General features: G+C 36.4%; 4 protein-coding genes across 9 annotated transcripts; 2 read left to right on the top strand and 2 right to left on the bottom strand.

The window, feature by feature from the left end:
- The first annotated feature begins 7,074 nt into the window (after positions 1-7,074).
- Positions 7,075-11,615, top strand: LOC116249935 (transcription factor FAMA). 2 transcript variants are annotated; one of them, XM_031623249.2, is made up of 5 exons: positions 7,075-7,270; positions 7,709-7,812; positions 7,925-8,578; positions 9,883-10,356; positions 11,344-11,615. In XM_031623249.2, the coding sequence occupies exons 2-5, from the start codon at positions 7,786-7,788 to the stop codon at positions 11,431-11,433; spliced, it is 1,245 nt and encodes a 414-aa protein (XP_031479109.1). In that variant the 5' UTR covers positions 7,075-7,270; positions 7,709-7,785; the 3' UTR covers positions 11,434-11,615. The 2 variants fall into 2 exon arrangements, with proteins under 2 accessions (XP_031479109.1, XP_031479108.1); XM_031623248.2 differs by lacking the exons at positions 7,075-7,270; positions 7,709-7,812 and having other exon boundaries at positions 7,821-8,578.
- A 2,659-nt stretch (positions 11,616-14,274) lies between these two features.
- Positions 14,275-17,897, bottom strand: LOC116249617 (uncharacterized). Of its 3 annotated transcripts, none has more exons than XM_031622778.2 (4): positions 17,772-17,897; positions 15,620-16,128; positions 15,312-15,537; positions 14,275-15,238 (listed from the first exon to the last, which is right to left on the bottom strand). In XM_031622778.2, the coding sequence occupies exons 2-4, from the start codon at positions 16,112-16,114 to the stop codon at positions 14,775-14,777; spliced, it is 1,185 nt and encodes a 394-aa protein (XP_031478638.1). In that variant the 5' UTR covers positions 16,115-16,128; positions 17,772-17,897; the 3' UTR covers positions 14,275-14,774. The 3 variants fall into 3 exon arrangements, with proteins under 3 accessions (XP_031478638.1, XP_031478640.1, XP_031478639.1); XM_031622780.2 differs by lacking the exon at positions 17,772-17,897 and adding an exon at positions 17,647-17,748; XM_031622779.2 differs by lacking the exon at positions 17,772-17,897 and adding an exon at positions 16,907-17,640.
- Positions 17,898-20,382: 2,485 nt separating this feature from the next.
- On the bottom strand, positions 20,383-42,961 carry LOC116250809 (uncharacterized). 3 transcript variants are annotated; one of them, XM_031624747.2, is made up of 14 exons: positions 42,792-42,961; positions 42,615-42,694; positions 42,406-42,517; positions 42,236-42,318; positions 40,486-40,551; positions 37,129-37,229; positions 33,655-33,773; positions 32,027-32,067; positions 29,464-29,552; positions 28,998-29,178; positions 28,776-28,892; positions 27,276-27,320; positions 21,585-21,716; positions 20,383-20,984 (listed from the first exon to the last, which is right to left on the bottom strand). In XM_031624747.2, exons 1-14 carry the CDS (start codon positions 42,850-42,852, stop codon positions 20,841-20,843), a joined length of 1,371 nt encoding a protein of 456 aa, XP_031480607.1. In that variant the 5' UTR covers positions 42,853-42,961; the 3' UTR covers positions 20,383-20,840. The 3 variants fall into 3 exon arrangements, with proteins under 3 accessions (XP_031480607.1, XP_049932905.1, XP_031480608.1); XM_050076948.1 differs by having other exon boundaries at positions 28,776-28,856; XM_031624748.2 differs by having other exon boundaries at positions 20,844-20,984; positions 21,585-21,706.
- A 14,396-nt stretch (positions 42,962-57,357) lies between these two features.
- On the top strand, positions 57,358-64,266 carry LOC116249908 (probable LRR receptor-like serine/threonine-protein kinase At5g48740). Its single transcript, XM_031623219.2, has 16 exons — positions 57,358-57,694; positions 57,784-58,336; positions 58,501-58,952; positions 59,181-59,298; positions 59,384-59,452; positions 59,556-59,624; positions 59,702-59,770; positions 60,133-60,204; positions 60,300-60,368; positions 60,447-60,673; positions 61,210-61,415; positions 61,892-62,018; positions 62,150-62,218; positions 63,047-63,236; positions 63,309-63,441; positions 63,875-64,266. Exons 1-16 carry the CDS (start codon positions 57,619-57,621, stop codon positions 64,091-64,093), a joined length of 2,718 nt encoding a protein of 905 aa, XP_031479079.1. The 5' UTR covers positions 57,358-57,618; the 3' UTR covers positions 64,094-64,266.
- Positions 64,267-65,096: the final 830 nt, after the last annotated feature.

The following is a 65,096-nucleotide window of genomic DNA, read 5'->3' as shown; positions in this document are numbered from 1 at the left end:
TTTTAAACTTATATTGGACGTATCCACATGCAGGACGATAGAGAACAAGTTCAAGAAAAAAAGAAGTCCACATTATAATTGTAAAATCATGAGTGTTGATGTATATAATAGCAGGCGTCTCCATAGAAGAGAATATCACACTTTGATGAAGAAACAAAGCATAAACAAAGAACTCTCAAAAACAGAATAGGAGCATTGCATAGTGCTCAAGAAAGTAGAGTGAACTGAAAAATATTCTACATCTTTATTTCATAGCAAAAATGAATATATAGATGAGGCTAAATACAAAAAATCAATAATTTTAATGATTACAATTTTAATGAATTTTTGTATGACTTGATTCTATTATGATTTGAATCGAAACAAATCAACCAATATGATGCATAGATTCAGATAAAATAATTCGAGCCTCTTGAACAAATATTGGACCCATTGAAAGTCCCCTCAAACTGTAGTATGATACTCGGTTTGCCTTTGCTAAGAGCTTTTGTGAATATATTTGCAACTTGATTTTTTGAAGCTATACGTTGTTCGAATTTGACCTGTAACCCACAAAAGATGATAGTATAAAGCTATGTGTTTTATGCGTTCGTGGAAAACGAGATTTGCTACAATATAAAGAGTTGGTTTTTGGCACAATAAGCTACAACAATGAGTTGGATAAAATACCTTTAGATTTCACATGCTACTTTTGCTAAGGCTGTATACTCAACTTCAATTGAAGATCTAAAAATGAGACCTCTTTATGTTTTCCACGACACCAAGTAGTGTCCCAAGAGTACACAATAGTCAGTTATTTCTCTACAAGCCCCCCAATCGCAGAAGACTTTGATTTGCAATTGATTTTGTGCTGCAATCCATATTTCTTGCCATAGATTGGCTTTAAGACAACGTACTACTCTTGAGGTTGTTGCATAATGGTTTTTTTTTTTTAGTTTCTACATAAATTTTTTGAGGACATGGACATCACATAAAATGTCCAGCCTTGAATAGCTAAATATATTAATCTGCCGACAAGATGACAGTACTTGGTTGCATCCTTAAGATCATCCCTTGATGACAAATCATTTTGATGCTCTATGGGTGCCTCACATGGCTTAGCATTTGGACAACCACATTCATCTATTATCTCCAACAATGTTTTCTTTGAAAGAGATAAATCATTCATCCATCTTGCAAGCTCAATCCATAGGAAGTACCTCAATGTTCTAAGGTCCTTTATATGCAGCATACTACTCAAATATTGCTTTATATTAGAAAGCAACTCTTGATTATTCTGTGCTAATATCAAGTCATCCACATAAATAACAATAGCACAAAACATCTTACCTTCAAAGCAAATAGACAACAAATAATCTGATTTAGATTACTTGAATTTATAGTTTTCAAGTGCAATCGAGAGCTTATGAAACCAAATTCTTGAGGCCTATTTCTATAAATGGATTTGATTAATTTGCATATGCATCTCTTCTCCTCTCTTCCATATCCAGGAGGCAAGTCCATGTAAACATATTCTTCTAACTCCCATTAAAGAATGCATTATGGATGTCAATTTGTTGCAGTATCTTCCATATTTGACCACAACCAATAACAAGCACACTAACCATCTTCACAATGGTGCGGAGGTTTCATGATAATCTGAACATTCAATCTATGGTTTTATGTCTTTCAATTTGTCCATCAACCTTTAACTTCTTTCAGAACACCCATTTACACCAAATTGAGGCAACTCTACATGGAATTTTCAGTAAATTGGGGTAACTTTGGATGGACATAGAGTCAAAATTCAGTTCTTATTTTCCTTTAATGCTTTGATTCCTGTCGTGACATTCCTCCAGCAAAAATGATTATTGCTTCACTATAGATAACCAGATCAAGGACATGAGAAGTATTGAGCAGAAAAGATTTTTAATTAGGAAAGAATTTCTTGAAAGAAACTCCACTACATGAAGGTGACAACCAGAATACGTCCTTGACAATGACTAAGCTTGTGAGCTTCAATTGAACATATTCCAATAGAAGTCTTGCAATAAAACAAAAGGCTTACAGTTTCTTGATGAATGATGAAGCTATGGGATAACTTCAATAAGATTGTCATATTGAAGATTAGTTGATGAGTTTTTAAATTTTGGTGACAGGGTTGTTATGGGTTTTGAATTAATGTTAGAGATTCTTTCTTGGTGTGGTTCGATACTAGAGATATCTATAGATCCTATAAGTTGAGGCCCTCCTTCATGAAGTATATTTTTAAAATCATTGGATGAATGTTCAATCAAAGTTAAAGGTATCACACTTGATGCAGACTAGTTTTGAATCCCTTGGAAAAGAAATACACACTAGTGAAATATTAAATTCCTACTACAAATCATTTTTTTTGTTTTCAAATCATATAGCATTTAAGCTTTTTCTTCCAAATGGATAAACCAAAAATATGCACTTATGTGACCTTTCATCAAATTTATCTTTTGTTTCAAATTTGTTGCATAATATAAACACCCAAAAATTTTTAGATGATTATATGAAGTTTTTTTATCGAAAATTTTCTCTAGGGTGTTTTGCCCTTTATAATTCAGAACATGTTATGTTAATAAGATATACAACAGTTAAAACACATTCTCCTCAAAATTTTATGGATAAGTTTAGTGCTCTAACCACTAATAACAAATGACTATGTTTCATTTCTGTTACACCATCTTGTTGTGGTGTATGTATGAAACTCCATTCATGAATGATTCAATTATCTTTAGAAAATCCTTAAACTTCTTGAAATACAAATTCCAAACCATGATCAAATCTAAACTTAAATATGGTAGTATTGAACTGATTTTCAACCTTATTGAAATTTTAATAAGCACTCAGACTCATGTTTGTATGACATAGATAAATTGAAGTTGTTCTTGTAAAACCATGCAAAACTAAAAAGAAATGAGCTTCGTTAAGGATTGATGTGAATAAGGTCCCCAGGCATCTGCATGGATCAATTCACAAGATCTATTGGATGATACTTTACTTAAGTCAAAGCAAAGTCAGGTTTGTCCAAAAATGGCACATATTTCACACAAGCAGTTTGAACAAAAACAATATCAGGATTTTAAGCAGAAAATAATTTATTCTAGTCGAGAAAGGATGTCCCAACCTCCAATGCCATAGATCAAAGCTAATACTAGAAGTAACAAAAACTAGTATTTTCAATAGAAACAAAAACATAACTTTTTTTGGTTTATGATAAAAAAAAAGTTGGCGAAACCATGGCATTTGATTTGAGATGCCAACAAGGTCGCATGAACATGCAATATAGGCCATTCTTTAGTTTAGTAACTCCAATCTTCATCTTGGAGTTTAGGACTTGGATGACACAAGCCAAGAGAACAAAAAATTAGTTTTGTTAATTGGTTTATAGACAGCAGGTTGAACTTAAAGTGAGAACATACAAGACATTATTCAAACTCAAGGTCAGTGAAATGATGATTGAGCCCACATGTGAAGCACAAACAAGCTGGTTTTTTCGCAATCAGACAAGAAAATGAATATTAAGTTTAACCATTTTTGACATATGGGATAGAGAAGATGACAAGTGGTCGTTGGGTCCACAATTCACTTATTCTTTAAAACAATGGTATTACCTACAAAGTTCATTTGAAACAAGAATCTAGTCTTAAGGATCTAAATCACTTGTTTTTATTCACCCATGGTTAATGTAGGAATATAGTCTTTGCTAGGGTCATTCACTATAGTAGTTGAGACTTGATTCACATTAGAGGATTTTCATACACCTGTAGTAGGAGATTTAGCAGCATTAAAATGGGCAGAATATTTAGTAGCTTTGTCAATATCAGATGTCATGAGTTCTCTTGTTTTAACGATATAGCACTTATCCCTTATATGTCATGTTCCTTGACAATAAGAACATGTGAGTTGCTGATTGTGATTCTTCAATTTTCCCTTAATTTGACGATGTCCAAACTTTATAACAGCAAAATTGATATGTTTAGTGGATGGAAGCATGTTTGCCTCCCTCTATTTTTCTTCCTGTTATATAAGTAGATAAATATTTTCAATATTTAGAAGGAGATCCATCAAGAGAATTTGACCTCTAATAGTGTTTCGACTCATTCAATCCCATTTAAAACTATACAACTTTTTCTTCTTGCGGATTTTCGAATATATTTTTTTGTGGCTCCACCAAAGGCTCATAAGACCCAAACTCATCCTAGTCTGATTTAAATTTTGTATAATAAGTAGCAACAAATTGCATCTCTTGAACATGTCTATTGATAGCAAACTTAATCTGACACTTTCTAGGTGTCCTACTTTGCGTAAATTGACCACACAGAACAACCCATGACTTCAAGAGCTAATGTAGCATGAATTACACTATTATCAATATCATGCACCAAAGAGTGAATAATTTAGGAAAGTACCATTGCGTTGCAGTGTTTCCAAACTATATAATAAGAGGATCTTGGATTAGGTTCAATGATGGAGCCATCAACGAAACCATATTTGTTCTTGGCTGTAAGGGCCATAGTCATGGACCTACTCCAAGTGATAAAGTTATTTCTTGTAAGAGGTTGAGAGACAAGGATTGCACCCGAGTTACCTAAATGATGAAGGTCAAAGAGAATCACATCATCAGATATCATTTCTAAGCCATTAGTTGGTGATTTTTCAGAAGCAACCATCTGATATAGGAACCCATAATGCTTTGATACCATCTAAAATCAAATTTGATGTAGATGATAGCAAACATATGTATAGAAGAGAATCACTCTGGTGAAGAAACATAACATAAACAAAGAACTCTTAGAAACAAAACAAGAGCATTGCGTAGCACTCAAAAGTCAGAGTGAATTAAAACAATGCTCTACATCACTTCAGAGTAGAAGTGAATATATACATGAGGCTGCTGCTAGAGAATTCTTGCTACAGCAAATACACAAAACAATCAACCAGTATGATGCACAGATTTAAACCTTTTGAACAAATATTAGACCTGCTAACATTGGCTTCGTTCAAGAATCTAAATCTTGGGTTTCATGCAAACTCAAAAGAGGATGGCCAAGTCGGTGTTGGTGTATTACCTTTCACTTGATCATCATCTGGTGTTTATGGTCGGTCCACAACAAATGTATGTTTGACAAAGATCTAAATTTAAATAGGAAGTTCAACTAATATGGGAAAATGCATGGAACACTATAGATGCTCCTTGAAAAAGAATTAGTGGGAGCACCTTGAAAGGAGGCTTTGGATGGAATTGAGCTGCTTGCTAGAGGTTAGAGATCTACATGTGAGTTTACAGTTTTTGAGCTAGCTACTTAATTGGCTAGACATAAACTGGTTTTAAATGTTCATTCCTTTAACCATTTGATATGTTTCCCTAAGAACTATCTGATAATAGACATATTGAAGCTTTTTAGTCCTACAAGTCTTGTTGGAAAATGGCCTTCTAGTTGCATCCTCTTGATTTCTAATAGGCTAGGATGGCAGAAGTGGTTTCATTCAAGGCTGGAGGGAAGGGGCACTAGGCTTTGAAGCTCTTTGCACGATCATCAAGAGTGATGCCCACCTTACTTCAATCTCTTCATGTCACCCATTGGCAGAAGTTGCTGAAATCCTTATGCTTAAATAGTTCTTTGTTTTCTTTGATTGTTTTGTTAAGATGTTTGTGTTCCATTCATTGATAATGTTCTGGTTTAATAAAAGTAGGAACCATAACCTCCAGCAGACTCGTTTCCAGAGTAAAAACATATTTATGGTACTTGAATAGGTCTTGAACCCAAAGTACAATACTTGTTTTACAAATCCATTAGAACCCCAACTGCATACGGACTTACCTCCTTGAATTGAAAGTCTTACATTCCACATCTTCATCTGGGTTTGGATAGAGAAATTCTTCAGCCTCTCACAGCATACTGTCAATCCATTTCATCAGATAACCGTGATTGGATGGAAGATGGCCGGATGATTTCAGCTCCTCCCTCTCTTTCTCTCTCTCTTTCCCCTCTCTTATATATATATATTTTGCACTAAAATCATGCAACAGAAATCATTTTTTAACTCTATATAAACTTGATTTGAAACATGTTATGAGCAAGCAATTAATAACAAACACAACCAAGGTTACAAGTTAACAAAAGAGAAATCATCAAAGTAAAGTTAAGAGGTTGGCGATTGGAAACTTGCGCGTGTACTTGCATGTGAGTGGACGCGCGTCTGCCATTTTAGTAAAGTTTCTTTAAAGAAAATCAATCCCTTTCAAGACAGCTACTAAAAGCTATCTAGAAGCAAAACACAAACAAACGATCTTACATGGATCTTGTCTTGCATCAAAAGAAATGCCAACCAGAACCAGTCTCTAATTTTCCGTCCTTTTCATTTTTTAACACAAAGAAGAAAACAACCACTGTAAACTTTTGTCTACGCTTCTCAAATTGAATATGTATGAGAGAAAGAGAGAGAGCTGACGGGTCAAACACCTAGCCGGACTCAGGACCCATCACAGATCCGAACAAATTTATTTAAGATCTGATCATGACTGTCTCAAACAGGTGGTACAATTTGCGGACTTGGCTTCTTCTGCATTTCTCCACAGTACATTTCGATTGTTCCCTTTCAAAACCAACATGTGGCGCAGAAAGATTGAAACTTCTGGATTACCTTCTCCTTGTTTCTTTTCAATAGTCAAAGGGAAGATTCAGTACTCCTAATGTCTCGTGAAAGAAGTGATAAAACCCCCAACTTTTCCCTTATTCCAGAGGGGACACTCGGCTTCAGCAAGCTTGCGTAACGAGAAATGCAGAAAAATGCAACTTGGCGCTAACTTTTCCCACTTGAAAAGGTGATGAAATTGATGACAAAGAAGGGAGAGATCTATAGAGAGCGACAGAGTTGTGATTTAATTTAAAGAGATGTCGTGAGGAATGTGAGGTGAAAAGAAAGAGAGCGGCCAATGGGAGACGTAGAAAAAGAAAACTCCCTTGTGAAAGGATTAAATAATGGAGGTGCATGGCTTCAAATTAAACCTTCTTCAATTAATGCACCAGAAGCTCCTCCAAACCCTTTTGATATCAATCTTGCACCGGCAAGGCAATTCTTCTATCTAACACCACCACGGGAAGGAAAAATCGATGCCAGTAAAACCCCGCTCTTTTCTTTTCAGAAAGAAAAGAGAGAAAGCAACCTTACCATCTCATTCTCATGATCTCTGGTTCTGGTGCATGTTGGATTTCTTCTTCAAACCAAAAGTTTGCTTTTAATTTTCTTTCTACTGGTATTTTCTTGTTCTTCGCATCTTGTCCTTGCTGTTTACACTTCGCTTAAACATTGGTCGTTTAGTTCTATATATGATCAATTTAGTTGTATATCTATTGATCTCTTTGAAACCTTTTTCCCTTGAATTTTAATTCTTCATGTCTGACAACAAACTTTATGTTGGTCATGGTGGGTTATTCGCATGTCCGAATATGTACAGTTTCTCTTTAAATGGTTTTTCTTTTTTTTTTTAATTGTCATCATTTCTAGCACAAAACTCATGTTGGTGGCGGATTCGTCTATACCAACAATATAGACTATAGACCCATATTATTTTCTGATCATCACGTTATAGGTCAACTTAATTCTTCGTTGTTATATGCAGTGCATATCTTCTCTTTTAACCGCAGTAAAAATCCGTGATAAAAAATTTGTGTGTTTTTGTCTTGTCTTTCAGAAAAGGGCAGCCAGTCTCTGGTTTTTTGCCGTAAGAAGTTGGACGGTACATGAAAGTGACATTCAGCCTGTAACTATATGGACAAGGAGGAAGAGAGTTACTCGGTATCGTAGCGGCGAAACTCTTCTTGAAAACCTTCTCTTGTCTGCTCACACTTTCACTAATCTTTTCTCAATTGTGTTGAAAATGTTGTCTTGCTGGCCTGAATCCTTTCAGGGATCCTTCCCGGCGGCTCTCTCCGGCGGCCTTGATTATCAGTTCGATCATCACCAGTTTCTGAGAACGCGAGAGAGCTCGGAAGGAGGTGCAATGGTGGATTATATGCTCGCCAATCCTCAGTTGACATCTTCCTCAACTGGACTTGGCACGGCGAATTCGCCGGACAGATTGAGCTTCGCCGACGTGATGCAGTTTGCCGAGTATGGGACGAAGAACGTGACGATCCAGAACGGTGAGAATGAGGGCAGGTGCCCGGAAAATGGACTGGACCCAGTCTACTTCCTCAAATTCCCAGTTCTAAATGAGAAGATTCAAGACCCGCAGATGGTCTCTCCATCTGCGACTGAAGCAATCGCAAGCTGCGACCGGATACCGGCCGCGACCGAGGATGAAACCGAGGGTGGTTGCTCGGAAAATGCATCGGTGCAGTTCAGCCATCGTTTTGATGGCAGCAGTGATGCACAGAAGCTTACCGGCGGCACTGGGGACATGAAGAACAACCGCCGGAAGAGGCCGAGGTCCTTGAAAACTACTGAAGAAGTGGAGAGCCAAAGAATGACACATATTGCAGTTGAAAGAAACAGAAGAAGACAGATGAATGAGCACCTCAGAGTGTTGCGATCGTTAATGCCAGGATCCTACGTCCAAAGGGTAAAAACTGCAGCTTATATGGAACTGCAACTGCGCATACTTCTGCACATACGCACATTCGTTAAACTTACTATATCATTAGACAATATACGTGAACATAATTGCTATTCTTGTGGCTTTTAAAAAAATTTATTGAACCTTAAACAGTAAATTGTTCGTGAACCGTAAAATTAGGCACATGAATGTGGTCTTTGTAGCTAAAATTTCAGCAGAAATATGTTTGAAATCAAGTTCTGCCAATGCGTAGATAAAAACTTCGATCAGCTCAATTGTTCTTTTCAAGTGGCTATTTAGATATCCTTGTCAAAATTTGATCTGTTCATCAAGGAAACGCATGGCTTGTTGAAGCAATGTAATTAGAATTTTCTTAGCACGTGGAGACATTCGTGAGTAGTTTTACAATGCCATGCAAATCCTGGGTTCAGTTATATTTCTTAATCCTGGATTTATTTTCTTCTTTGATCTTATTTATGTGGCGGTTCTGGAAATATGAAATATAATTTGCTTTAGATAGAAAGAGAGAGAGACAGAGTATGTTGATTTTTGAAAGATGATACTTCCAGTACATAGTTTGTCAGTTTGTTGCGTGTACTTTCCACCATAACTTACACTGCTCCCTCTTCATCTGTAAAGATCTTACCTCCGAAATAAAAATGTGACATTTTGGTTCATGCTTGATAAGTTAATTGAGAACACTGAATCAAAAGATCAGAAGTTTTAAATTGTTGACCTTTCAATAGCTCAAAGTTGAATGTGTGATCATTCTTCATGATCTGCAAACACAATAGAAAACAACATATGCATGGTTTTTAATACACATGAGTACTTGAGTAAGGCCCACACCTATACCTATACCGGTACTCAAAATAGGTTGTTGGATACACTTGGGTACTTTTTAGATCAAGACTGATCCAAACAACTTAATTTACTTGATTTAATTTTTTTCAACTTAGTTTTCATTTTGTTTTTAGAAGAGTTGTTCACTAATGTGTAATGTTTTCATTTATATTACTTGTTTATTTACATATTGGTTTGTTTTTATTTTTTGGTGTTATTTTGCATATATACATATAGATGTATATTTTGCATGTATACTTTATGTATGTCCAACCTGCATTTCCGTAGTTATACCCAAGCCATACTCATACCGATGTGACTTAGCGTGGTTATATAAAATGTGATGGGTATATGAAGATCACTATATATATATATATATATATATATATATATATATATAAACACACCCCAAGAGAGGCATCTATGGATCGTTTGACATGAAGCGTGCTCCTCTGTTTTTCAATCAGGGTGATCAAGCTTCAATCATCGGTGGTGCTATTGAGTTCGTTCGAGAACTAGAGCAGCTGCTCCAGTGTCTGGAGTCCCAGAAGCGGCGCCGAATGTTGGGTGGTGAGATTTTGACAAGGCCTCCACTGGAGTCCTCCCCACCAATAGGAATGCCACTGCCACCGCCGCTGCCACCACCACCGCCACCACCACTACCACCACCCTTTTATCCAGGATTGCCGCTACCTGGGGACCAACTGAAGATGGCAGATTATGAGACAGGGCTCAGGGAGGAGATGGCTGAGAACAAGTCATGCTTGGCCGACATCGAGGTGAAACTCCTGGGATTCGACGCCATGATCAAGATCTTGTCGAGGAGGAGGCCTGGCCAGCTGCTGAAAACCATAGCTGCACTGGAAGACCTGCAGCTCAATATTCTTCATACCAACATCACCACAATTGAGCAGACGGTTCTCTACTCTTTTAATGTCAAGGTAATTAATTGGTATATTTAGCTGCTATTACTGCATAGTACTGTGGCTGCTAGCTCTAGTAAAAGCATATAGCTGACAAACTTACGAGTGGACTCATGAAGAAGAATGCCTAACGAAAAGTTCGTTTTGATGTTAAAATTCTTTAGAATTAGTAACATATTAATCCGAGCTATAGGTTTTTGTCTTGCTTAGTTTCATTCATCCAAACTTATGTCTTGTTTCAACAGCATATAATTATTCATGAGGGGGAACCAACAAGAGATGTAAGTACCTTTAGTAGGATCCAAGTACCCTAAGGGGTGTAAAGTAGCTGGACGAATTAGCGTGAAAGTCTGATCGCCAGTTCAGTCTTTAAAGACAGTGCTTCTATGGATTGTAAATGATGGATGCACAACACCCTAATTGACGGCCTACTCCTCACTTAGGTCCTGAAGTTATCCTATACCTCTGGGGCAGGGGGATGAGCTTTGGCCTCTTAAGGGTATCTCCTCCCATGTAGGATCCAAGTGATCATTGGATTGGCTCATGATCATATCGTTGTTTAATAGCCTTTAGAATGCATGCTTAAAGTTGCAAAAAGAAGGGGAATTCTAGCGATAGTTTTTAGTCAATACTGACATTTCAGCACGGTCTTTGGGTGGCCTGGCTGGTTCACTGAGCTGGCTCATCATTGATTTGCGTTGGCAATTCAGCAACTAAGCTTGGTTGACTTGGCAGAATCGATGCTCTTTCACTCACATGTTTGTGCGTGTTAGACTGTGTCAGACGGATGAGGCGATTCAGATGGAAACTTATACGCGTCACTATATTAGGGGGCAATACTCGGAAGTCAAATTGAAGAACCCATGTGATATAAGTGGCAAATAAAAGAGAAACCCAATTTAACCAAGTGAACCTTGTTTGCTTTCGAGTTACAAGTTCGTTGCTGTTGCTATTGGTATAGAAGCTCATGCTTTTGGCCTTTTCTTTTGTCTTTTTCTTAACTAGATTGTTGGGGAGTCAAGGCTTACAGCAGAAGATATAGCCAATTCGGTGCAGCAGATTTTCAGCTTCATTCATGCCAGTGCCACCATGTGAATGCAGCCCCAAGAAGCTCGGATCATTCTAGAAAACAAATAATAAAGTGGAAGTAAAAAGGCCACAAGTTAAAATTACTAAAAACCTGTAGTAAATTTATGGTTTCTATATTTGCATGTCTTTTTACATCATCTCTGTAATGCTTTGAGCTTATGTAAGCAGTGCCATTGTGTTGATTGTGAGAGCTTTGTTTGCTTGTGAAGAAGCGGGGTCGATTGTACACTGACGACTGGCTATGGCTTGATGAACATCTCCAGAGTCAACGTGGTGAGGTTCTTCCATGCATGCCTTGGAATTACATGTCAGGGGATGTTTTTGGTTGTATTATGCAGGGCTATCATTTCATCATGGAAGAGAACTCTGCTGTTTTCATGCCTAGGGCTTTGCCCTATTGTAACCTTCATGTGTAGCACATGAAGCCAAAGCCCTAAGGGGAATAAGTAGCCCTAAAGCCAGAGTAGCACCCTATACGTTACCTTGATATAAGGAGCAGAGTTGATTCTATCATCTGTGACCGCATTTAGTTTTAAATATAAGGGATCTTACATCCCCAGCTTCAGTTGGTCTCATCCAATAATTCTCTATACAAATGGCAGGCCCAAAGTGAACATAAGGTGACCATTCATCATCATAATGGACGGTGGACATTTTAGATCCCTTCCACAGTGGGATCAGGTTTTATTTGTTATACCCTATATGTGAAATGAAAACTTAGGATAGATGAAGACATTCTTATTGTTGAGATTGATGCCATATGGAGCAAGCTTTTAGGGGGTGTTTGATAGTCTCATATTTGAGATCCTTATATTTAAGACCCAAGGTCCTTAGTTTGATGAACCATGAATTCTATCATTGGTCATTTGTTACAACAGGAAAACCATGTCACTTCAAATCCACATTAGATCCATTGATTTCAAATATGGAGTAATCAAACACCCTTTAAGGTGAGACATGCCCAGATGGTTTCAGCATTATTGACTTCATTGAAGTGAATTTGCTTTTAATAATAACAAAAAAATAAACCATAATCTGTTTTGCTTCCAAAAGAGCGTTGGTGTCACCGATTTCTCAAATATCCAGAGACATCATCTGCCGGCGTCATACTGAAAGTTGGCTAAATGGTGATCATATTTGCCTGTCATACTTAATTGATAAAAAAACTACCAATGGCAATGGGATAAAGGCAAAAACCTAAAGAAGACAAAATCAATCATGGGAATGATGAAATTCTGCTTCCGCAAATTAGCTTGCTTATATATTAAACATCCTTCCGAACATATACCTTGAATAACAATTTGAGAAAACACGCATATAGATAGAATGTCAGGTATTCGGAAAGCTTAGGTCACGGGCAGAACCAGAAATTTAAGTTATGGGGTGCCAGTACATAACCAAATGGGAAAAAAATACTTATAAATCAAACAGATATATTGCTAAAAAATATACAAGTAGAGTAATGTACATAATTGTTTCCTGTGACAGAATATCATTAACAAACTACTTATTGCAATTAGGATGCAAATAGACTTCAAAAGCCAAAGGAGAAAAAGAACACTATAAATTAAGAAATAAGAACGAAAAGAAGACATGCATGTGAAAGTCCTTGTTATAAATAATCAAATCTTTTGTTCAATAGGTGAAAAAGGACTCTACAAGTGGATAGAAAAATGAAGAAGGTCAGAAAAAATTCTATACGAGAGAGAGAGAGAGAGAGAGAGAGAGAGAGAAAGAGAGGCGCTCAGGTTGAAGGTCTCCTATTGCTCCTTAAAATTAAGGTTAGAGTCTTGGAGAGGACCTTTCCAAAGATGGGTTGGGTTTAGGGGGGCACCAGCCCCATGTAAAAAGCTAGCTAATGTGATGAACCTCAACCTCTCCGCTGACTTAAACGTGGCTTGGCAATTCCAACAAGCCATATTTTTAATGAACCATGAGCGGCTTCCGCTCGAGAAACGGATTCACACTGACAAGAGTGGATGGAATCCAAAGCTGCAAAGCCACCATCCCCAGCTCAGGCACAGATTCCAATTAATCAGCTCTGCAACTCCTTCTGGAGGTTACCAAAATTTTCTTTCCTGAGCGAGCAATCGATCCAAATTCCAATTATCAATTCTTCACTCTCAGATAGGGAGGCAACAGAACTTTTTTATTGGAAGGGAAGGACACTGCTCTTCCTGTCCTACGGCTGCTAAGCCCTGTCTCTGTATACGTTGCAAGGGCATGTGGAGTTTGGTGTTTGTGTTCCATCAGCATTCAATGCGTTATCTAGGACAGGATTACAAGGGAACCCATATATCAGTTAACTTTTGTGGAGAGTATGAGGGAGCAGATTAGGGGCTTGTTGGGCATCAAATTAAAACATGTAAAATGAGGTGCCTGTATCTATTTGAGAGTGACTTTTTGAATTATTGGAGAATCTGCCACTGTTTTTTTATTAATAACTTGTTTCCGCACCAAACAGTTGAAATGCGCACATTGAAAATTTGTATTATGCTAGTGTTTATGTTTTTTTAGAGGCATCGTAATTTTAGCTTACCATTCCATTAGATATAACTAAATGAAGGCAACAACATATTATATTTTAGAAAAAGATGTGTATTGTGGCGTATTGTATTCTGTACCATGTGCCTTGTGGTGACAGACTTCTGTGCAGAGAATGCCTCCATTTGACTTCAACTAGATCACTTCAGTGCTACCCAACACACACATTTAGATGCTCTGAGCATCTGCTCTAACTCCGCAAACCCACTAGAATAACCCAACAGCAACCTCCTTTGGAGGTCAGAAGCGATAGAATGCCTGTTGTAGGGAACCAGCAACCGCAGTTAATTAGAGGAAGCACCGTTAAGCAACAAAGAGTCAGAGTTTACCGATAGATTTCATAAAAAAAAAGTTCAGTAAGTTGCATTTCAATTTTTTTTTTTTTCTGTCACAAGATTGAAGCCAAACCTACACTAAGCAATGTTATGGATCAAAGTCTCAAAGAGATCAGATTATGATTATACAACAATTGTCAGAGACAACCACATATATTTTCCAAGAAGGGCAAAGGACCAAGCAAAACGTCCAATCTGGTTGAGCTCTTCCATGTCTGCCATGAACAAACCACCTCAAAAAAGTGACAAAGAATGGTATTAGGAATACTGCACTGAGAAGGAATTAGCTGAACGACCTTCCATCTACCTATCGGAACGACCTGACACAAGGCATGTGAACCTATAATTAACTAGTCTAGGTACGGGATATAGCTCCCTATAAACTGTCTATAACATAACAATAGAGAAGCATCTGCTACACTGATAGTGTTCGGTGGAATTTGGTGGCAAGAGATGGAAAAAAATAGGTTAATCACCCAAATAATCATTCCACATTGCGTTTGCAATTGAGTCTCGCAGTTGAGAGGCAATTTCTTCCTCTATCCCTTGACCAGTATCTTTTGGTTCTTGGTTCTCAGGCATCAACCGAATTTCCCCTACATGCTCTTCCTTCTCTTCCTTCATAAATATCCAGTCATCTTTCCTCTCCCTCCGGATGTGGTTATGTATGACGCAGGCAGCTATGACCACCTTCACCTGTGTTTTGATATGGTAAAGAGGCTCTGTCTTCAAAATGGGAAAACGTGCTTTCAAGACCCCAAAAGCTCGATCAATAGTACTTCGCAACAAGGAATGGCGGTAGTTAAATAACTCTTTAGCATTCTCTGGAGGACAACCATCAGTAAATTCACTTAGGCAATAGCGAACACCATCATACGGAGCAAGAAGGCCCTGCATGTTTGGGTACTCGCCGTCAACAAGATAGAATTTCCCTGCAAATAAAAAAGTGTCAAACATCATGATAAGCTACCACCTATGAGTTCCATGTGAGCAATTATCTGATACCTTCGGGGATTATAAGTTTATCAGACCTTGTAAGTGCAGAATGTAGTACATGCGAATCTGGTACAGACCCTTCCCACCCAGCCAAAACATACTGAAAACATAAATCAAATGAACAAGCAGCCATAACATTTTGGGAAATGAAGCCACTTTTATTACGAAATGGATCACGTTCATCAACACCAACTGCAGCAGGTATATGTATCCCGTCTATTACTCCAACACAATCCTAATAAGCAATTGAAATGTAAGATTAGACAAAGCAAAAATATAAGAAGAAACATAACTATAAATTTAAAAACCTTCATTACCTTAAAATATGGATAGAATCTAGGATCATTTAAGATTTCAGAAGGAGTGTCAGAATTTGGCATCTGGAAGAAAAGTGGAGCAAGTGCAACAACAGCGTCCAAGACCATATGAAAATAGCGACTAATGGTTTCACCAGAGCGATTGAAGCGCTTTTGAAGAACACGGTTGCGCTCATTGTGTCCTATTATATATAGGAAAGTTGATACTTGCTCTTTAATTGGTATTGATCTTGTGTTACGCAATAACCCTTTCGTTGCTAATATTCTGCATAGTTTTTTGAAAACTCGTTTGTCCATACGTAGATCTTCATGAAATTGCGCATCATGAACATCAAGAATTTCATCCTTAAAATCTGAATCTTTAAATACTGGAACTTCACATGGTTCTTCTAATGGAACCGGTTCATGATACCAAGCACCAATATTAGCAACAGCAGCTGCTGCAATGGTCGCAGCAGCTACCATCAGGTCCTCCGAGTCATCATCAGAACTCATTGTAATTGTGTCATCTGTCGATACAGAAACAGATTTTCAGAAATAAGACACTATTCTAATAATAGTAAATTGCTAAACAAGCACAAAGAAGCATTACCCTAAAAAACAAAAGAGATTACCCTAATCAGGAATTCAATTGGTTCAAAACTTCAAATTACCATTTTGACTCCCATCAGATAAAACAGAAAGTTTCAAATTGAAGCAAAAGAATAAGCCAAACGTATCTACATCACATGAGAAATTGATCAAAGATGCACCCTTCAGGCTTCAACTCAAAATGGGAAAACGGAGAAGAAGAATTACCGTAGTATCATAGATTTGCACGCATAACAAAAATAACTTTAGCTACACAAGGTAAATGATGATTAATGAATCCTTCACGAAGATGAAGGGCCACGAAATGTCTAGCCTGTTTGGAACACATAGCCAGCATCTGAATCCTATCTGGTAGCTTGCCAAAATATGGCCAGCTTAATTAACATCCGTAAGTATGGCCATGGTAAAAGATAATTCGTCTATATAAATCCTAGAAATTTACACAACCATGAGCCATCTGGTACCCTCTAGCTAGCCCCCCGTTCATATTTTTTATCCTATTAAACACTATTCATCGCTCGTCAGTATTGAAACCATTGACCATGGCACCCACTCACAGTCCACAGACTCCTATTCGCATCAGATACATCAATGCCCATGCCAAAATTTGACAAGCCTGACTTATAGTTACAGAGATCTAATGCACACAGAGCCACTAGAGCTTCTAGCTGGGATTACATTGCCAAAATTACTCACTTCACTGGGTATAGTCACCAACATAATATGTTATGCCCTCCAAATCTTTCATCATCGAGGACGAAGCATAATCAATAGTGACGAATTTGCCACTTTCTTCCAGGAAATTCTGCTTGCCTATCTCAGTCTGCACTTGGTGATACATGCTCTCTTATCTCTTTGATCGAAGAAAACCTAAAGATCATTGCGACGTCGAATTTCTCTAACGTTCTTCTCTCGCTGTTTGTATGATTCGAGTAGACGCTTCCTCAATCTCATTGTTCCAAAAGAGGCACGAAACTGACACCAATAGATCCAAGAACATTCCCAGGAAAAGCAATAAACATGACCCTATCAACCCTCACTTCCAACGACACGCAGCCTTTTGTTCGGCAAAATGTGCACATCGGAATTCGTCGGCAACCATTTTCAGAGGCACGTTTTCCTTCACATTCCGAGGCTCTCCCGGCCTGCCGGGAAGTTTCTCCTCCCTCAGAAACCCTCGACCACTCGATGCCACACCGGGCAACGCCAATATCAGAAGCCAAAGAGAGCAAATTCCACAATGTTGAGCAACCAAAGGCCACAACTCAAAACGCGTAAATCACCTAATGTATACGCTCTGCTCGCAGTAAACTACAGAAGATTCAGATTCTGCAATTCTAACCAAAGAAGGAAAACCGCTCATGCTAATCCACATCAGCATTGTGTTAACAGAAAAAGGAAAAACCCTCATGCAGAATTAAAAGACCAAAATCTACCAGGAAAAGAGAAGGCCCAAATTTTCCCTTCAGGACAAAATGAATGAACAGTTATGCATCAAAAACAACTAAAAATTGAAAAGGTTAAAAGGAATGAAGCAAACGAAGAAGGAATAGAAACCTACCCAGGGTTCCAAGTAAAACAGAGAGAGAGAGAGAGAGAGAGAGAGAGGGTTCGCGTTTGATAAATTCTCAGGGATTCTCAGGTCCGGGAAACTGTTTCTTAAGGAAAATCGAAAAAACTTTTATTCATAGGACGCTTTGCAGAAAAGGCCTCAAGTTTTAGGGATAAATGACTGACGCCACCTTAAGGCAGGGAGCTCGGATAAAGAACAAGAAAATTACCTGATAGGAAACTGGAAACCAGAAAATTTCTTGTCCCGCTTGAGTACTCCTGAAAACAGGTTGTTTATTATGTCATTTTACTTGCAATGGTAGTGTGATAATCAATAGGTGCCACACTTATCATATTGCCAGTGGAATGCTAGAGGTTTTGCTCAACAGATTTGAGTCGATGAATAAACAAATCCGGCTTGCATTTCCAGTAGTTTTGATCCGCATAGGTCCAAAATGAGAATGATTTCCATGTTATGCTGTTAACCTCAAAATTGTGTTGTCAAGGATTACTTGAAGGGACAGCGGGGCATTTTTTTTATTCATAACTTGTTCGCCAATATAAGGGTTTTCCATTTTTTTGGTCTTTATTATAAGCCACAACATATAACTTGCTCCAGATCCAATTGCTCCAGATCCAAGGCTGAAGGGATATACAGTTCTTTGAAAGTAGGGTACTTTCTTTTTTTGATTTTGTTAATTAGTTTAAGTTACCTATTAGTCAATTTTTTAACAAAGAAAAAGAGACAAAATTGTAGAGGCAAATTTGACGATAGCTTTTTTCTTTATATATATATATATATATATATATATATATATATATATATATATATATATATATATATATAAGAAAAGACACACTTGGTGAAAGATGTAAAGCTAGGTGTTATGGGCCTTCACGGAAGAACATGAAATGATCAGCCCCCCTTTCTGCAACGCATCGCAGATTGGCAATGGGAATGGATGTCATAGGATGAACATACATTTTATGCCCTCTCATGCAAGCTTATAATAAATAAGCTCTTCTTGACTAATAAACTTTTATTTATAAGTTCGGGTGAACGGAAGGAATAGTTCACACTACCATCCAATCGAAAGCCAAAGTTTTCACACTTTTCCTATCCCCCCAAAGGACTGGACATGCTTTAGCGACTTGAGATGATGTCCTTGCTATGCTTCAACTTGCATATCAGTATTTCTCCTTTTACAATATAAAGAGTTGATATCATGAGAATTCGAAACAAAGACGTCGTTGCACCAGACTTCCTTAAGGGATAACCTTTGTTTGCACAGGTCAAGTTCTTTCTATACTTGTAATAAGAAGTTACAAGAACTTCCAAGGGGTATTTTCGACATTTGGCTTTCCCAGACAGAATTAGGCGTTTTGATATTTTTCAAAAACGAAATATTTTCTCTGTTTTTGTTTTGATGAGTTCTCTTTTTAAGCATAAGGGCCTTTCATATTGATGGTTTTGAGTCCCGAACATGCAGCCCGAAGGCCGAACATATGACTTTCTTGAGAGAGCAACCATGGCATAGAAAAAGTTTGGAATTTTGATTCATTACGTTATTCCTTTTGGGGCTCAACTTTCTTTTGTGAAATGTGATATTCTTTGACGGCATTGCCCAATCTCTGATCAAAGTTAAAGACGGCACAGTATTATGCACTTCCACTTCAGAAGATAATTTCCAAGCTGCTACCAAAACTTTGAGAGTACACATTTCATGCTCTTAAGTTAGTTTATTTAAACGTGCAGATAAAATTTTAATCACGAATTTCATAAATTTTAGAACATACCATTTTCAGTTTTTACAAAATGTCATCGGTAAATCCAGATATCATCCGTAAAGTCATTTTAATGTCTTAGGCCTAGAGTGGATTTTCAGGCTCTATAAGGTACAGAATTCAAATCGACAGCACTAAAATTGTCCAACAAGAAAAAGAATAGTAATCAAACATAATTGGACTCCTTATAAGGTTGTTAGGGATGTCAATAAATCTGATTTTAGTTGATACTTATAATCAACTTGGAAAAAATCTTCTGTGATGTGATTATTGAAATTTCATGACCTAAAAAACAGCTAAACAAAGCAGCAATTTCTATCTCTCTCTCTCTCTCTCTCTCTAGGCTCAGAATATGGTGTCTCCACACACACACGTTGATGTTTCAAAGGTCAAAAGCCAGTGTTGCTTCAATCATTCGGGTTCAGAGGACTTTTATTTTGGACAGGTACTGAACCTAATCTTTTGAAACTGAATCCAAACCCAAGCTAGCACAAATCAAAATTGGATTTAGCTTCACTTGCGAAGCACATGCTAAATCCGATCGCTAACCAAATCCAAGTGGCAAAAAAATGTACATGTCTCAAGTAAGCTCTTCCAAGTAAGCACGTGAGTGGGTTAGAGTACACCCTTCAACTAAAGTGTCACGATCCCACCATTTTGCAGTTCAAGATAATAGCACCAACAGCAACAAACAATACACCTTCTATGCACTCCCTACCCAAGCATCCCACCAAAGGTTTTGAAAGGGAAGAATGTTTGAAAATCGATTAAGTACAGCGTGCAGCTCCAACAGTCAGAAATTCTTTACTCCGAATATGCACACACAAAGGGCCACTAGTTCAAAATCGCCATCCAATATGAGCTCAATAAAACAACTAGAAAATACAAATCTGTTATGCACGAAAAAGCTTCATGATTCCGATTCCAATATGCAATCAACAGCAGAAATGGAGCAAGAATCTTTCTGTTAGATATGGCTTTACATGTGAAACGACAGACTGCAGAATTCACCCAAAGTGCAGAGAAAAATGAATTAAAAATATTAAAACTACTACCACGTAAGTTGATGCAACAGAATGCAAAGCTCCATCAGTTGACATCTAACACCAACAAGCTCTTTATGTCCTGTTCACAAGTTAGTTGCTCGGATAAAATTTATTATGTCAAGATCATCAGTGTTATACCCAATTTTATCATCGTTATGTGAACCATGATCCAAGAATACTCATCGGCAAGGACTAGATGGCCGTTTTTCCTCGCAATGTTTGGGCCGCCAGCAAATATACACCACAAACTACAGCATCCTTTTAGCATTATGCGTAGGCACACTCAAATAAAATTTAGTGTTCTGGAAATCGTCCAGAAGTGGATTGTACCCATCCTTAGTCCTTGTTTTCGACGGAAGCCCAAACTCTTCCATAAAAGCAGCAGAATCAAGCTACACAATGCAATGGTAAACCTGAGCTAAAATCCACATAATTCACAAGCATAGGAAGTTTGATTATTCAAATGTCTGATCAACGGTCGAGAGAGAATCGGGTTGGTCATTAAACTAAAAAAAGATGACAAAATGGACAAAATGTATTACAAGGTAAAATAAGAAACTAAAAAACAAATTCAACATCAAATTAAGAAAGAAATTGAAAAGAATATAAATCTTAAGAAGGATAATATATATATATATATATATATATATATATATATATATATAATTAACACACAAAAAAAGGAAAGGAAAAAATAAAAAACAAGTAATATTCCGTTCATATATAATGTTCCTAGGGAAAAGGGAAAAGCCTATGAGAAAGATCACAAAGGAAGTAAAAAGTCAGGATCCTAGACAAATGACAAATGAAAACAAAACAAAAAAAAGTCATTTCTTTTAAAAATGGTTTAATCAAATTGGCCAAAAAATGGAAACATTGTAAAGAAAAGTAAATAGTTAAGATTCATCTGTATCGTGGCTTGGTTTTGCACAGACCAACACAGAATTTGAAGAACATTGATGAGAAATCAATTAGACAAGTAATGCACTTACTATAACTGTCCGCCTTTGTTTTATTTTTCGTGCTGGACCATCCCCAGTTCGCAGACTCTGTCCTTGAGCACAATGGTGATCAATGAGTTCCAATAGCCAAAAATCTGTGGGAAAGAAAATATCTGCATGCCCCTGGAAGTGGTACAAAAATCACTATTTTGCATGCAAAATATCCTGAAAAGATAAAATTGTGCTTAACATGATGTCACTGGAAGATAAACAAAAATGCAATGGTAAATGCTTTCCTAGACAATAGAGAAAAAGGAGGAAGACAAAAACTGAAAAGTACAATTGTCATGATATATATCCCTCTTAAAAAGGAAGAAAAACATACTTATATTTCATTCTGTAATGAAGCAGTTTTCATGCAGAGCTAACTATTAACTGATAACTGATAGATATTTTAACTGTCACACATGTGTAGGGTGCGGGTGTGAATACGACAGTTTTCAAAAGAAAACTTGGGAGCACTGGAGCAGGTATGGCAGTTTCCAAAAAAAGTTTGGATGCAGGTGCAGCAATATATATATATATATTCTGTTATATAATTAATTAACTGATTAATAGCTATACATGTCCTCATTTATAAACAAATTTTGTGTTAAATAATCTTATATTAATATAAAAGTTTTTCTAACACACATACTAAAAGGTCAAAACCATGGTCATTCTTTTTGAAGGACAACCCTGGTCATTCTTTTCAAAGGACAACCTTGGTCGTCTTATTAAAGAATGACATGGAAGCAACCCAAACCAAGAGAGAGAGAGAGAGAAGACAAGAGGGTTGTTTGTTAGGCTATATGTAAATACTTGTGTGTGTGTGTGTGTACTGTACCGTATATCTCAATTCCTATGCATATGTGGATATGCTTAGTAATTGGTATAATAAGATTTGTACACACACACACACACACACAGAAATCATATATATACCAATTACTGTGGCTTGTACATATGTTCCTTGTATGTATTTTTCTGTTTTTTAATTTTCTATTTTTAAAATTTTTCTATATTTTCTTATTGTTTGGTAGTTGGTACTAGCTGCCAGTCGACAACCCATAGCTTTCTAGCCCTTGGGAGTAGCCCAAATAGCTAGTTCCATTTCCTCTCCTACTCTTGGGTCTCTATATATATGGGACAAGGGTCACACGGTTGGAGGTGTGTTCAGGTTCTTCAAGATAAGCTCTATGAGAACTCTCTTGGTGTTCAGTATTTTTCCTTACTCACCAACTGTTTGGTGAAAGTACAGTGTGAACTGCTGGGCGAGATTGATTCCAGCTGTTTCAAAATCTGTGATTGCTGATAGCTGGACAAGCTTTTCATCAACTGCAGCAAACCATCCAGCTTCCTTTTCATCAATTTCTTCAAGGGCATGTTCCTTTTCAATATACTTTATTCATGGTGGTGCTTGCATGTTGTTGTTCCATTGACTTAAAGAAAGACCCTTTTGGCAATAAAAATAAGGTACACTTCATAGATAATAGACTTACTTCTATGTCTCTTCTTAAACTCTCTAAAACCAACTATGTTCAATGGGCTAAAATTATGGAACATTTCATAAGAATTGTGAAGACTTATTAATGGTTTCAAAAAGGAACCTCAACTAGTCTTAACCAAGATCATAGATGGAAAAAGCTATGAACTAAAAGGAGTTGAAAAACACAAGGTCGTAGTTGAATATGAGAAAAAATGGAATGAATAAAAAGTGATTCATCATAAAGTCATAGCTTTAATTCTTGTTTGTGTTGATGTCTCAACTATGGGTCAAATAGCTAAACACAATTATGCAAATAAGGCTTGGGAGTTCCAAGGAAAACTCACTATGAAAGATGTAGTACACGTGCAATCTCCAAGTCAAAATAGCTAATTTCCAGCAGGGAAACATAACTATTAAGGGTTATGTAGGAAAAGCTGACCATTTGTGGGATGAATTTGCTATGTTTAACCTGAACGAACAGATGATAGAGACATAGCTCTAAGACTAAAGCAAATCTGAAGAGAGAAATGTTGCAAGTTCATTATAGGACGAAGGCTCGAATTCAACGAACTCAAACGTCATTGATCCATACAAACAAAACACCTTCAATGACTGAAGCCATACCGGAGCTGCAAGCAGAAGAAAATAAATTGAACTTCTATAGAGAAAAGAAAGAAAGTATGCTTGCTACTTCAAGAGCGGGTGTTCATGTGAAACCCTATAGACCTTCTCATTTCAGTCGCTCTATGAAGAAGGAAACAAAAGGTTTAGTTCTTTCAGCGTAGAGGAGGGACATATAAAACCAAAGTGTCCTAAATTAAAGAAAGTTGACAAGAGAAAAATTATGGCTGGTGTTATGTGAAGAAAGTAATTCTTTTGATCTTGACAAGCTTGATAGTGATGCACTTCAACCATTACTGAAGGATGGAGCTACTCCAATTTCGGGAACAACCGCTGCCTCAACTTCCTTCAGTACTCTCGGATACTTGATTCGGAGCTTCATTTCATATGACTCCTATGGTTCTATACTAACAAAATGCACTAACGAAAAGTCATGCCGTTTGGTCAAAACAAGCAACGGAACTCCCCTCAAAATTGAGTTTGTACTAAATCTTGACCAAAACTATAATTCAAAAAATTCAAAGTACCAAAAGTTAGATTTATTCTCCAACTTAATTTGAATACCTTATTTGTTTCTTAAAAAACTGACCATGGATGTGATGTTGTTTCCTCACAAGATTAATTTTTTATACAGGATCAACTTTTCAAGAAGACCATTGAGGAAGGTTCTAAAAGAAATTATCTTTATTACGTTCATTTCTTGGTTCTTTCACAACCTACTTGTAGTGCCCTTAAGAAAAATTATATTTGAATTTGCCATAAAAAACAGACATTCAAGTTTATGAAAAATGACTTGTATCCCCTTTTTGGAAGACAAATATACATAAACAGTTTCTTGTGATGATTGTGAAAGGTTAAATAAAAATGCTTTACCTTTTAATAATAGAACTTCAATCACAAAAGCCCCTTTGAACTAGTGCATTGGGATGTAAGAAGACATGCCCTCATTATGTCTAAAAGTGGTTTGTCATATTATGTTATTTTTGTTGACAATGTTCTAGATATGTTCCGATTTATTTTCTCATATTATGTTCTTTTTTACTGATGACTACTCTAAATACGTTTCGATTTATTTTCTCAAATATAAGTCAGAAGTCTTCTTGCACTTAGAACAATCTACAATCTGGTTAAAACTCGATTTAAAACTAGCATTAAGATTGTTAGAAGTGATTCAAGAGGAGAATTCCTATGTAATGAAAAAAACTTTGTAAAATAAAAAAGGAATTGTACATCAAAAGTCTTGTTGCAAAGCTCCTTAACAAAATAAGATCTCCGAAAGAAAACATAGACATACATTAGAAACAACAAAAGCTCTTCTCATATCTAAAAATGTTCCTGACAATTTTTGGGTAGAAACTGCTCTTACATCTATTTACTTAACAAATAAAATGTCTTCTAAGGTTTTGGAAAAATTTCTTCACCTCAAAGACTTTTTAATTTAGAACTGAACTACAATTGCCTTAAAAGTTTTTTGTTGCAGATGTTACATTTTGAATGACAATAATGATAACTTTTAATTGAAGCAATAAAATGTGTTTTCAATGGTTCTTCCGTAATACAAAAGCACAATGTTATGATATTCTAAAAGATAAGGTATATGTTCCAAGAAATATGGTACTTTTTTAAGAAGGGAACGGGTTTAATGAAAATAAATCTAAACATAGGAACGATTATGCTTTCTATAGACTAAGGACGATGATGATGATGATAATGATAATTTGCATTCATTATATGATGATGAATACGAATTTTTGAATGGACATGGTACAAATCTACTTGATGATGGGCCATCAAGAGATATAATAGTTTATAGAAAAGTACATGTTCATCCCAAGAAGTTACTAACCTCAGTCAATTATTTGGAGATCTCAAAGAGCTAATAAACCACCACAAAAATTTATCTCCTATGAATCATTGTCTCCTAGGCCAAAGGTGTGTTTGTTGGGCATTTGTTCTTATGATGCAACAGATCTTATCATGAAGCTCAAAATCAAAAACACTGATTAGATATCATGGGTAATGAACTTGAAGCCCTTGAAATAAAATTCTTTTTCTTCCTATATGGAAAAAGGCTATGGATTGTTGATGGGTGCATAAGGTAAAAACTAAGGGTGATGGCTCACTTGAGATGTACAAGGCTAGATTGATGTCTAAGGGTATGTTCAACAATATGACAACACCAGGACCAGCACTCGTGTTGTGTTGACAACTTGATACAGGTGTCTAGGAGCTGTTTAGACGCACCCGTACGACATGGTCAAAATCACAATTTCTAAAGGACTATTTCTATTCCCATCTTCTAGTTTGAATATGATTGTCAAAACTGATGTTGATTGGGGTGATGATTCTAGTAATGGCACTCCACGATTGTGAGTTTTTAGGTGATTCGCTTGATTCTAGTAATAGGCACTCCACGATTGTGAGTTTTTAGGTGATTCGCTAACATCTTGGAGTTGCAAGAAGCAAAGCAAATTTCTTTATCCTTAACATGAGATGAATTTTGTGCTATAACGACTATGTACGAAGATTGTTTGGTCGAACAATTTTCTAAAAGACATGGGAATTCTTATTGAAGATCTATGTTACATAGGTGTGTGCCAGTGCCGGCGCAGCTGTCAATGTGGGTGCCGATGTAGCACATCTCAGAAAATTTGAGTGTGGAGATGTGGCTATATATATATATATATAACAATGCTATATGTTTATTTTTCTATTGAAAATTAAGTTTTTCAAAGGTCTTTTGCTTGCTTGATGCATTTTAAATTGAATGTGAGTGTTGGGTGCATTTTAAGGGCACATAGAAATAGAATGTAGCTTATTTTTAAAATTTTAAATTGAATAAAATAAAGCCCCTTTAAAATATAAACAATCTGGTCATCCTTTTTAAAGGACAGTGCATTTTAAGGGCACATGAAAATAGAGTGTAGTTAATTTTTAAATTTCTAAATAGAATAAAATAAAGATTGTTTTTAAATATAGGCAGTTGGAACCAGCTCTTGGCTGATAACTAGCCACTGGGAGCAGCCCCAATAGCTAGCTCCTTCTCCTCTTTTACTTTTGGGTCTATATATATATATATATATATATATATATATATATATATATATATATGTACATATGGGATAAGGGCCCCTCTTTTATGTATGACACTTGTGCCTTCTTTGTAAGGTGTTTACCTTCAGTAACAGATTCAGTTTCCGATCAGATTCGAGAGGTTCCTGTGTGTGGAATCTTGGTGGACGGTGTAAGCACTTTCAAGTGACTTTTTTCTTGATTATTCTATGCTGTTTTAGCTCTGATTATAGTGTTGCATGGGACTGGAGAGGGGAGGTGACATTCATGACTGGAGTGGAGAAAATGAGGGAAAAAGGGAAAAAATGGAGAGGGAGGTGGGAACAAGAGAGAGAGTCAGAGACAAAGAGAGGAAAAAGACAATCACATTGACCAAAGTGTTGTTCAACATTCAGAATTTATGTCACATCACTCGCATGTTATTTTCACCTGTTATTGCCTTCAAAGAAGATCAAACATACACTTGAGAAACAAGCATCACTATGATAAGGGATGAGTAGTAACTAGAGGAAAACACAAACCATTGCATCTAAATAGCTGCTACAATCTGTCGTGTGACCATCTCTCTGCAAGAATGACAAACGCAATATAAATATAAATGGCAAGCATAAACCAGCCAGCATCAAAATGTATCTTGATCCGATGTATCTGCATTCAAATTTTCTGCTAGGCTATCTGCAATGTAACCTAGATAATACTATCACACTGTAGCGACTTATCCTCACATGATCCAAAAGCATGGACATGTTACATTTATACAGATCATGCATAGTATACAAGAATGCAGACATATAAGGTGAATGTACACTTGAATATAAAACATGCAAAGGAATAACTCAAGAAAAACTCCTGAAAATCCTGAATAAGTGGATTGGTGAAATAATGAAAACCAAAAAGGATCAAAGGTATTGCTGAATTTTCAAAGGCAGGAAAGTCCCATCATACAAAAAATAAAGAAGAAAATATGTGCTTCCTACTGCAGATAATCACGCACTATCATAAGTATAACAACTATGCCAAAATTTGAACTCATTTCAGATACTAAAGAATAGTAGCTATACTAAATTGTTTCTAAATACATCACCTTAATATGCAATGCTACTGCATTTGTTCATTATATAAATATACATAATGAAACATTGAAAATAAAATGCCTTTTGTTTATGTCATGTACCTTTTGCATTGGCAGCATAAGTTGGCATATTTGTCCAACATATACATACATATATGCATGCAAGGCATACATATATTATACATACATACAGACACACACACAAACACACATATATATATAGACTCATAGAGAGAGAGAGAAGGTGGATCCCTCTGGCCAGGAGGGATCCCCTCCCATCAAGCCTGCCCAATGTTTTTCATTTGGCAGCCTCCTTTCAGGCATGCACGCATAAGGGGTGCATGCTGTGAGAGGCCAGACAAATCCAATAATCCCATATATATATATATATATATATATATATATATATATATATATATATATATATATATATATCGGGTCTACATCATTCACAATGATATCTGATGTCTTTTTCAAATCATAATTCATTCATTTCTGGCTTTAAAGCCAAATTCATCTTTTTTCCTTTATGTGGTGCATATTTCCTTCTCATTGTACATACTAAGTAGCTTGCAGGGATTCAATCTCTCTTCTAAACACAAGTCTCTTTCTTCCTATTACCTTGTCCTTGACTTTGAACTACTTCTATGTGATTACTCATATGCAGGCATGCATGCATGTTAAGCCGAGAGATAGGGGAAGTAGCAAATTCACATGCATGTCAATAAAAATATTTGAGCTAAATATGTTCACTCAGGTTCAGATGAGACCAGCAACAAGAACACAAAATGCAAAAAATTGCAGCTGAAAAGTCAACCAAAGAGCTCCAATTTCCAGATGGTGGCTCAAATTACTAGATGACAATTAAAAATGATGCAAGATGAAGGAATCAAAAACAAATTCCATAGGACTCGAACCATTTGCTTTCAAGGAAAATTCAGTTTACTACCTTCACTGACACCAAAGGAGCCCTCTCACCAGATATTTTCACATCTGGAAGGTAGCTGAAGTCAGAAGCAATCAGCGACATCTTTGGCAATGCCCAATGTAAGGAATCAAAGAGTTTCTGAATTGACAATTTAAAATTCATGTACATTAATTATTGACAAAAGATCAAGAAGAAAACAAGAAAACACAAAATACAAGATTTTACAAGCTCATTTCAGAATACCAAACAGCCAGTTGGCATCCAAGCTTTTTGAGGCTTCGGGAACATCTTTGAGAAAATGCTTGCAGCTGCCGAGTTGAATCTAGCTCCTAAATAACTTGGTTTTTTGTTCATGTTCACAATGTCAATGCAACGCATGATCAATGGATCTTGCAATGGCTTAAATTGCTCCAAGAGAGATAATCTAGCATTTGATGGTCAAAAAAGGAAAAAAAAAAAACTTGTAATGAGCAAAATTGAGTTAACAAAGAATCTTTATAAACAAGTAACTACTAAAAGACATTCACACACCTCAAAATTTGTCAAAGTTTCATTTAAATAGTTAAGACTTTGAAACAAGATCAACAGGAGTGTAACAAACATCCAAGAAAAAGCAAGCATCGCCAGGTACTTGGATTAGGTTTAAGGGCTGCAATTTTGTGGAAATATAGCACAGACAAGGGATTTGGTGCATTTTGGAGAAAAAAACCTGTCTGCCTGCTTTTCAAGCCAGACTTCCAACCATGAAGAAGCTTGGTCCTTAGAATATATAAGATCATGTGGAAGATTGTCAAGCACCTGAAAAAAATGTTCCAACAATATTGGTTTAATCCAAAAATGTCTCTAAATGTCAGCTAATAGCCTCTGTAGACAGCTTAAGAACAAGCAAAGAAAAAACACTGCATTTCATAAATTTGCTTAGAGATGTACAGACTTAAAAATCTGAAACCCTAGTCTGTATTTCATTCTACAAAATCTGATCAAACGAAAGGTGAACAGTCTACAGACTTCACAATAAGATTATAACATTCATATGATAAAACAACAAAAAAGGGAAAAATAATAAATAAACAAGAATAAATATGGCACAGACAAGTAACAACAAGGGCAGAATCGTACAAATGGTCATTTCCAAAAAAAGAAAGTAAAACAACAGAGGCACATATGCACACATAGGCGCAAGGCAAAGAGAGAGGTAGAGAGAGAGAGAGAAAAAAAAAAGAAAAATGTGGATAAAATAGAAGGCAAAGAGAGGAGTAGAAAGAGAGGGAAAAGAAAAAACTTGGATAAAACGAGAGAAAAAGCAAGACTAACAATGAAAAATAAGACTGACCGTGTTGCCGGAAGACTCTTGCCAGAAAACTCTCGTTGGCAACTGGATTCCATGGTTGCTTTCTAATGTCACTGGGATGAGTCTAAGGAAGGGCTTGGGAAGGAGAAGGGTCGATATAGTTGACCCTTTCCCAGTTCCCACCTTGCTGCCCTTATACAACATTAACAAAAAAAAGTCCCATATTTGGGACAGATTTGGGCTAGATCATTTTTTGGCCGAGTGCAAAAATGGACGAACATCACCCTGGGTGCATTGACTGCACCTAACATGGTTAGAGCTGTTTTCAGGTCATTTTCATAGCCACACCCGTGTCTGGGTATGTTGACATGGGTGCAGCACCCCTGTAGACAAGTTTGCGTATCATAGCTCCAAAATCTACAAGGACCCTATGTTTCTTTGTCTTTAATTTATAGAAACTCCAAGAACTTCAGAAACCTACACACACACACACACACATATATATATATGAGAAATTCTATGTTGTCGGGTGTCAAATGTTGTCGAATGGTTAAAAATTAAAAATTCATCACTAAAAAACGGTTGTCACATGAGCATTAGTGATGGTTTAGGGTCATAGGAATGGCTATATATTTATAGGAGCTGAAATCGTCCGGCCATCTTGAGCTTCATCCAATCAAGGCCACGTGATGGATTGCATTGTGCAGATGTGATTAAACACACTGCCCGATGCAATGCGTCGGGCTATGTGGTGTGAGAGGCAAGAGCATTGCAGCATTGAGGATGTGTTATCCCAGGCGTGTCATTGTCACTTGTCAGCATCCAAAAATGTTTAACACGGATATTTCATAGTTTTGAGAGTTTCCAAGCAACATAGGCCTCCAGCAAATGAAATTAACATAACCCAACATACAGGAGATGATATACTAGATAAGGCACACATTTAATGGCTCTTATAATCAAAAGTATGCTGTATGTTCTGTGCATAAATAACTAAGCAGACAAAACAAATGTGAAGGAAACAAATGTAAGAAAGACATCAAATAAGGAATAACTGATAAAGAGGGCAAGGAAAATGGAATTTAAGAAAGCAAATAAAGGAAAACTGATAAAGGAAGGTAAGAAAAAGAAAAAATCAGGGGAACGCAACAAATGAGTGGATCTGTAACTATCAGAAACCTTTTGTCCACTGCCAAATTTTCCAGACACAAAAATAATATGACAACCAAAGGATCAAAAGAGAAGGAATGACAAGAACAGGATGAGCCAAGAGGAAGAAGAAAATGAAATAAGAGGAAGAGAGACGGAAAAAAAGAAAGGAAATGAAAAAAAAAAAGACTATCTACATGATCTGATTCAGTTTGAGCCTCGGGAGAATTCTCACTATGATGTATATAATTTACATGTCAATAGATGAGGAAGAAACAAGGAAGAATAGAGATGTTTCAGGAGAAGAGTCACCATCATCTCTATCTTCATTCATGTCTTGCTGTTGTACAAGCCCCATTAATCAGGGATTCCATATTAAAACTACAAAAGACACAGCAAGAATTCATAAAAAAGATGGCAAGAATTCATAACACTAGAACAATTTCTTTACTGCAAAAAGAAACAGAAAAGGCCAAAAGAACAGTTATCACTGATAAGAACAACAAAATAAATGATACTTCCTTTAGACCACAGCTTGCACATAATGAGAAACAGAAAGAGAATAGCATTGCAAATGAATCGTACATCAACTCACCAATTATTTATATACAAAATACATAGCAGGCAGGGCAACATAGACTACAAGTTAGATCCTATTCATTATTGTGTATGAATGAGAAACATCGGTTTCGTACAGCATAGTTAAATTAATGCAGCTAGATGATTTTGTTAAATGTTTCCTCACAGAAGACCATAAAGAAGCCAACTAACTGAACTAAGTATTGATACAAATCCAGGTCAAATCAGTTGCAGGGACAATCATTAGAGATACCTCAAGCATTATAACCCAACAAGGTTGAGGGTCCCCTACTCCTGCAGTGGATAAACAAGTTTAAATTCAGCACATAGGTGATACTGTACATGTGGACTACATCTGGTGAGAGATGAAAAGACATCATGAGAAAATAAATTAAAAAAAAGTTGCAAGGAACTATGCATTAAACTTTGTATATGCATTTGATGTTTGAAATCTTAAAGATATCATAACTGTTCAAGCCTCGAACAAGCAAGTAAAAAACATAAAATTGGTATTAGAAGATGTAATGACAGGGAAAGAAGATGATTGACGGCCAAACATTCATGCTTTCCCAGACTTGGAACTACCATCAGTGGGAACTGAGACAAGTGAAACTTTTAAGTTGAGGTAATCATGTTTCATTTATAAACAAGTTTGAACTCAGCACACAGGCAATACTGTAAAGGTGAACTATATCTGGTTCAGAAGAGAAAAATACATCATCAAAAAAATCAATAAAGAAAAAGGTAAATAAGAATTATGCATCAAACCAGGATTAGACCTTGTTTCTGTAGACCTTTAAAAAAAAAATCGCTGTTCAAACAAGCAAGTAGACAACATAACTTTGGCACTAGAAGATGCAATGATGGAAAGAATAGGACTTACAATCAAAGAAACATGCTGATAGCTTCCACGGGTAAAAGCTGTAAATAAGCCCATACATTAGGGCAAGAGAATAAAATAATTAGTAGACACTGGATATGGTCCACAGAAGTTCTAACTGTATTGAACCCGACTGATTTTACTCACACCTATGTAGCAGGCTGGGTGACCCGAGAGAAAATCATGAATGAAATCAGGAATGTTTGAGGTTAACCCTAATTTTGTTAGTGGTTAAAGGGTGCATGAGTGTGATTAAGGAATCACAGGTACCTTGTAGCCCGGCAGCTATCACATGTTTTCCCAAAGTTTGAACTGCCAACAAGGGCAACTGAGACTGTTGAAACTCTTAAAATCATGCTTCATTCAATAAACAAGTTTACATCACCACAAAGGCAATATTGTAAACATGGACTACGTCTGATGAGAAACACAAAAAGACATCATCTGAAAATCAATAAAGGAAAAAGGGTTGCTAAGAATATGCATCAAGACAGGATTAAACCTTCTATCTCCATCTGACGTTTCATAACAAAATTATAACTCTTCAAACGACTAGGTAGAAAACATAACTTTGACATTGGAAGATAGAACTACAGAGAAAGAAGATGACTCACGGTCAAAAGCACATGCATTCCTAAACTTGGAACTACCATCAGGGGGTAATGAGACTGTTGAAACTTTTAGCCAGAAATAATCATGTTTTCATATGCCTCAGCTCAATTTATCAGCACATGTGTGTCTCCAATAAAATCTTCCTACTCTTGTCATATTCAACACCTCCCCAGGGATAGCGTCATTACCAGCATTAGTGATCTATTATAGGATCTATCAACTCCAACGATTGCCAATGCAAGAGCAATAGGAAACAAGGTTTTCTAAACAAATTTGAGGGCTGCGGAGCTGTTAGGAAAGAAGATGCACCAACCGTTTTTGCTCATACACAACACTGTTATATACATAAACGCTGCAAATAATCTGGTAAATGCCACATCAAAGCATACCCCAGCCATTTCTATCAGCAGCATCACGGCATTCAACTTGAAAATGTGACAAATGACTCCTCACTTCACCAATAGTTTCCATCTGCTTCTCTGCAAGTGCTGGACTAATTTCCACAGATCTGCAAGTTTCAGATGTTGCCGCCAATAAAAAAAAAAAATCTTATTTTAAAAAATGACTTGTGGTCCTCTGGAAGACATTTTTTGCTAAGAAAAAGAAATAAATAAATAACATACTCAGTATTTTTAAGAATCCATACATGCTACTACGTGCATTTAGGGAAAACTAAGAGCATAACTGCACAACTTTTTTCTGAAGTGGCAAACGTAACCAAGAAATAATAGGTGAAGCAAGTCAGAGCGCTTGAGATTTGGTTATCAAGTCCGATGAAGGAACCAACCAAACCATGTAAGATGCTGAATAGCAGACAACCTGCAGAATAGAATCATGATGCCTAATCAAGCAAAACTACAATTAGATGGTGATGAACTTCCCATTAATTTTTCTTAGTATGCGTATGCACATGCAATGGATAGTCCAACAGGCTGTTACATCTAATTCAGTGGGAGTGCATTATAAAATCTTTGTTAATGGCTTTGATATATTTTAAATAGTAAATCTACACACACACACTCACACACAGAGGCTATTGGACATATGCATGCTAGGTATAACTTTTGAACAACTAATCTACAGAAACATAGAAAGTGCATGATGATGCTGGCTGCTCACATTGCATAATAAAGAGACCACTGACGAAATGTTTGTGAATTTACAAACATAAACATGGAAAAACAAGTGGTATGTATGAGTCCTTATAATACTAGCGTCAAAAAACATATCGTGCTAATGCTTGACAACAGTTTTCATTATATAGCATCCTGATGGAGAAGAATCATCCTCTGACCCCAGGCTATCAAATAGAGCCATTGTTAAACATAAGTACCTAATTTCAATAGTTCAAGGTAGCCAATTTCCATCCCACATTTTTCTATTTCTTAAAGTATAACTTGTGCCCATATGCTTTACTGTGTTAAACTCTGAGAGTCTGAAGCCTAAGACTACCATATCAACAGTGCTGGTTACATGATTGGGTGAGAATTCTTACTCCACATCAATTATATTGTGACTATCTCCAACGATACAATGTCTCAAGAACTAAACCCATAAAAAAGGAAGAGCTTATCAACTATAAGTTATTCTCCATACAGAAATGTCGTATAGCATGAATTAGCTTTCAAAATCACAACTTCCTATGTAAATGCATAAAAAGTTCACTTCATTAACAAGAGAAATTTGTTCATGCAATACAAAAATTGAATAAGTTCAGGATTAAGAAGCAATGCAATTTCCAACTCGCATAGCCCTGATGCAATTAAAAGTAAGTGCTTTGATCTTATATGCAAGGTGAGTGTGATAGTGAAAAGCCAATGCATGCATGATTGACTAAAAAGCGCTAATGCTTCACTTTGCGATTGGTTTGATGGTCTTTTCATTCGTCCAAATGAACAAAAGCTTGCTGTGACACTACCTATCTTGATCTCCATATCAGAGGACTCCAATGAAGATTATTGAATTTGATTTTATCCAAATGAAAAATGATGAGAAAATAGTATCCAACTTAGAGAAGAAAACACAAAAAACAAATGGAGAACGACTACTGAAGAAATTTGATTTTTTTACTGCATGTGTTTTGAGATTTAACAAACTTCACATTTGTATACTTGACGTGAATTTACAACTTGTAATGACAGAAATTAACATTTGTAGATATAGATAATACTAGCAAAAGACAGAAGACACAACAGAACTTAAGAATCACAAAACTGGATATCCTGAAAATATCACATAACCATATGTACCATTGCAGCATTTTGGTTTTCCTTTGTAGTATATTTTTTTTAAAGACCTCATTAGTATGGTGTTCCATCCTGTGATGCAAATGCAACTTTCAGAACTCTAGTAAACTTCTGCTCCATCATCTAGATTGACTATTGATAGAAAAGAATATGGTATTTTCCACTATTTTCCTTGCCTGCTTTCATTTGTGAATCTATTTGGCATTACAAAATTAAGAGTATGAACATTGTTATGTAAGCATTTTCTACTTTTCCTTTCAGAAGGTAGTCAACATTTGAAATTCGTTCTTGACATATTGTGTAAAAAAACCTTCTGCTTGGCCTTCTGTAAAGTACGGAAAATATGTGACCTCGTTGCAATGCTTGCATAACAACATATATGGAGTGGTTACTAACAATGTTGTAACCTGTGTAACAGAATGTGTATTAGTCAGACCAATAGTCAGATATGCAACATAACATAAACAATCACGACAGTTTCCAGAAACAGGCATGTAAACTTGATAAAATCTTTGTTCTTACTAACTAAAAACTACAACAGTTAATTAGATTTTAACTCACCAACAGGTCATCCATTGATAGTTTCTTATGTACCTGATTCATTTCCTTATTAGATCAAGATAGTTGAATCCATTGTCATATATATCGTGTACGGGTATTATACAGCGAGGAATTTCTTGGGTATAATATGGCAAAGTTGTATATTTCAAGAATATCTTGAGAAAATCTTGGCAAATTTTTAAAAAATTTAAAACATTTAATAAATCCTAAAATATGTATAATATGCGTTTTTTTACGGTTTTTATTTTCTGGCGTTTGTTTAAAAAGGACGCGTCTAATTGCCGTTTTATACAGCTGACTTATTTCTCGAGTATTATACACGTTTTTCTCAAATAATACTAGTTTTATGAGACAATGGTTGAATCGCATCAGTCTGGTACTTCTCGAATCTATTTATCAGATACTCTGATGTGACAAAAACAATCATTAACCATAAGTTGATTTCCCAAACTCATAAAAACTCCTTGCATATCCAGGCAGCATAATCTACACACATTGATTCCTCTCCTCTTTACCAAAAAATATTCACTATAAGGCATCAGTGACAAGGCCAAACGCCATTCATCAATGGTCAAAGATGATATACAGCAGGCAAGTTTGACAATTTGCTTTCATGTTCCTTTTAGTTGGAAACGAGATGAAAACACGTAACAGCTACAGTTGCAGGTTAAACATTTGACGATGGATCAAAAGAAATAGCAGAAGATATGAAAGTAGTTGCTAAACAATGTAAAAAAAAAAAAACATACAATACATGCTCCAATTATCATTTTTCCATTTAAAGTTTGAAACCACCAATTACTTTCAAATCTTATGTTTCAAATGATAATCTTATTCTATCAAACAACTGAGTAAGCAAATTGTTTGCATGCTTAGAGAAAAGATGCATTCAGTCTGTTACCACATCAACTATCTATTTGACCTTCAATCAACATAGAGCCAGGAAACTAAAATCTTCAGGTTCAGGAAAATGGTTTTTTCTCCTTCCTACTTAAAAAGAGAAAATGTCAATCATCATCATAATTGAAGTTGAGAAATTCTCAGAAACAGTCTTACATATATTTCATATTTCTGTAAACTTTTGATGGCGCATTCAACATCATGTAATCCATGATACATTTCGCACATGTTCCCGATCCACCACCAATTTCATATATCTGGTTCACAAGTTAAATATCAACCACTAACCTCCTCTGACAAGAAAAGAAAGTTCAAAACCCACAAAAGAAAAGAAAGCACGAAATAAAATAAGAATAATAATTTATCAAGCTTGTGAATAATAAAAAAAAATGAGAGAAAAAGAATCTCATAGGATATCAAAGTTTCATTCCTTTGCATCCATAGTAAATTAGTTAAAAGAGAAAAAAAAAACACCCGGTCAAGCATAAGGGACACATTCAACTTATCTCAATATTCAAATCTTGTCCTACAAATATTAGTGCAGAAAATAGCAGTTGTTAATACAAGGGCAAACAAGGCCATTTACATTTATGAAGTTCCAGTCCAGTAAATGTTAAGCTGAAAAATACTACTGATGCAAGAAGAATCAAGATTAAAGAAATCTTAACCCAACTGCAATCACTACTAAACTAAAACTATGTTTAAAGTAACTAAAAACTCAAGCAAAGATCAAACGAACAAGAAGAACATAAGAAAACTAACAAACAACTTGAATTTCTTTCAACTGATTTTCTCTCCCTCTTACAAAATGACCCATATCCCTTTATATAGAGAAAAGGGTGGATTGCAGATCAGGATCTGTTTACAAGTACAAAAAAAAACCTAACTAGATCCAATTACATGATTTGATTATGCTTCCATCTTGCATCAGACTCCCCTAGTTGGAGAAGAGTGGCCCTCGACGAGTTTAAATCTTTCATCCTGCCAAAATTGGATCCGCGGAACAAAAGGACCAACCGCTCCCCTAGTTGGTGGTCCGCTCACTTCTCCTGAAGATGATCAAGGTGGCGGCTCAGGTGGTGGCTTTGGAGAAGAAACACAAGCTTGGATATGATCTAAGGGCATTCCTGATTCAAATCCAGTCTCAAGTGATCGAAAGAACTGGTTTGGATCCAAATCTGAACTCTTATACCCGTGAATCGGGCGATAAGAACACGAACCGGGTCCAAAACCTGGTTTGGTTTGAACCGGTCCCAAAAGAAACCGGCACAAACATCTCGAGGTGCCGCTGGAATTTTCCCCCTTCCACCTCTGGGAGGGGCGCCCACCGCCTCCCACCCGTGATGATGGTGGGCGAACGACGGTGGGGGGCGACTCTTCCTTGATCCACGACCTACGGCAGAAGATAAAACGACGGGCGGAGGGCGGACGAGCAGACGCGCCACCAGACTCTGCCCCTTTGGTTGAGCGGAGCTACTTGCGAAATTCCCTGCGCCACCACCAGCCGGCGACGTCTGCCCCACCTCACCTAGTGCACCAGGAGGAGCTGAAACCGATGACACTAGCTTCCCCGGGCATGGTGCCTTCATTTGTTCTTCGGTGAGCAGACCAACACGGGCCGTGACCTCTGCCTGACGATGGGCAGGTTCTCCACCACCTCCGGACGAAAACAGGGCAGCTCTGGCAGGAAGCCCTGGAGTGGGATTTGCTACACCTGCCGGCGATGGACCTCCGGCAGGAACTCCTTCAAAAGATGCATTCAAGATTCCCCACAAAGCCCTGGTGTCTCTCGCAGGGTAACCTTGCGACAATTCTTCAGCTCCCAATGCACAGAGATTGGGAATACCATTTGTAGGAATCGCCCGATAGCTTTGTGCGTTAATTTGCAAGTTTTGAAGAGCCAGACAGAACATTTCTCTGCATTCGTCCATTAATCTATCGAAGGAAACTTCCAATTCATCCACTTTTCTCGTAAAAGCGGCAACTCCTTGTCTAATATGAGATAAATCAGATTACTGCCTTGCTAAGGCCAGCAAGGTTTGCTGAACTTGGTCTTCCATGTTCGCAAAGCCTCGCTCTGATACCAATTGATGCAAGAAGAATCAAGATTAAAGAAATCTTAATCCAACTGCATTCACTACTAAACTAAAACTATGTTTAAAGTAACTAAAAACTCAAGCAAAGATCGAATGAACAAGAAGAACAGAAGAAAACTAACAAACAACTTGCATTTCTTTCAACTGATTTTCTCTCCCTCTTACAAAATGACCCACATCCCTTTATATAGAGAAAAGGGTGGATTGCGGATCTGGATCTGTTTACAAGTACAAAAAAAACCTAACTAGATCCAATTACATGATTTGATTATGCTTCCATCTTGCATCAACTACCCAAGAAAGAAAATGAAGGATGAATAAAGCAATATAAAAGAGTAACACCAAGACCTAATTAATCAGGTAACCTTGAGAAACATCCCCAGTTGATATTAGAACTTCAAAATTGCTTTTTTCCCCATAGGTTTGTCACTTTCAAAATTGTCCAGCTATGAACCAATGCCAGTATATACCTGAATCCACAAATCCTAGCCATGCACTGCCTAAGTATTGTGCATAAGATATCATGTTTTATTAGTTTCATCCCACAGGCGTCAATGTGTGCCACAACCAAGAAAAATGGCTTAGACTCCTTAGAGAATATTTATCTTGACAAGGGAATGACACAATCACCTTTTCCTTTTTTTTTGTTTCCTTATTTTCCATTTAGGTGGACAACAGGGGTTCTAGATGACCAAGTTTATTAAAATATGTCACTAGTCAAATTTCAAGTGTGATACATAACCACCAATCAACTTAGTTCCTTCAAAAACTTAAGTGCTAGTGATTTGAAAACTTTTCAGGCATGGAAACACAGACCAGTGGCACATTTGCATGTGCAAAGTACTTATAACAGTAAACACAGGGAATTTAAAGCTTTAGAAGAAAAACTAGTAATCATAACCAAGGCACCTACAGTAAGGCTGGGCGTCGGGCCGGGCCGCAGCCGGGCCGGCCCGACACGGCCCGGTATGGGCCGGGCCCGACACGTTTAGGCCCGGTAAGTTAAAAATATATTTTTTTTTTTAATTTTTTTGTTTTAATAATATTTTTTATTCTTACTAAATACATTTTATATTAAAAAATGTTATTTTATAATTAAAAAATATTTTTTTAATTTAAATGGGCCGGGCCGGGCCCGATACCCACCCTTAACCTAAAGGATCACATAACTTCTACAATCCAGACTGATAACTATTTAACAATGTTAATGCTAACTAGTCTAAAGAGACTCAGTTTTTGAACCATCCTAGAAAATTTTCATAATTTAACCATGTGTGGTTCGATTTCTAGCACCGCCAGATACAAATATACAATATCATGATGAAGTTTCTTAACAACGTTCCGAAGAAAAATATAGGAAACCATTCATGATACTACAACAACACCTTCATGGCTGTAACAAGAAGAGATATCTTACTTTCAAAGGGACTGAAAGGTCAGCAGTCCGAAGTATCGCTTCAGCAATTCCATGAGCATACCAAGGCTGCAGAAGTGAATAATTTATTCAAAACCTGCTCAAACAAAATCTGATTACAAATTTACAACAAACACAAGCACAATGTAATCCAAAGGCAACAGAGACGCATTGATAGTAACTCAAAATACACAAAGTAAACTCTGCATCCACATGTCAATAACAATTTAATGCATCATCCTAGTTCTAATGTACTATTCTTCGACAAGTTCAAATATGCCATTCCAAGTGCTCCTTATGTCGCCCATAACTTATATCTCAATCTAGCCTTTTGTTTCTCAAAAACAGAAAGAACTAAGCTACTTATCAGTGGAACAACCAATCACTAGCAGCTGAAGAAGAGATGGGGTCTAGTTTCCATTCTGATTTTTGGAGAGGTCAAGAAAAAGGTTCAAGCTCGTCTCAGAGAGGCCTTTAGTGAATGTGAACGTTGACGCAAATCACCAGATTGGATTTCAGGAGAACATCCAAATACCAGATCCTACCCTTATGACCTATAGGATTCACTTTTTTGGTTCGGCTGACATGCAGGAAAGAGATCACCACCTAACCTGCTTTCCTGCTATATCCAATAAACTTTTTTTCCAGAGGGCTGGTTCCATCCTGTTACTCCAGATCACCACGGATAGGCCTTTCCAAGATCTCTATCATGGTCAAGGTCGGGAGTTGTTGCTATTTTCAATTTTGTCATTTGTTTTACACTCTGCCAGTGTTAACATCTTCTTCTCTTCCACTTTTGTGCTATGTTCTGCATGTCTTGTGATGCTGTTCTCTTCCAAGGATTTATCGGGCTAAGGTTGCTCCACTTTCAAGAATTTGAATCCTCCCAATTGGCTTTCATCTAATGCTTCATTTTGGCAAGTACTTTCTACCTTCATCAAAGATTATAATTTGCTGAAAATGTGTTGCTTTTTTGGGGTTAATGTTCTGTAGCAGAAAAGACAGAGGAGCTAACACTTTCAGAATAGCAAATCTGAGGCCTCGCCATTTTGTAAAACTATATCAAGGGCAACTTAAGGACTCAATTGAGTTACTAAAAACTAGAAACAATGCAACAGCAAAAAGGGCCTTAATGTGGAACCTGAGCGCTATGCAACAGCAAAAAGGGCCTTAATGTGGAACCTGAGCGCTAACAAAAAACAAAACATATCTAGTAGCAGTAATTATGTCTTTCTAACTTGAGATGCACTCCAGCTTAAATAGGAAGATCAAACTTTCTCGACATGAATGACTTTTGTCCGAGTGTCTTGAAACAGTTAGAAGACATACAAGGTTTAGTTGAAGTTTGACAGTAACATTGCCATCTATCTCCATGTTTAAGATTTTATAACTAGCCTAGGTATTGCATTTCCAGCGAACAAACAAATACTTGAAGTTGAGCTCATATCTCCGTGACACTGTCTTGCAAGCTCACTAGACCTATTAATTTATGCATTCAAACTTAAGAAATGCTCAAGGAACTTAACCAGACTTCCACTTTGATCCAAAAATGTACATATATCATTGTAATAAGCCTTCCACTTTTAGATACTACAAGCCCAAAAAAAAAAAAAAAAGAATGGCATTTTCTCATAACATGCATCAACCCAGATATTACAGCCTCACATCACAAACCGAACAATTTCAATCATTTTTTGACCCACCAAAGGGTTTCATCCGTCAAAAGTACGTGATCAGAGAAAAGGACCATAACCTTGAAAAGCTCTACGGGCGTGAACCACGCAATGTCATTCTCCTTGTAAAGTTTATCCAGAAGCTTTAGATAATCACTCCGACCTGGACCAACGAGAATACCCAAAAACATGGACATAATAAAGTATCGACATAAGTAAGATTATCTGGATTGGAACTTGAGAATGATACCTTCCAATTCGTTGAACTTGATGCTCTTGGGCATCAAGCCCACGGAGCCCGACCTTTTGGAGAAGTAACCATGATCAGGATCGTATAATGCCGATTTAATGTAATCCCTAACCTTCGCTCAAGTGCAAAAGAGCAACCCAATAAGTCAAGAAGAAAACTTCATTCAAGAAGCCACACACAGACACACACTCAGAGCGAGAGAGACCGACCAGAACAGGAGTGTCTCCGGCAATACGAGTGGAGAAGAGAGCGACTCCAGTGTGAGCCGTCGGTCGGCACGGAAAACAAACTGCGAAAAACAAACGAGAGGAGAGGCTAGAGCAATACCAAACAGAAGAAAGCATCGAGCGTGTAAGAAGGTGAGGACGAGAGAGATGAACTCTTACGCGTCTCTCCGGAGCATGCGTGGCGAAGAAGACGAGGAAGCTCCTTCCTCACAGCCGCCATCTCCAACCGTGGGAGCTTGGATCGATCGGGGGAACGTCTGGTTTTTGGCCCACTAAACTCCGGAAGCAAGGTGGCGCCCAAACCGTCTCGAGACCAATGCTCAATCTACCATTGCGAACAATAAGAACATAGGCAAGCGCTAGAGATTGACTCGTGATACATAGCTGAAAATTCGAAAACCCATAGTGACTAGTTTTCCAAATTTTAGCAACTATAATTGCATAAAAAAAGTTAGTAATCAATGGTTAGAATTTTTTTTTTGTAGTTCATAAAACACCTTCTATGCCCGCAAAATATCATTTTCATAGTTTTAAGATGAAGACAATATTTTCATAATTAGTTTAAAAATACACATGTACATATTATATTATATCTCTTTTGTCAAGTTTTTGAAATTATAGTTTGTTTCTCTTAATGAAAAATTTCTGGCTCCGCCCCATACTAGCACCAACCATTATTGTGTGTCATAAAGCGTTTTGTTGAACACTAAAACAACCTCCTTTGTTGAACACTAAAACAACCTCCTTTGAAATTTCACTTGCAAGAGAAATTCTGGAGAGTTCAACCATCTATACACAAGGGCCAAGCAGTGTGGGCACTGTGTCCCAATTGCCCACATAGATGCACAAGAATTTGTATTTTTATATTGATATTTTAGAGAAAGTTTCTTCATTTACACATTAGGGCTCTTTAAATTTAAAATTTAAAATTTTATAACTAAATACCTCTTAACTAGAATTTTCTGGGTCTGCCCTTGTACAACATATTACTAGTAATATTTACACACTTGGTTGATGTTTTTTTCAACTCAACTATGTCATGAGACAAGTTGGAGGGTGAGTTCCCAACATTTTGTTGCTAGGTAACTGAAGGTAGTGCCTTGTGCCACCATCTTACTGTTTTTCACCATATTTTATTTCAAGATTTAACTAGTTTGAGAAATTACATTGTTTTTCATGAATCACCTTACAATTTTTGAAAGCATAAAGGGCCATGCATTTTTTAATGCATTAACATCAAAGGTACTAATGAGATCATTTAAGCATGTCGCAAATGCCAAAAGCATGAACACGAACAAGCGCCAATAAGTGTCTGCTTTGGGACCTAGGTGGGAAGCAAGACACCTATCAACTGCGCATTGTGCATCCGCCCATGAAAATTGAATAGACGATTGACCGAAATCACCGTTTTGCGAGCCTAACCAGCTATGTTATACCCCTCCGAGCACCAAAGCTAGAAAGGAATAATTGGTACAAGAATAAATGAGTCAGAGATTGGTATTTTTATCCGCTATTGAAATGGCATAGGATCAAATTTTGAAAAGGAAAGCATGCTTTATCAAAGGTTACATTTATAAAAATAATAATTTGGGATGTGGACTTATTTAGACATTCATGACCTTTTATGTGTGGAAGTATATCCTAAAAATTCATGGTAGGCATACTTGAAATCAAGCATGTGGCTTCTATCTTGATGAAAGAAACAATAATAATCAAAGACCTTAAGATATCCATAATTTGTGCATGAAACCTCATAAGGAGATTCCCATTTTTCGTCAACAGTGAGAATCAGATTCATAAGATAAACTGTAGAGTTGAAGTTGAAATTCTGTCACAAACACCTGAACGAAACATTTTACATAAGTGAGAGTCGACTATGTAACTATTTGCACCCAACAAATCACCTGTTTTTTTTTTTTAATTTACATGTAAGTTTTAAAAAAATTCACTTGTCCTATATAAAAAATTTGAAAAATGATATTTCGGCACTAGGCAAAATTTAGAAACTTTAATTTGGCCCCCTCATAAAAAATTTCTGGCTCCACCCCTGACAATGGCTAATACTTCGATTCTCTAAGTATGGTTCCAAAACCCTACACTCTCCACCACCATCATGGAGATATTCACTTTTATTTCCAATAATATTTTCATCTCTGCTTTTGAAGACCAGTACAATTATAATCAGCTCTGGTGGTAATTCAGTGTACATCTCCTAATTTAGTGCCAAAAGCTGTGGATCAAACGCAGGTTTGAATAGAATAGGAAGGTAGGGATGTTAGATCATCACCTGGCTTAACCACTAAGTAACCTGCAGCATAAGGAACATGAACATCATTCAAGACTATAGTCTCTAGATCGGCTACAATGAAAGGACGACATTCTTTTTTATGACCTTTGATAGCGCTGATTTTAGAGGGAATACGAGTTTACCGGAGCAAGTAGCATCATTCATTATTGTTTTGCCACGGAAGAAGCGGCGGCGACAGTTTCACTAATGGCAGCATCACCAGTATAGATTTGTATCGGTGAATCAATTTACCGGTGTACTATCAACCTACCCTTAACCGATCGGCTGAATCCTATCTAAATCCAATTTTTACTTTCATATCCAAATTCGAATTCAAATTTTGAACTGAATTTGGCTGATTTTCAAAATATAAGAGCATTAAATGTAATTGAAAACGAATCTGATTTAAATCCATATATGAATTCGATCATATATTTATGCATATCTAAATATGAATCTGAATGGATGTTGTTTCTTAGATATTAGTTTTTTTTTTTCCGAAATATGATTTTTTTTGGAATGGTTCAATTGGCTGTCCTATAAAAAACGAATACATTAACATACCTTGGTGTAACCTTTCTTTCACCATTTTTGTTTTTGACAAAAAAGTTCGCCGACAGTGGCTACATTCGTATTGCCTATACAAGACTCAAAACTTCTACAGGTTATGGATAAACTGAACTCATGATTCATAAGACAAACATTTTTTTTTGTGTTTTTTTGCTTTTTTATTTTATCCAAAATCTTCATGTTTTTTAATTCCAAACATTTTTTTCCATTTTTTATTTTTTATTTGTTGCAAATCTACTTATATTTTGATGTTTGTATTATTAGTTTCTCATTTATTTTATTTTTTCCTATTTTTTTTTAAAAAATTTACCAAGCTTTTTCTCTTTTTTTTCTTTCAAGGTCACGGTATTATACCCAATAAAAACCTCGTTTTTTTAAAACTTGAGAAAGTTTTTTGTGATTATACTAACAAGTAAAGTATACAATTTAAACATAAAATCTAGGCTAGCATTGCGCATGAACAGAGTGTAGTGTTGGTGTAGTGTCAACAACAGGTTAATGACAATAATGACAATAAGTAACTCAAATAACTTGAATGGCTTGCATGGTCCATGTTAATCTCTAGGAAAGAAAAAATATTAAATTAAGAGAGAGAGCCTCAAGGGGCATACAATAGCTGATCATCAGGACAATCATGTTGAAAACGTGTTGTTGGTTTGATTTCTATAGATACTACTTTCCTGAATGGTAAAATGTGGGATTGCAATATTTTAATTGATGAGTGTATCATACTCCACCTAAGTCCTAACACAGCCTTGGACCCAAAGGGTATGAAAAATGGGGTGGCCCTTCAAGGTCTCTTTTGTGGGTGGTAGTTTGTTAACCTATTGTTCACCTGAAATCAAGTAGGAGGATAATAGAAAAGAAAGAACTTATTTCATAGCAAAATATAGTACTGTGTTGAAACCAAACACAATTTTTGCAGACATGTTCCAAACCATACTTTTAGGAGTGTGTTGAGACCAGCCACAAGTAAAAGAGTTTCAATAATACAAGCTTTGTTGTCATGCATAAATTGTGAATCCGTAGGTGAACAAACATAAAAAAATCAAACAAATAAAATTAAATATATAAATGATGTGGTAGGCAATTAATATAAGTATATATATATATATATATAGACTGCCTATCCAGAGTCACATAACCATAACAGTCTAACCAAAGTCATCCATTTGAAGCAAATAGATGGTTGAAAAAAAAATGTGTGTATATATATATATAATGACTGCCTATCTAGAGTCACATAACCGTCTAACCAAAGTCATCCATTTGAAGCAGATGGATGGTTGAAAAAAAAGAATGTGAACTAATGTTACATGACAAAATGTCTATCACTTTTTTGTTCATGTTTTTCTTTTAACTGTCCATCTATCACTTATATATATATATAAAAGACCAAAGCATTCAACATGAAAACTTTAAGAACATATACTCTGAGGGGACTAAATTTCTTGCGGTTTCCAAGTGAATCCCATAAAGCATTCAACATGAAAACTATAAGAATGGACTCCATATGCTCTCGCCTCAAGGGGCATAGAGTAGCTGGTAAAGTTAAGGGTCAGTATAAAGGCATGTCTCTAGTTTGATTCTTATGGGCGCTATGTTCTTATGTCTTAAGGTGGTATATCAAAGTTGAAAGGTACACCGTTGCTATAGCACCGACGTAGCTCAAGACTCCAGATAAGGAGAATGGGGGGCTTTCGAGCCTTTTTTGGGCCGTGGGATTAATACTTCTTGCTCACCCGAAAAAAATAATGCTCTTCTCCATACATGTGATTCTCTATAAGGCAAATAAAAAAACACTGATCAGATTAACCAGTAAATTTCTTCAAACTGGACATATCACCAAAATTTTTAGCTAGGACTCAATATATGACTGCATGTAATTAGCTAGTTAGCACATGCACATTAATGACGGCACAAACTTATAATTAAGAACAATAAATGAACTCTCCAAGTATTGAAAGAAATATTTTGACAGCGCAGAAATTTGCGGTGTTGTACATCATGTAGTGAGCCCTATTGACAAGTCTATAAAGCATCTCCTCATGGCATAATCTTGGGCTGATTTTATTTTCCCAATGTATCTTTTCCAGAATTCTTTTGCTGGTAATTTTTTGTTTTCAGAAAAAAATCTTGTGTGCCATCAAACGCCACCTTTTGCTCTTACTGTCAGTCATATCTTCACTGGTGCAAAAGCAAGGTCAGAGATGCTGCTGTATACACTGAATGCACATTTTAAAACTTTGATTATATCAATTTTTTTTGGCAAGACAATAAATATTCAGCAAGGTGATTATCGTGCATTTTATGCAATAAGAATTAGTATGAATGTTAATATATCCAATTTGAATCGGATCTCAGACCGAACCACTTTGAAAAATTGGATATGAAAAACAAAAAAAATAATATCTGGTTACGAAATCATATCATATTCGGATTTAAGAAATGACATCCGATTGAATCCGGATTTGGATGTACATAAATATTTGATCACATTCGGATTTGGATCGCATTTAGTTTTAAATATATCCAATGCTCCTACATTCTGAAAATCGGCTGGGGTCAGCTCAAAATTCAGATTCGGATGGGAAATTGGATTTTGGATTGGGGTATGACTTTTCTTTCCTCATATTCAAATCTAAATATGTGAGTATCTAAAAAAGCGGATACAATGAAGAGTATATCTGATTGGAATATAATTGTTGACATCCCTAACAATTAGCTTTTCCAAGTTTACAAAAAAAGGTTGAATTTTTCAAATGCATCTATCATATATCAGCTATGCAATTTTTCCTTTTTGCCTCAAGTCAATCTCTCTAGCTAACTTCATTTTACAACGGAATCATTTTTTAGAGTTTCCAAAAATATTAGTTGATATCTTAATGGAATATTTGATTTTTATTCTCAAATAAAGCATAAAACGGGGTTCAGATATAGAAATATTTTATCTTATTAGAACACATATGTGACTTTGGAAATGATACTTTATTACCTATAAACAATATGACCCTCATGGCTGGATGATAGAATTTCCAACTTGTAAAATTATGCCCAGGGGAACTTGATGAGTAGAGATGTTAATGGATTGGATTCAAATTGGATATGCTCTTAACTGGTCGTTTTTTCTCAAATATTCACATATTTGGATGACAAGAAGGAAAAGTCATATAATCCAAAATCTGTTGTCATAATTTGAATATGTTTTTTATTCATATCTGGATCTGAATCCAAACTTTGAACCGATCCAGTGGTTTTCAAAATGTAAAAGCATTGAATATAGGATATTATTTAAAACTAAATTCAATCTGAGTCCAAATCTATATCTGAATTCGAATTTGATCGGATGTCATTTCTTAAATTCTAATCCGAACTCACTCCTTAATAAAATATTATTATTTTTTTCTACATCCAATTTTATCGGAGCAGTTTGGTTAATATTGATCTGCATATTGACATCCTTAGAGATAAAGGGAGAAAGAAAAAAGTTTAGAAATATATATAAGAAGTTCCTTTGGCCCATAATCAATCAAGACAAACATTATCATTAGTCATTATTCATCGGATGTTCTTCATGATTAAGATCACCTGCCACTGCCATGTGAAGGAAATAATGAACTTGAAAAATGGCAGGCAAGCTTCACTTTAAAGCTCAGGTAAGGCAGTCCAATCGTGCATTGGCTTCCACATTTAAAGAACACGGTTTATTTCAGTCATAATCCCAAAGACTACTAGAATTGCCCCGATGGGCCTAGCATAACCGGTTAACCATAGTAAAAAAAAAAAAAAAAAAACGAGTTTTTTTTTTCAAAAAAAAAAAACACGGAAAAAACATGATCAATTAAATTTCTGTTTAAAACTTTTAAAAAACATGTTTTTTTGAAAAAAAATGAAAAAAACACGTTTTGACGTGTTTTTTCGCTTTTTTCATTTTTTTTTACTTTTTTCATTTTTTAATGTCAAACCATTTTTTTTTTCATTTTTCATTTCTTGCAAATCTACTTATGTTGTGATGTTTGTGTTATTAGTTTCTCACTTATTTTATTTTCCCTCATTTTTAGCTTTTTTAAATTTTAAAAAAATTACTATATTAAAAAATATAATAAATTTTAAAAAATTTACTATATTTTTTTTTATATTTTGAGTTTCACCGTATTGTACTTAAGAAAAACCTTGCTATTTAAAACTTCAAAATGTTATATGTGACTATGCTCTAAACTACAAACTGTTGTCCGAGGCTATTCTCGAATTGAAAGGGGTACCAACTATAATTCCACTTAAGTCTCGAAGCAGTCCTAAACCCTACGGGTTCAAAAAAAAAGGGTTTGAGACTCGTTGAAGTATCATCCTGATAATAGAATTTCACTTTTCTTAGGAGCGTAATCATATTACCTTCATGATTCTGCGTTTCTTTTCATGACCTTGTCATGTGTATGCAATTATGCCTATATTGGCCCCAGACCTTAGATGTCATGCATCAATGTCCTCAAGCATCTTGGAATGATTCTGCTGATTCATGAACCTCTTGTGCAAATGGAATCAACATCAAAGATAGTAGATGGTGCCCAAATCAAGGAGAGGCGCACATGCAACACTAAAAAGGCAAAAAATTCAGCCCCTGAAATCTTGAGGCACCATGAATGAATGGAGTTCTTGCCAAGAAGAAGGAAAAGAAATATTTTAAGTAAGAAATGGCCAATCCAGGTCCCCATACAGCCGATTCAAGCAAAATAGAACAATCCTTAGAGAACACATTATAATCTACGGTATTATTCTTCATATTCTTTAATTCTTTTGTAATAAATTGAAGGGACTTCCTCAGCCTCATTTCATCGGAAAATGAACTTCGTATAATCTATGGTATCCTTTTGGGTGAAGGATGGACATGACCCATATCGGCCGACGCGATACCAACATACTATTAATTATACGAAACCAAGTTTTTTATTATGTCTTAAAAACTTGGTTTCTAACCCAAAAACCAAGTTTTTATTATGTCTTAAAAACTTGGTTTATTTGTTTGAGTGACACTCAAAACCTAGTTTTTCATCTCTTTTACAAAACCAAGTTTTGTTAAATTGGGTTTCCTCAAACCTAGTTTTGATGGCATACAATCACTCTAAAAACCTGATTTTGAATGCAAAACCAGACTTTACCTCTGAAACCGGGTTTTGGAATGTCATCTAAACTCCCCCTTAGTCATAAGGACAGGTCCAGAATTAAGTTTGCACTAGTTAAAACAAATCTGTTGGTCAAGTCTTTCTATAAGGGAAGACTTACAGAAAGAAAGGAAGGGAAAACAAAGCCAAGTGCTTTTGATGGCTTCATGGTATATGGATCTAGGACCCCTATGTATCCAAAACATCGAATCTGTACTCGCATTTAAGGAGTTGAGTTTGCGTAACTCGAATACGACTTGTTTACGGACTCAAGTTCTAATTTAAGCTCGAGTTCTGGTCCAACTTAATTGAGTTGAGTTCAAGTGGAGATTAAGAGAGTGACGTAAAGTCAATCCCGAGTTGGTTGGACCAAGGCTTAGAAGGAATGAATGGACTTCTTGCAAATAAGAAGGAAAAGAAATATTTTAAGTAAGAAATGGCCAATGCAGGTCCCCATACAGCCGATTCAAGCAAAATAGAACAATCCTTAGAGAACACATTATAATCTACGGTATTATTCTTCATATTCTTTAATTCTTTTTTAATAAATTGAAGGGACTTCCTCAGCCTCATTTCATCGGAAAATGAACATCGTATAATCTATGGTATCCTTTTGGGTGAAGGATGGACATGACCCATATCGGCCGACGCGATACCAACGTACTATTAATTATACGAAACCAAGTTTTTTATTATGTCTTAAAAACTTGGTTTCTAACCCAAAAACTTAGTTTTATGAAAACCAAGTTTTTTTATTATGTCTTAAAAACTTGGTTTCTAACCCAAAAACATAAAGTTTTATGAAAACCAAGTTTTTTGTTATGTCTTAAAAACTTGGTTTCTAACCCAAAAACTTAGTTTTATGAAAACCAAGTTTTTTATTATGTCATAAAAACTTGGTTTCTAACCCAAAAACTTAGTTTTATGAAAACCAAGTTTTTTTATTATGTCTTAAAAACTTGGTTTCTAACCCAAAAACATAAAGTTTTATGAAAACCAAGTTTTTTGTTATGTCTTAAAAACTTGGTTTCTAACCCAAAAACTTAGTTTTATGAAAACCAAGTTTTTTATTATGTCATAAAAACTTGGTTTCTAACCCAAAAACTTAGTTTTATGAAAACCAAGTTTTTTTATTATGTCTTAAAAACTTGGTTTCTAACCCAAAAACTTAGTTTTATGAAAACCAAGTTTTTATTATGTCTTAAAAACTTGGTTTATTTGTTTGAGTGACACTCAAAACCTAGTTTTTCATCTCTTTTGCAAAACCAAGTTTTGTTAAATTGGGTTTCCTCAAACCTAGTTTTGATGGCATACAATCACTCTAAAAACCTGATTTTGAATGCAAAACCAGACTTTACCTCTGAAACCGGGTTTTGGAATGTCATCTAAACTCCCCCTTAGTCATAAGGACAGGTCCAGAATTAAGTTTGCACTAGTTAAAACAAATCTGTTGGTCAAGTCTTTCTATAAGGGAAGACTTACAGAAAGAAAGGAAGGGAAAACAAAGCCAAGTGCTTTTGATGGCTTCATGGTATATGGATCTAGGACCCCTATGTATCCAAAACATCGAATCTGTACTCGCATTTAAGGAGTTGAGTTTGCGTAACTCGAATACGACTTGTTTACGGACTCAAGTTCTAATTTAAGCTCGAGTTCTGGTCCAACTTAATTGAGTTGAGTTCAAGTGGAGATTAACAGAATCAGTTAAAGTCAATCCCGAGTTGGTTGGACCAAGGGCGGAGCCAAGGTAGGGCTTGCATGGGCCCTAGCTCCACCTCATTTAAAAAAAAAAATTACACGTAAATTTTAAAATTTTTTACTTGTTTTATATAAAAATTTTTAAACTATATTTGAGCGGCCTTAGTTAAAATTTAGAAACTTTAATTCGAGAAAAGTTTCTGGCTGCACCCCTAAGCCAGCTGGACTGATCGGACAGCCATAGCTTGAGAGATGCAAGAGCCGTGACAGTTGATAGTGCACCAATTGGTAATTGAAAAACATGAACGAGCATTCGACAGGAACAAAAAAGCGTGTCAATTCGAAGGGCCTTGAATCAAAGTCTAAATTTGTTGTTTTTTTTTTTCCGGATTTTTCCCCCTTCAAAAACCATCAAACATGGTCTGAAACAAGAAGAAGGAATTTTACCCTTCTGTCATTTTTCCAGAGTAAAATTACCCTAGAAAAAGTTCCCCCTCTAAAAAATCGGTGCCATCAAACGTGGCCTAAATCTTAAGGTTGTTGGTGAAGGCTTAGCACGAGTTTTTCATTTTGAAGGATTTTTTTTTTTTTGTACTTGAAAGGAGAAAAAGAAAGGACGTTTGAAATGTTTTTGTTACAAAAAAAAATCAAATAATTTAATTTTATAGGTCCATATAAAGATTCAAGCAACGTAGCCCAATCCTTCAATAATGAATTTTTGCCGAAATTTAACATCCGTTTCTGCCAAGACTTTCTGTGTCTCCGTTTCTTGAAAAAGTTTCCGTTTGCTTTTTTCACTTCAACTGCTGAACGGTAATCATTTCAACTTCATCTTGACTTCTAATCAAAATGTTTCCCGCAAACATATAAAATTTAAAAGCAATCGTATGACATGAATCGAATCCATCTGTTCATCTCTTCTCACAACTGCTGCTTGAAAGAAGGCTACATGCTTGGAATCTTTTCTTCTTCTTCGTCTTCTTCTTCTTCTTTACTGCAACCGAGTTTGATACCGATGATGCCTTTGATTTCGGCAGGCATTTTTAACGAAAGAGTGTTGGGAGATAGGAGAATCTCAGGCTTTCCCCGCTTTTCACGCAATGAAAATTGTACCTCAGAACTCTTTCTCTCCCCAAAACCTCTGCCCATATAAGATTGAAAGAAAACGCAGGTGTGATGAGGATTGAGGAGTGGTCCAGAACAGAACAGAGATTGCTTCAAATGTAAATCTTGAAGTGACTCCCTAGATGTATGGCCGGCGATCACGCATGGGAGTGAAGTTTGATATACAATACTATATAATATAGCTATAGCTACACCCAATGCCCGCATCATCATCATCATTGTTTTTCCCACTATTCCTGCCTATCAAACCCACAAAAAAGGTTCCTCCTCATAATAGTCCTTTCTCCATCTTTAATTTCTTCATCTGCAAGTTTCAACAAGAAGAAAACAACGCACAAACCGCCTTTACATATTCATCCCCTCGTATATGCAACAATTGTGGAGATTTACTATATATATATATATATCAAACACTTCTTATTATATGCAAGAGTTAGATATGGTTTTCGGGCAGTAATGGCATTGTCTAAGGGGCATTTGGGCAAGGGCGGAGCCAGGATTTTTTTCAAGAGTCGTTCAAACGGTCATTCAACCGGGCCAAACGGTCCAAAAAATTTATTTGGGTAGGGCCAAAGTAAATCAGAATACAAAAAATACATTACACAACTAAAGATTTTCAAATTTTTTAATGTATTTTTTTTTAATTAGCTAGGGTGGGGCCATGGCCTCCCTGCCTTTGGGTGACACGCTCGTCTAACCCGAATTTTGTTGTTTTATGAGTACCTATATTTTTATTGAATTTTGAGAATTTGGTTTCCTTGATTGGGTGAGAGAGAAAACTTTGTTTTTTTTTTATTAATAACCCTAGCAGATTTATGTTTTTCTCTTTAATTTATAATACCATGTTTTGTCAAAATTAGATTTTTGGATAGCACCCAAATAATCAAACAACCTTATATAAAACCTCATTTAAGGATATCATTCAAACGCCCTAAAGGTCAAATGAATCTTTTAAGATATTTTTTCTGATAGTGTTATAGGCACATGAATCGGTTCTTGGTTGAAGGGGTCACTTTAAGAGATCATGTTCTTTATACTGCTCTATGTATATAGAGTGCGTATGTTGGATATGGATCCTACTATCAATATTTATATTTACTTTAATGTCTACTTGTAGCATCTGTCATTATTTCATACCTATACAGTACCTATATTGTCTCACATAATGAGAATGAGTGGTATGAGATAATGACTGTGATATGGGATAAGATAATGCATAAGACATAATGAAAGAGGTATGAAAGATGTATCAGATACCATTAAACTAAAATTTAAGATAATGTCTATAAGATAACAAAAGAGGTATGAGATAATGATATATGTATGAGATAACACTAAACAAATGTATAAAATAATATGTATGAGATAATTTTATTAGCGAAACCAAAAGAAAACAAAAACGTTGTTTTTTTATGCTCAGGAGGTATAACGATATGCATATATGAACGGACAAGTTTTGCCTTTATTGAATCCCAAATTTTCTTTTTGACGTTTTTTTTTTGTTCGTATAAAAAGCTTCTTTTTATATTAATCATGGACATTTTTTACCATTATTAAAATGACATATGAAAAATACACTCACTGTGTATATAACCAGCTACGCACTTCAAAAACTTCAAGGAATACCGCTATACATATACAGTCAACATGTTCCTTATATGAAATAAAATAAACACCGTAGTTAAATGTTTGGTTTTTGTCATGTTTTCTCAAATCTCAATGGCATGATGTCAATGGCCAAGACAATTTGTTCGACATATGCAACAAAGAAAAGGACTTGTTAAAAACAGGCCTTCGAATTTTTATCATGCTGGAAAAGGTGCCATTCAAGCTTAATTTGTTTAATTTATTATCCTTTGATCTGACTCGATACCATCCACATTTGTTGGAACGAGTCCTCCCTTTGCAAACAAGTCATGTTCTCCATTATTATATTCACATTGATTCGGTCATTTTTGTCGTTTGAAAGGACGTAACATAACTGGTCTGGTTAGACTAGCAAGTTGGTGAAAACTTGGTCGTCCGTTCGATATTTATAAACACTACTCCTCCAAATTATGCGACACTCTAGATGACAGGTATACCACTCTCTACCCAAAGAGTGAAGCCGCTCTCTACCTAACTCTTCAAGCTGCCCTAACTTAGGACTAGGAGAGAAGAGAGGAGTTTAAAACTTTGATTACTTGCCCAATGGGTCAATTGTATTCAGCCGAGATCAAGACATGTAAAAACCTATCATATAATTCATACTCATTCTGTAACTTTGACTATGATAGCAACATCATTCCATCTGATTTTGCCTTCCTTTTTACTTTCTCTCTCAAACTTGATATCAATTATTTCCATTACCATAGTTTTCTCTTTCTCATGACAAATTTACCACTCACTTTCATTGATATATTTAAAAAAAAAAGGAGAATATGTAAAGTACTTTTGTGAAAAATGATAAATTCATTTGTTATAACATTTTAACCAATTCAAAGGTTGAGACTACTACTAAATAGCTATTGTAATTTGAAATCTCATATGATGTCTTGTAAGTAAAATTATTTTAGCCCGTGGCATAAAATTGTTCACCGTGGCACAAGTCATTATTTTCCCTTGTTAAGAAAATATGTCATTTATGCTTTAAGACTTTCATTGCACATGCAATTGACATTTTTTTTTGTGTATTTTTATGTGATGAAATTTGAACATGTAATTTTTATTTTCCACAAAAGTTTGTGATTTATAAAATCCTAAATACAACAAGGTGCTTTATAATATACCAATTAAAGTGATTAACAAAAACAGGTGGAGAGCAAAAAAAGAAAAATAAGGGGCACTAGATGCAAATGAAGATAATCATGCAAGCAACTGCCCACACAGTTCTCCATCAAAAAATAAGTCACAGATTTATTCAGCATATTTACACTTGAGCCCCTGTCCGATACATTCATCAGGCAAGCAGCAACCGGTCCGGTCCTTCGATGCTGAGAAAAACCGATTCGATAAGGATGTGGCAAACCCGTGAATTCTGAAGATTGGAGGCGCTTTAACCAAGCTGCATCTTGCCAGGCGCGGGACGCGATTTATGTTCGATAGGAGTGGAACGTTAGGCCCCGCGGCCGCGGGGCGCTAAAAATGACAGTTAGATTATCATTAAAACTGAAACGACAGAATAGACCTGGAAGATTAGTTATTTCCAGTAGCCCTAAGTTCAAACTCCGTTGTTTTCGACATAATTGGTTGGTTTATCAGTTTGTTTTTTAATTTTTATGAACACCATTTTCCTTAACTACAATGAAAAGTGCAACACTTAATTTTAATTAATTGTGTTGTTTATTGAAGGGGCAGAACCAGAATTTTTTTTTATGGAGGGTTCAATTAAAGTTTTTAAATTTTGATTAAAGATGAAAGATCATTTTTCAAAATTTTTATATAAAACAACTAAAAATGAAGCCAAGGCAATACATGTCTAGCTTTGGTTGCATTAGATAGCTTCAAATCAATCTAAATTGTGTTTTGGAAGATTTTTAGTTTGAGGATGATAGATGTTACATGTTACTATATATATATATATATATATATATATATATATATATATATATATATATATATATATATATATATATATATATAGAGAGAGAGAGAGAGAGAGAGAGAGAGAGAGAGAGAGAGAGAGAGAGAGAGAGAGCTTCGTTCATGGAGCGGACCTAATCTCGCGAACCCGAAAGTCAATGGGATCCGTTGGGCAACGGCAGCCCGTTTGACACTCATGTCTCATGGTGGCCTTCTCGATAGTTTCTGTATAATGAAGGGTAAAGATGCCGACCTCCCAACACGCGCCTAGAGTGGGAATTATAAATTTTTCAGAGCGAAGGTTCGTAAGTGCTCGCGTATCAGCTCCAACGTCCCTCTTCCCTCCTCTGCGACTACTACGTCTTTGTTCTTCTTCCCCCGCCTTTCTTTCCTTTCTCTGCATAATTTTCTGTTTCAGTTTGCTAAATTCTTGATTTTCCACCTCTCTCTGCCTCTGCGTGATTGAAGGTCACCAAGAACGCGGGGAAGGATTCACGGTCCTTGTTTGAATCTCTCTCGTTCGGATTCTTGATTTCTTTGAAGATATTTTCCGTTGTGAATCGCAAGAATCATAGTTTGTCGAGTTATGGACCAGCGGCGGTTTTTTATTGGAGTTCTCTTCGTTTCTGGCATCTTTGTTCCCGCATTCGGCGATCCTCCGGGTACTCTGGGTTCGCATTCTCGGAGCGTTTATTTTTTGTATTTTGTGGCGAATTATTACGGTTCGATCTTATTGCTGCTGTTTGTGTAGGATTTCTTAGTATAATATGCGGAGGTGAAGCCTTTGTGGATCTCAGGAACATCTCTTGGACGTCCGATTCTGCTTACGTGGCGACCGGCAATGCGACGGCTGTTCGTGTTGCGGAGCCGAACGTCCTGACGTCCTCTTCTAGTGTCCCACTGCGTTTCTTTCCGGACACGTCGGATGATCGGAAATGCTACCGGATTCCGCTGCAGAACTTGTCAGCCGAGCGGATTCTGGTCAGGAGCCGGTTTTACTACAAGAACTATGATGGCTTGAGGAGGCCTCCCTATTTCTTTGTTTCTCTGGGAACAGCTAAGGTTGCTACGGTGAATCTCAGTCGCTCGGATCCATGGGAAGAAGAGTTCGTATGGCCGGTGTTGAAGGACACCCTGCCTCTTTGCTTGCTTCCTATTCCGGGCGGTGGATTTCCTGTAATCTCCTCCCTAGAAGTCCGCCCGCTCCCGCCAGGTGCTTACAAAGACGGTACGGGCAGCTTCTCAAACAAAACACTGAGGAAGAAATTCAGGGTCAATTGTGGATCGGCCAATCGCTCCGTAAGGTATAAAGAAACTCTGCCTCTGGATTTCTTTTGTGGCTTTCTAGCAACAGGTTTTACATGAAGCGCCAAACAGTTGAAGCATTCACCAGGCTGTGGAGGCTTGTTCCGTTTCAGGGCATGATCGCATGACAAACTGACTCTGTATGGTTCTGAATACATCTCAGGTATCCATTAGACCAGTATGACCGTATATGGGATGGTGATCAGGATTTCTCCCCGTCACATTTGGCTGCCGGTCTCGACATCCAGTTGGGATTCAACGTCTCAAGAGTTAAAGAAGCACCGCCACTTCGCGTGCTTCAGTCAGCAAGAGTTCTCGCTCGCAAGGATATTTTGAATTATACGTTTATAATTGAGAAGACAGCGGATTACTACCTCATCCTCTATTTTGCTGGTATAATTCCTGTTTCATCATCGTTCAGTGTTTTGATAAATGGGAACGTCGTGAGGGCCAACTATACTGTGGCTAGTTCAGAAGTGAGTGCTCTTTCTATACAACGGAAAAGTATATCGAGCTTAACTGTCGAGCTTCGAAACAGCAGCTACTATCCTCTTGTAAATGCTATTGAGATTTATGAAGTTGTTGAAATCCCTCCAGAGTGCTCATCAACTACCGGTAAGGAACCTGTATTATCTGTTTATCAACTCTGTCGCTTTGTCATTTCCGCTTTCTACTTCTGCGAGCCATCATATTTCAACTCGCCGTTGAGGAGCTCAAAGCGAGTGCGATTTTACAAGAATTTAAAATTCTCTATGGCCTCTCAAGTAGTTTGAGTGCACTACCTAGATGTTTTTTTTTGTGATGACGCAAAAATATTCTAATTGATTTATTTCAACCTTTCAGTATCTGCTCTTCAGATTATCTACGAGTCTAGTGGCTTAAATTTGGGTTGGGGAGATGATCCGTGCTCTCCAACGGTGTGGAAACGTGTCGGATGCCAAGGGAGTCTCCTTGTTTCGCTGTGGGTTTCTGTCTTTTCTGCCTAATTTTACGCTTAGCCGGCATCGACATCTTCCTTCTGATTTTCCTGTTTCAAATTTTTTCAGGGATCTCTCTGATATAAACTTAAGAGTTATCGGTCCTACATTCTCTGATTTGCTCGATCTCCTCTCATTGTAAGTTTTTTGATATTTAGTGTACTTTACTCTGCCATACAATCAAGCAGCATACTATTCCTGTCACATCTTTTTGATGTAGTAACCTAGTGACTTGCTTCAGAGATTTGCATAACGCTTCGCTTACTGGACAAGTAGAGAACCTGGGAAGTTTACAACAACTCGAGACCTTGTAAGAATTGTCTACTTTTTTGTACAATTAGTTCGTGGACATATTCTAGAAATTTTACGTGACAAACTTTGCTGCAGGAACCTGAGCTTCAATGCGCTCACTTCCTTTGGCTCTGAGTTCTCCACATTATTTAACCTTCAGACTCTGTAAGTTGATATTTCTGATGTTCTGATTTATTTTTTCCTTCTACTATTTGATAAGAGAATACCCACTTTACCGCATATTCCAGTTAACAATCTCAATATTCTGTCCTTTTTCTCTTCTAACTAAATTACTCAACCCTTAAAACATTGTCTCTCGGTCATGGATTTGGCAAATATAAATGGTCGATTCTTGACATGCTATATCATATGGATGTGGGTGTGGATACATAGAATACAATACATCTTTATCTGGTATAGAGGGTGCTTTTCAAAAGAATGTACATGTCAATTGTGCGTGGATTGCAGAGGAGCCCTTATGTAAAGGTTGATGGGTGTAATAACTTGGTATTATTTGCTTGATGAAGGGATTTGCAAAACAACAGTTTAGAGGGGACCGTTCCAGATATACTGGGAAGTTTACAAAACCTTCACCTTTTGTAAGTTCATGCGCTGGTGTGCTATTAAAATAGATTTGTTCAGATAGAATTGTTACATGTCAAAATGAGAACTTATCATGAGATTTATGATTCAGGAATTTGGAGAATAATAAGCTTCATGGGCCATTACCTCAGTCTTTGAACAAACAAAGTCTCTTAGTGAGGTATGGAAAATCTTATCTTTGCTGTCAGCATTTTTGGATGCCTGAATTTATACAAATGATGAGCATTTCATCCTACAGAACATCAGGAAATGTGTGCCTTGGATTTCGTCCTCTTACATGTTCAACTGCTCCAACAATTCCAACACCAGAGTTCACAGTTGTGAAGATCAAAAAACATCATAAGCACAGCTGGAAAGCAATTATTATTGGTTTATTTTCTGGAGCAATAATTTCCTTGGTGATCATTGCCATTTCAGCTTTCCTGTGCAGAAAAAGGAAAAAATCTGAGAGTGCTATTGGTTCAAGTATGCCAGTCTTTCAAGCTTTTACCAATTTTTAGTTGGTCATTCAGGATATATATATATATATATATACACACACACACACACACACACACTTCAGACACATAAAGCTTTTCACTAATGCAGCATTGGAAGTTTGACGGGAGCTTAAGCTATCAGAAATTTATATTTGGTGCTTGTTGTTCATCAAGTTAAATCAATTGCTTTTACAACTTTCTGTTCCTAGATTCAATTTTTAAGTTTGATAATTTTGGTGCTGAATCCTCTATATGAAATTTATAATGAAATTTATCTGTTTAGTTTGACTACTTTTTTTCATCTTACTGATCTGTGTCTATGTCCTAGATTCAATTTTCCAAGTTTGATCATTTTGGTGCTGCATACGGCCCTCTATTATGAAATTTATCTGTTTGGTTTGACTACTTTTTTTCATCTTACCGATCTGTCTATGTAATTATTCAGTTGACACCATGCACATAAACCACACAGGAATGTAATAGGAAGTTTTAGCAGGCGTATGACTATAATATATATTTCAGCTGCAGGTGCTCAATATCTGAATTGGGATGAAACAGTAACTTTCTCATATAACGAGATTAAAACAGCAACAAACAACTTCAAAAAAACCCTAGGCCATGGGAGTTTTGGATCTGTCTACCTAGGAAAGCTTCCTGATGGAAAACAAGTTGCAGTAAAAGTAAAATATGACCAGACACAACTTGGATCAGAATCCTTTTACAATGAGGTAAGTATGCCCCCTCTAGAAGCTGCCTGCTTTATTCCACTGAGTTTTACTGAAGGCACTGACAGCTTTCATCTCTAATGGACACCCACGTAGATTCTTTATGGGCCAGCAATCTGATTGTGTGGAATTTTCACTAATTTATATTGGTTCAGGCTTGTATAAATGTGACAAACACCTAATCCTTAAAATTGGATTCAAATGCTGGGACGTCTAGTATCAACATTTTTTTTTTCTGTCTGCATCTAATAAGCACTTATATCAATCATCATGAAATTGGATATAAACATATCAAAGTTTTAAAATGAAACCAAAAAAGATCTCCCTGTTAACCAATTCAACTGGGAGATTGCCAGAACCCACCATTTGTTCTTGCAGAATCAGTTTCAGGATCGGTTCAATTTAAAACTTTAATTCTTGCCTATAAGTTTCATAATATGTTCTGTCATTTATAGTCTTTTTTTTCTGTTTTTCTGCAGGTTGCTCTTCTGTCTCAAGTTACCCATCCCAATCTTGTTTCATTGGTAGGAGTTTGCCATGAACATAAGCAACAAATTCTTGTTTATGAATATGTACCTGGTGGATCTCTTGCAGATAACCTATATGGTATCTAATGTGTAAACACGAAGCCATCTATGGTTCTTCCTTTATCATGCTTCTTGAATTTGTTAATTTACTGTCTCCAACATTTCGCAATTGGTTCACATGGGTAATGACGAAAAAAATCCTCTTTTTAGGTTCAAACAGTAGGAGGATAAGATTGAATTGGATTCGAAGGTTGAAAATTGCAGTTGATGCTGCAAAAGGTAAGAGAGGTTTTGTTCTGTGGTTATCAATATTTACAATCTTCTAAAAAGTATATGTCCGGATACCTTACTGCAAATAAAGACAAAGAAAAGTCTTGTACCCATAAAGATTAATTTGTCTGGTCATGCATGATCACATTCAACATATAATTGGAGGAAACAACCATTTTGCATTAGTTTATTGCAACAGAAAGCAGGACACTCATGTTGGCAATTTCTTGGCAAGCTAATTGACTAATTGAGAAACAGTAACAAACTGCTTTCTCTCTCTCTCTCTACCTTTCCCCATTATATATATACATACACGCATATGGATTTTCAGGTCCTGTTTCATCTTTGTGTGTGTGTGAATGTATGTATTTATATGCACATATGCTTTTGCACAATAATCTTTGAATATACATTAAAGGCACAGAGAAATTAATGCGAGACATTCATTGCTGCACCAAGTCCATGACAATCTATCTTAGAATGAATTGGGAGATCAGATATTTGGCCAAACTTAATATACAGTTTTGTAAATTAATACTATGTTGCATAAAAATCTCATAAAATTTTGTAAGAATAGTGGCCAAACTTAATATACAGTTTTCTAAATTAATACTGTATTGCATAAAAATCTCATAAACTTTTGTAAGAACAGTTTCTGTAATTGACAATACTTGGTATCGATGGTCAGAAGCTGATAACATTACTTTTCCAGAGGATGTCTGTGTTTTATCACTAGGCTTAGCTTTTCAAGAATAAAAAAAGATGATGCAAATCATACTGAGTTTCCCTTTTACCATTTTCTGGGTCCTTGAAACTCATCCTATTTGTGATTTCCAGGATTGGAGTACCTGCACAACCAAATGAACCCTAGATTCATACATCGTGATGTGAAAAGCAGCAACATTCTTTTGGACCTTGATATGAATGCAAAACTCTCTGATTTTGGCCTTTCCAAGCAAGTATGCCAGGGTGACTCGAGCCATATTTCTACTGGCGTGAAGGGAACTGCTGGATACCTCGATCCAGAGTAAATATCTCATATTGTTGTTCCCCTGCTGATCATTGTGATCTATTATTCATTCTTCTTTCTTGCCTGTAGATATTATTCCACGCAGCAGTTGACTGAAAAGAGTGATGTGTATAGCTTTGGGGTCGTTCTTTTGGAGTTAATCTGTGGAAGAGAACCTCTGAACCATTCTGGTGCCCCGGACTCTTTTAATTTGGTCTTATGGGTACTTTCACATGACTTAGCTTGAGATTCTGATTCTTCTTTTTTTTATGACTATGAAAGACTGTCTAGCAGAAAACTTGACAATTCTGAATCTTCTTATGATTGTAGTAAATCTTTGCCGGGAAGAAATTTCCCATGATGATATTTCTTTTGTTTTTGTTACATGAAAATTTTAAATAGTTGGACTAAGGCTCCACCCTCCCAGAGAGTAAAACAATACAAATGTTGTTGGTTTAAAAGAATTTTTAACACTGAGACAAGACCTCGCTGTTTTTTCTTTTTGCCCCACATTATCTTGTCCTATCATTTTTAATGTAATGCTTATGAGTCGATATGTTGTTCCTCCCATGTCAGCTTCAAAAACACATTTGCTCACACCACTTTACAATCCTCGGAGTTGCAAGCTCTCTTAAAATCTTATTATCTTAATGCAGGCAAAGCCTTACCTTCAGGCTGGCACTCTTGAGGTTGTCGACGAGAACTTGAAGGGCAGTTTCGATCCACAGAGCATGAAATTAGTGGCTTTAGTTGCTATAAGGTCTGTAGACAGTGAGGCATCGCGAAGGCCCACAATGGCAGAGGTGCTGGCTGACCTCAAAGAAGCTTACAGCATCCAGCTTGCCTACATTTCTGCTTCTGGGCAGTCTCCTTGATAGCTTTCCTTCTTAGCTCACTAAATTTTTCTTACCTTCTCTCTCTTTCCAATTCGTCGATGTTTTGAAATGCTTGCTGCAGTGAGTGCATCATCAAAAGCATATGTAATATAACCTGTTGATGTAACAAATGGGTGTTGTGTTGCTTGATAAATAAATGTATTGTTTGTCTACGCATCTTCTTCTGTAAATGAATACACAAAGCCCACACTTGCCCAATATATTATTAGCTAAGTAACATGTGTAAGGATCATTTGGTGGGGCGACATATGTCAATGAGGAATTTCAAACATTATGGCTATCCTGATGTAAATATCCGGTTAAGTGATTGCGTTTTGAGATATCACGTCAATTTATATGGTATGGATTACTTTTATGATGTATAGATACCTATACGCAATTACAGATTCTTTGATGGGTTGAATCCGAAATTGCTCATAATATAAAAGGCAGTGGTCTCTGGGGTCGTGCAGAGAGTTGAAACATCTTTTCTAGGGTTGTTTCTTCTCCATCTAAAAGAAACCACATGCGCTCACGCACAGACCCTAGAAGATCTTACTGCGATTATCGTCCATTTGTTCAGATGAATTCAGGTACGCTTCCGCTACAATTAAAGTTTTTGATTCAGATTTAACATGAACGAGATCTTGCTTTAGAGCATGTTCTATCAACATGGACTCTTAAAAAAGGTTGCTGCACGTGAGTCGACGTGACTCTGGTGCCACTCGGGTGACAAACAGATTGTGTTTTCAGTTTTTATTTTTACTTGAATAATTAATAACGAGGTTGTTATTGTTATCAATATTCATGTAACTGAGACGTATTCCCTCTGATTTCAAATCGGCACATTATGATTGTGTTCAGTCGCCATCTGAATATTTTCTCTGACTAACATTATCCCTCTGCGACTGAAACTTAAGCACATGTTATTTTTCATGCCTATATTTTGTCTATAATTTCAAAACAGGTACCAGCTTGTGCAATTCTCTTTGAAGGACCAACA

Source organism: Nymphaea colorata, chromosome 3 (assembly GCF_008831285.2).
Source record: "Nymphaea colorata isolate Beijing-Zhang1983 chromosome 3, ASM883128v2, whole genome shotgun sequence".
NCBI classification, from domain to species: domain Eukaryota; kingdom Viridiplantae; phylum Streptophyta; class Magnoliopsida; order Nymphaeales; family Nymphaeaceae; genus Nymphaea; species Nymphaea colorata.
Note: the sequence above shows the minus strand (reverse complement) of the source record. Positions and strands in the feature narration are given on the sequence as shown.

Bases quoted from the DNA above. Each gene is read 5' to 3' on its own strand.
- LOC116249935 (XM_031623248.2), top strand. From the start codon at position 7,895: ATGTTGTCTTGCTGGCCTGAATCCTTTCAGGGATCCTTCCCGGCGGCT. The intron at 8,579-9,882 runs GTAAAAACTGCA...TTTTTCAATCAG, and splicing joins CAGGATCCTACGTCCAAAGG to GGTGATCAAGCTTCAATCAT. The intron at 10,357-11,343 runs GTAATTAATTGG...TTTCTTAACTAG, and splicing joins TCTACTCTTTTAATGTCAAG to ATTGTTGGGGAGTCAAGGCT.
- LOC116249617 (XM_031622778.2), bottom strand. From the start codon at position 16,114: ATGAGTTCTGATGATGACTCGGAGGACCTGATGGTAGCTGCTGCGACC. The intron at 15,538-15,619 runs GTAATGAAGGTT...ATTGCTTATTAG, and splicing joins GATTCTATCCATATTTTAAG to GATTGTGTTGGAGTAATAGA. The intron at 15,239-15,311 runs GTATCAGATAAT...TTTTATTTGCAG, and splicing joins TAAACTTATAATCCCCGAAG to GGAAATTCTATCTTGTTGAC.
- LOC116250809 (XM_031624747.2), bottom strand. From the start codon at position 42,852: ATGGCGGCTGTGAGGAAGGAGCTTCCTCGTCTTCTTCGCCACGCATGC. The intron at 40,552-42,235 runs GTTATGGTCCTT...TCACTTCTGCAG, and splicing joins CGCCCGTAGAGCTTTTCAAG to CCTTGGTATGCTCATGGAAT. The intron at 29,179-29,463 runs GTTTTTTTCTCC...ATCAAATGCTAG, and splicing joins CTTGAAAAGCAGGCAGACAG to ATTATCTCTCTTGGAGCAAT.
- LOC116249908 (XM_031623219.2), top strand. From the start codon at position 57,619: ATGGACCAGCGGCGGTTTTTTATTGGAGTTCTCTTCGTTTCTGGCATC. The intron at 57,695-57,783 runs GTACTCTGGGTT...CTGTTTGTGTAG, and splicing joins CGCATTCGGCGATCCTCCGG to GATTTCTTAGTATAATATGC. The intron at 58,337-58,500 runs GTATAAAGAAAC...AATACATCTCAG, and splicing joins TCGGCCAATCGCTCCGTAAG to GTATCCATTAGACCAGTATG.